General features: G+C 42.2%; 2 protein-coding genes across 4 annotated transcripts; one reads left to right on the top strand and one right to left on the bottom strand.

Moving 5' to 3' along the window:
* Nucleotides 1–7,937: 7,937 nt before the first annotated feature.
* NME6 (NME/NM23 nucleoside diphosphate kinase 6) lies at nucleotides 7,938–19,628 on the bottom strand. Of its 2 annotated transcripts, XM_040343166.1 has the most exons (7): nucleotides 19,473–19,628; nucleotides 18,368–18,447; nucleotides 15,683–15,796; nucleotides 15,225–15,327; nucleotides 13,412–13,451; nucleotides 11,771–11,931; nucleotides 7,938–8,187 (listed from the first exon to the last, which is right to left on the bottom strand). In XM_040343166.1, the coding sequence occupies exons 3-7, from the start codon at nucleotides 15,767–15,769 to the stop codon at nucleotides 8,039–8,041; spliced, it is 540 nt and encodes a 179-aa protein (XP_040199100.1). In that variant the 5' UTR covers nucleotides 15,770–15,796; nucleotides 18,368–18,447; nucleotides 19,473–19,628; the 3' UTR covers nucleotides 7,938–8,038. The 2 variants fall into 2 exon arrangements, with proteins under 2 accessions (XP_040199100.1, XP_040199099.1); XM_040343165.1 differs by lacking the exon at nucleotides 18,368–18,447.
* Nucleotides 19,629–19,736: 108 nt separating this feature from the next.
* On the top strand, nucleotides 19,737–51,528 carry LOC120931581 (rab-like protein 2A). Of its 2 annotated transcripts, none has more exons than XM_040343164.1 (9): nucleotides 19,737–19,807; nucleotides 25,437–25,633; nucleotides 35,968–35,997; nucleotides 37,977–38,056; nucleotides 41,480–41,559; nucleotides 44,683–44,794; nucleotides 44,933–45,030; nucleotides 47,004–47,087; nucleotides 51,418–51,528. In XM_040343164.1, exons 2-9 carry the CDS (start codon nucleotides 25,509–25,511, stop codon nucleotides 51,496–51,498), a joined length of 690 nt encoding a protein of 229 aa, XP_040199098.1. In that variant the 5' UTR covers nucleotides 19,737–19,807; nucleotides 25,437–25,508; the 3' UTR covers nucleotides 51,499–51,528. The 2 variants fall into 2 exon arrangements, with proteins under 2 accessions (XP_040199098.1, XP_040199097.1); XM_040343163.1 differs by having other exon boundaries at nucleotides 19,737–19,874.
* The last annotated feature ends 4,546 nt before the right edge of the window (nucleotides 51,529–56,074 follow it).

Here is a 56,074-nt window from a genome sequence, read left to right as displayed (position 1 = left end):
TGTTGAAACCAAGCCACGGTCAGGTAGACCAACTAAAATTTCAGCCACAACTGCCAGGAAAATAGTTTGGGATTTCAAAGAAAAACACACAAATAACTTCAGGTGAAATACAGGACTCTCTGAAAACATGTGGTGTGGCTGTTTCAAGATGCACAATAAGGAGGCACTTGACTAAAGATGGGCTGCCTGGTCGAGTCGCCAGAAGAAAGCCATTACTACGCAAATGCTACAAGTATTTTGCTTACAATACGCCAAACAGCACAGGGACAAGCCTCAAACATCCTGGCACAAAGTCATTTGGAGTGATGAGATCAAAATTTAGGTTTTTGGTCACAACCTTAAATGTTATATTTGGAGAGGAGTCAACAGGGCCTATGATGAAAGGTACAGAGGTAGATCGCTGATGTTTTGGGAATGTGTGAGCTACAAAAGGCACAGGAAATTTGGTCAAAATTGATGGCAAGATGAATGCAGTATGTTATCAAAAAATACTGGAGGAACATTTGCATTCATCAGCCAGGAACCTGCGCATGGGATGTACTTGGACATTCCAACACAAAAACGATTCAAAACACAAGGCCAAGTCGACCTGTCATTGGCTACAGCAGAATAAAGTGAAAGTTCTGTAGTTGCCATCTCAGTCTCCTGACCTCAATATTATTGAGACACTCTGGGGAGATTTCAAACGTGCAGTTCATGCAAGACATCCCAAGAATTTACAGGAACTGCAGGCTTTTTGCCAAGAGGAATGGGCGGCTTTACCATCTGAAAAAATAAAAAGCCTCATCCACAAATACCACAAAAGCCTTCAAGCTGTCATTGATGTTAAAGGGGGCAATACACGGTATTAAGAACTGGGGTATGTAAACTTTTGATCGGGGTCATTTGGGTAGTTTCTGTTGCCATTAAGATTTAAAAAGAGTAAACGCAGTTGATTGATAATAAATGGCTTCAGCCAAACACTAACCATGAATGAAAGAAAAGTTTTTGTGTTATCATTCATATTCTCTTAACCACTTGCTTACTGGGCACATATACCCCCTTCCTGCCCAGGCGAAATTTCAGCTTCCGGCACTGCGTTGCTTTAATTGACAAATGCGCGGTGGTGCGACATGGCTCCCAAACAAAATTGACGACCTTTTTTTCCCCACAAATAGAGCTTTCTTTTGGTGGTATTTGATCACCTCTGCGGTTTTTATTTTTTGTGCCATAAACAAAAAAAGTGTGACAATTTTGAAAAAAAACACAATATTTTTTACTTTTTGCTATAATAAATATCCCAATTTTTTTTCTCAGTTTAGGCCGATACGTATTCTTCTACAAATTTTTGGTAAAAAAAAAAAAAAATATCGCAATAAGCGTATAGTGACTGGTTTGCGCAAAAGTTATAGCGCCTACAAAATAGGGGACATAATTATGTTTTTTTTACTAGTAATGGTGGCGATATGCGATTTTTTGGGGGGCTGCGACATTATGGCGGACACATCTGACACATTTTTGGGACCATTCACATTTATACAGCGATCCGTGCTATAAATATGCACTGATTACTGTATAAATGTGAATGGCACTAGGGGGCGAGGAAGGTGTTAAATGTGTACCCTGGGAGTGATTCTTACTGTGGGGGGGGGGGGGACTGACTGGGGGAGGTGACTGATCTCTGTCCCTATGTACAAGGAACACAGCATCGGTCTCCTCTCCCTGACAGGACATGGATCTCTGTGGTTACACACAGAGATCCACGGTCCTGCTCAGTTACTGGGCAATCGCAGGTGCCCGGCAGCCGCCGGGCACGCGCATTGTGTTCCCAGTAACGCAGCGGGTGCGGGTCCGTCAATTGACAGCGGCCGGTAGTATAGTGGTTAAAGTGGCCAATAAATCATAAATTCTACCTGGGTATGTAAACTTATGAGCACAACAAAATTTTTGTTTTTACATTTCTGTAGCCATCAGTCCAATTTTTATATAACTTTATCCAAGCAATATCTAATATCACCAGTCTATTCTGAGGACCACAAAAAACTATCAACACAATAAACTTATTAGGAAATCACCCTGGCATACTACACTGAATGTATACACCCTAATCTCCAGAAAAAGTTACTTTTCATGAAGAAGGCAAAAATTCTACACAGACATCAGTGTACAGTAAACTATACTTGAGCCCTTTGGTTTACGTTGGCTTGTTAATCCCTGGACTTGTTAGGAGAAAAAGCATGTACATAGACTAGGAAATGAACTCACCGATATTCTTTAATATCGGTGGTGTCTTGATTGGCAAAAATGTTTATCAGCAGATGGCTGTAGCAGGCCTATCCATTCCAGTCACAGTCCAAGGTGACCAAGGAGCCCTTTTTGCTGTGGAGAAGCTACCAGCCTATTGTCCAGACAATCTACACCATTAAAGCGGAGTTTCACCCAAAAGTGGAACTTCCGCTTTAAGCACACCTCACCCCCTTACATGCCACATTTGGCATGTGATTTTTTTGGAGGGGGAGTGGGGGCTTCGGTAGGAGTGGGACTTCCTGTCCCACTTCCTCTTTCCACCCAGGGAAGGCCTTAGCGACTTCTCTTCTCGCCTTAGGCGATCTCCAGGGACACGCAACAGGTCCCAGGAGATCGCCTGTCCACTTATAGAGCGCAGTGCGACTCGCGCATTCGCACGAGTGCCCGGTCGTGAAGCCGAGAGCTGTCACGGCCGGGAGCCCACACTATGATTGGAGGTGCCGACCGGAGAGGGGGGGGGGGGGGAAGAGGAGCGGAGCTCCGGGCGGCCGCGTCGCTGGACCGTGGAGCAGGTACAGTAAGTTTACTAAAAGTCAGCAGCTACACGTTTACTAGCTGCTGACTTTTAATAAAACACTAATAGGCTGGAACTCTGATTTAAACCAGAGTTCCAGTGACACCCACTAACTCTCAAGCATATAAAACTGGAGAGCAAGGAAGAAGGAATCTGGCAAGCAAACTCATTGTTAGTAATCTATATACTGTATTGTGTATTGGTGTCTATATGATTTACATTTGTCAAGTAGTATAAAAGACAAGGCTGTGCTTACTACACAAGCATTCCTGATCTGTTATAATGACAATTTCTATATACCGTATATACTCGAGTATAAGCCGACCCGAATATAAGCGGAGGCACCTAATTTTACCACAAAAAAATGGGAAAACTTATTGACTTGAGTATAAGCCTAGGGTGTCCATCTGCATGCCTCACTGTGCCCATGACTAGACTTACGTTGAACATGGGAGTATATAGAAGGGGTGCCCAGATTTGAAAAATCGGTTCTCCCTGGCTGTAGGTCCCCCAGACAGCAAACTTTGCACACCTATAGAGGAGAACTGGTGCTACATGTGTGCTTCGGGTCCAGAGGACCTATGGCCGGCCGGTACCGGGTCCCCAAATTTACCGGAGAAATTACCGTTTAACATGGGAGTCTATGGAAGGGGTGCCTGACTTTGAAAAATCGGTGCTCCCCGGTCGTAGGTCCCCCGGACAACAAACTTTGCACACTTGTAGAGGAAGAATGGGGCTATAGGTGTGCCAAGTACCGGGTCCCCAAAGTTTGGGAGATCAGGCACAAAAAGGTGACTCGAGTATAAGCCGAGGGGGGCTTTTTCAGCACAAAAAAATGTGCTGAAAAACTCGGCTTATACTTGAGTATATACGGTAAGCATCTTCCAATTCAAAAATAGCTTATCTGGCAAACCAACTCATTACAACCAATATCAAGTGTATTACTGTCAATATGCTTTCAGTATGACAAGGTTGTGCTTTTGGATGCGTGTTGACATACATTACAAATGTTGCAATAATGCATGCGATTACGTGATTTGGCCCTTAGTCTTTTTTAAGCCAAAGTTTGCCAGATCTGGCTCATTTTCCATAACCCATAATCACTGGTCTGCCATTTGTCATACATTTTTAATCGCGTGAAAGCAGGCAGAGCTGTGTCTTTATTGGATCAAGTGTTATTTTCATGCAGTGATATACAAATGGGGGGCAGAGGCTGACTTCAGCTAATCAGCACAAACAGCAAATCACATCACCCACAGACTTGGGTCAATAAAACGCTAAATAAACATAACAACATAAATACATTTAGATGTGACACTTGGGGTAGTGTGTTTTAAATATGTACACACAATTATTTTATAACAGGGTCATGCCTGTAAGTTAAATGAGACTCTTTTTTTTATTTTTTTATCAAAGTTAAAGGATCATTAAAGGAAACATTTTTTTTTTTTTGCTGAAATGACTGTTTACAGGGTATAGAGACATAAAAGTTAACCGATTCCTTTTAAAAATGATTAAAACTAGATTAAATTCAATCATATAATGTGCCTGTAGTTTCACTTTCGTTTTTAAACTGGTTTCATGTTTATGTGAAGTAAAGAGACCCACAGAACAAAAACAAACAAATCCAGGGCAGTGTTTTGTTTTTAAAATGAATCTGATTGGTTCTGTTAAGTTTTAGACACACAGTAATGACAGCTTAGACCTACAGTGAAAAGCTCCCAGTATGATGGTTATAAGGAGCCAGGCAACCAGGAAGTGGTTGAAGCAAAAACGAGCAATGAGGACATGAAACCAGTACTGCAGTAAGGTAAAGGAAGCTATTTAGCGAAAAAAAAAAAAAAAATTCCTTTAGTGATCCTTTAAGAAACTAAAATAAAAAACACAGATCGCTTTAACATCAGAAAGGGCCCTAAGCTGAAGATAACTGTATTCCAAACGTCTAGACACATTATATAGCAAACACTGCTGTATTGCATTGTCTTCTGCTCCTTGGCCTACGGACAACATTTTAATTTTGATGCCAGTCTGTGCTTGCTGTGATCCCACATTGTATTATTGCATTTTATCATGCCAACAAACTGCAAAATAATTTTTTGTTTGTGTCTGCTCTGCCTAATAGTAAGTAATAAAATAGTATTTATAATCTCAGTCACAGTTAATGAAATATAGTGGGTAGTATCCTGAATTACTATAACATGATATAAATTATCAGCGACAATAATTAGAAGACATACAATAGATTCCAACTTTTAATGATATGCTTTTCCAAGCTCTTTTCTCAAATATAATACATCTTTGTGCGCTGCTCAACTTAATACTTGAATTTATGTTAAATAATGCCAGTTCATGATTTTTATTAATTATGAACTGGCAAAAAAAAAAAAAAAAAGGAAGAAGGAAGGAGAGCCTGTTCCCTCATAGCAAGTTAAACAGCACAGTGCTTGCGCCGTCTAACCTGCCCCTCTGGAAGCTGTAAAAAACCTGGCCAATCTTGTCTGGTTTTGCCCTCCCACTGTAACTGACCACGGCTAATCAAGACTGCTGAGCCCTGACACCGTGGTCAGTTTACATGACTCCGTCATCTGCAGCACTCCACGTGCGACGTGGGAAAGACGGGTACATTTTTACATGGTGTACTAACTTTACACTTTGTAAAAGGTACCCTATCTTTGCGACGGCAAACTAACACTTACGGCGACTTAACGAAGGGAAAAAGCTTTGTGGATCTCCGTAAGTGCTAATTTGCATACCCGACGCTGGATTACGACGAGAAATGCCCCCAGTGGCGGCCGCGGTACTGCATCCTAAGATCCGACAGTGTAAAACAATTACACATGTCGGATCTTAGGGATATCTATTTGTAACTGATTCTATGAATCAGCCGCATAGATAGAAACAGGGATACGACGGCGTATCAGCAGATACGCCTGCGTATCCCTTTTGTGAATCTGGCCCTTAGTTTTTAACAGAAACCTATAAAGTACATTCTGGCTGGATACAAACACTTTAAAGCCAATGCATTTTCTCTCTCCTGAAAGGCCACTGTGACCATGTAACCCATTATTTGAGAAAGTAAGAAGTAAGAGTTAAATGAAAACTGCACTTTAAAATTGGACAATTTTCAGTGCAGTCTCATTAAAAATGTACTGTCAATTTCAATCTGCAGGCATTTATGATCTACTTAGGCCTCATGCACACTGGGTGTTTTTACAGTTGCTGTTTTGGTTGTCAGATATTTTTTTAACTGCCTCTCAACACCTCTGCATATTATCCTATGTGTTTATGCACACATAGGTTTTTGGCAGTGTTTTTTGGCAGGGGCATTTAGTGGAAGAAAATAAACCCCTCTGCCAGCTCGTTCTGGAGCAGCAGTGTTTTTTTTCAGAAAAACGCTGACAGCTTCTAAACTCTGCTTAACGTCGGTGTCCAGCGTTAGCAGGGATTTTTTTTGAAGCAGAGTCCGCTGGCGTCCTTAACAACCAGTCATAAGTTGGTTGCTAAGGAGCAGGCTGGGAAAACATAATTGGCAGCAATACAAAAATACCCCAATCGGGTCTTGTATGGATTGTAAGGTGAACACCATGCCAAAATGTAAAAACCGGCATGGACCCCACACCAAAAAAATAAATGGAGTGGGGTTCCCCCCAAAATCTATACCAGACCTTTATCTGATCATGCAGGAAAAGGGGAGGGTGGCACGAGCAAGCGTGCCCTCAGTCTGTGACATCACAAGGGGCAGTGCCACCCCGCAATGTCAACCAGGTGACCTCGCCCCTTAGTTTTTTAAGAACTGTCAGACAGCGGAGCCAGCAGACAATCGGAACCTTCGTCGGGACCCAAGGTTTTTTACTTTTCAGGTCAGCAGTGGCGGCGGGCGTCGTCATTGACGACGGATCTACAGCAGGGAACATTTTAGATTTTTTAATAAAGGAATTATCAAAAACTTGTGTTGCATTTTTACTTTTTTAGTGAATGAGTAGGGACTATGTACTCATTCACATGGGAGGGGGGTAGGAGCTTCCTTGCTTCCATATTTGAATAAGCCTCCTGCCCGCAGACCCCCACAGCCCCATTGCTTGCTTACCTCGTCCCCCCCTTCCTGACCTGCCAGGCTGCATGCTGGGATTAGGGTATGGTATAGATTTTCATGTAGGGGTTCCCCTCAAATTCCATACCAGATCTAAGGGTATGGATTTGGGGGGCACATGCTGTTTTTTTTCTAATTTTTTGTATTGCCGGCAATGTATTTTTTCCTTAAGAACCAGCTATTCACTGGTTAAGGATGCCGGAGGTCTCACTCCTTAATGCTACAGCTGTTAAACGTAGCTTGCACACCAAGCTAAACACTAGCAGAAAATGCCAAAATATTAGCGTTTTTTGTCCAGTGTTTTAACAGCCGTTTTTTTTTGCTTTCTAGTGTGCATGAAGCCTTAAATGCCAAGAAGTTCAGAAGTTACTTTGTTACATGACATCACTGGGAGGTGATGTGCATCCTTTGTGTAAAGACAGTTGTGTATACCTCCAGAAACTCTTAAAGGGTCACTAAAGGAAACATTTTTTTTAGCTAAATAGCTTCCTTTACCTTACTGCAGTACTGGTTTCATGTCCTCATTTTTTGTTTTTGCTTTGAAGTAGCTGTAATTCTGCTGTGATCGCCACACTTCCTGGTTGCCTGTTTCCTTATAACCATCATACTGGGAGATTTTCACGGTGGTCTAAGCTGTCATTACTGAGTGTCTAAAACTCCTCAGAACCAATCAGATTCATTTTAAAAACAAAACACTGCCCTGGATTTGTTTGTTTTTGTTCTGTGAGTCTTCCCGACTCACCTCTCACCCGGAACTTCATGTATGTACCTTTAAAACAGAAAGTGAAACTCGAGGAACATTATATGATAGATTAAATTCAATTTTTAATCATTTTTAAAAGGAATCAGTTAACTTGTATGTCTCTATACCCAATAAACAGTCATTTCAGCAAAAAAAAAATGTTTTCCTTTAGTGACCCTTTAACCTTATATGCGGTCACTTTAAGAAAAAAATTCTAGCTCAAAATAAATATTCAGTATATCGCTTCAGGATTACTGCTTCTGTCCTTTTACCATCTTTCCATTAGTTCACTTTTAAAAAATTTGGATTTTTTATGAGATTTTAAATTGAAATACATCCCAAGCATAAGGACATTGTTGAAGTATTGTCTATAATCCATTCCACAGTGCAAATCATTGCGTTTCTCTCAATGTTGCACAAGCCGATGTTCAAATTTCTCCTCGTCATAGCATAATGGCCCCGCTCTGTAAAGAGGCTCTTCTTCTTCATACCAACGATTAACATTAAAGTCAGGGAAGAAAAAGGAGATTTCACGGCGGGCAGAGTCTACAGAATCTAGAAGGGAAGACCACTTAAACAATGAACAAATTAGGAAAAAAAATTATTTACATTTAAAAAGTGTATCAATGGTCAAAAATATTGATTCTACATAGTATTTGATTTACATTTAGCCTATTCTATTTATCTGAATGATTTTGAAAACATACTTTTCTGTGACACATACCCACTATGCCCTGTGATAATGCACTGCTGTGTCACAGAATTCACAGTCTGCCTTCTTTCTTAGCTATAGAAGTGCTGAGAGGAGGAGTTCCAGAAGGCGGAGTCAGTACAGGAATTGCTGCTTACAGGCAGCAAGGTACCATGGGATATGTAGTCCTTTGGATTTGAAAAGTAAACAAAAAAATGATCAGACAAACTGCAAAGCATTCAGGGAATCCAGGAAGTTGTGGAAAGGGATGGGCAGCAATCACAGCTTGAAAAGAGTCAAAGCTGGTATAGATCACAGCAGGTGATGTCATAGGTCCAGGGTGTAATTGGCCAGCAGAGAGCTCATACCCACAGCTGGAGCTGGAGCTTTGTGGTCATGTGAAATCTAGCAATGGGAAAGCAACACTGCACAGGTAATCTATTGTTCCACTTCAAAGGGGTTGTAAAGGTACAATCTTTTTTCCCTAAATAGCTTCCTTTACCTTAGTGCAGTCCTCCTTCACTTACCTCATCCTTAGATTTTGCTTTAAAATGTCCTTATTTCTTCTGAGAAATTCTCACTTCCTGTTCTTCTGTCTGTAACTACACACAGTAATGCAAGGCTTTCTCTCTGGTGTGGAGTGTCGTGCTCGACCCCTCCCATGGACTACGGGAGAGTCAGGGCGCCCACTAACACACAGCTCCTTTCTCTATCTGCAACGTAGAGAGCGTCCTGACTCTCCTGTAGTCCAAGGGAGGGGACGAGCACGACACTCCACACCAGGGAGAAAGCCTTGCATTACTGTGTGGAGTTACAGACATAAGAACAGGAAGGGAGGATTTATCAGAAGAAATAAGGACATTTAAAAGCAAAATGGAAGGATGAGGTAAGTGAAGGAGGACTGCACTAAGGTAAAGGAAGCCATTTAGGAAGGAAAAAAAATTGTACCTTTACAACCCCTTTAAGTTCACAATGACACCGACAGTGAAGTGGGTAAGTAACCGTTGACCAAGCCATATCATTTACCCGATGCAAATCACATGAACAGTCAGTTATTGTGTCAAGCTTCCATTCAGCATTTATAAAATATTATGTAAAATAAAATACCGATATAGACAGGTTCCTATTTGCAGTTGTTTTGCTGTATGTGTATCTATTTAGATGGAGCAAATCTTTACAATCCAAGTTATTGGATTTGTGCAGTTGTTTTGCTGTATGTGTATCTATTTAGATGGAGCAAATCTTTACAATGCAAGTTAATGGATTTGTCAGTTCAGGAGAGTTCACTGACAGCTGAATGTGACCACTAAATGACTTGAAGTAGGCAATGAGTGTAGTGCTGGAAATAAGTGGCAGCTGTGAGAAGGAGATGAAAACATCAAGTATACATAGAAGACAATTACTTATATGTTTGAAAAATACTTTTAAGATGATTATATGCACATGATAATAAAAGCTGAAATATAGGTGAAACACTTGCTTACAGGGCACGTTTACCCCCTTCCTGCCCAGGCCAATTTTCATTGCTGCAACAACTTGAATAACAATTGTGCAGTCATGCAACACTGTACTTTTTTTGAGACAGATAGAGCTTTCTTTTGGTGATATTTAATCACCACTGGGCTTTTTATATTTTTTGCTAAAAAAAAAAAAAAAAAAAAGGGACAGAAAATTTGCAAAAAACAAACTTTTATTTAGTCTGTTATAAAATGTTGCAAAAGAAACGTTTTTTCCCTTCACTGCTAGGGTCCTTTCACACGGGCAGTCCGCCCAGCGGACTCCGCTTAGCAGGGGATCGCTCCACTGATCGCCATTGAGCAGGCGGATGACAGGTCAGTCTCTGCCTACTGTGCGGAGACAGGCCTGTCAGAGTCCCGCTCTGCTCTATGGGGAGATTGTATGAAAAAAGACAGTCTGTTTTCATCCGATCCGCTAGTTGGGTGAAAAATAGGGTCACATCCGTCTGGATTTCACAGACAGGATCGAATTGGATAGCAGCGGGTGTCAGCAAACATGTCACGGCTGACATTTGCCGCTCCATAGGCGTGAGGAAAGACTACAAGCATTGAACTTATTCTCTCTGGAGAGGAGACGCTTGAGAGGGGATATGATAGCAATGTACAAATCCTGTGAAAGGGAATTTAAAAAGACACGTGGCCATTCATTGAAATCAGAAGAGAAGAGGTTTAACCGTAAACTGCGTAGAGGGTTTATTGTCAGAGCTGCAAGAATGTGGAATTCTCTTCCACAAGCAGTGGTATCAGCAGGGAGCGTCGATAGTTTAAAAAAACTATTAGATGGGCACCTTAATCATCACAACATACAGGGATATACAATGTACCAATGACATAAACACAAGCACACTCGCACATCACAGGTTGAACTGGATGAACTGGTGTCTTTTTTTCAGCCTTACCAGCTATGAATGGAGGCTCCGATCAGGTCCACCTGAAAAACTGACAGGTGGACCTGATCGGAAATCCTGTGTAAAAGGGGCCATAGGCAGCACTAATGAGGCTGCACTAATAGGCACTGGTAGGTGGCACTGATGATCAGTGCACCGATTGTCTGTGTGCATGTCCCGTCATGAATGCCAGTTACCGGCTCTCCTCACGATGTGACAGCGTGTGAAGAAAGTACTGCTGATAACTAGCAAGTTTGTTAACACTGTGATCAGCTGTGATTGGACAAACACAGCGGCCCTTTACCGCGATCTAGATTACCACGATCCAAAGGACACAGCGATCACAGTGTGCACTGGAAGCGCGCCCCCAGGGGGCACACGAGGGGTGTGGTTCTGGAAGGATGTCCATGGACGCCCTCCCAGAACAACAGAGCTGTGCAGTAGCTATCTTTTGGCTATAGCATGGTAAGGAAGTGGTTAAAAGAGAAGTATGGGTTTAAAAAATAAAAAACATTTATACTCACCTAGTTGGGTGCAGCATCGGTCTCATGCTGCATCTGTCCCATGTCGCTTCTACGACTGAGAACTGAGTGATCAAATGCCGCTGATTCCTCGGTTCTCAGTCTTCAGTGAGCAGAGAGGTGGTGACTGTCAGTCACTGCCTCTCTGCTCTGCCCCTCCAGCGCACACTGGAGCACTGGGCAGTGGATGTCTCAGTCTCCCAGTGGATCGCTGAGAGGCTGAGCCAGCTGCCGGTCAAGGCATCAGGGTGGACCTCCACTGTAAAGTCAGGATCGATCCAGAGTCCAGTCCGGCTGAATGACATCAGCCGACACCAGGCTTCAGCCCGCTGTTGGCTAAAAACGGGACACAGGAGTGCAGAATTAACTGCACTCTCCTGATCTCCAGAAGAAGTACAGCCAAAATAGCTTTGGCTATACTTCTTTAACTCTTTGCAGCATAACAAGATGCACTTGCATTACCAATGTGGATGATGACATCATCAATGACCAATTTATTATTTGTAAACAGAAGGGTCTCACCTGATCCATGAGTGGTGTTACGAGTGTCAGTAAGTCCCAATTCTCCCCGGACAGTTTCTGGAGCATCAAGTCTTGCTCTAAAGACCTTTGTTGGACCCATAAGCCTCCTCCACAACTGGACAGCATCATCATGTGCTAGGATATATGCCCGCATGGGGCCACTGCATGGCAATTACAAGAGTCAGATGTTATTATTTTCATGGTCTTCATTAATCAGTTTCAGCAAAAAACTCTGCATGCTTGGTATTTTTAAATGAAATAAAAGAATCAACACTAATGTAATAATCTACCTATAATCACAGTAAGTAACTGAGGTACTACTACTATTTACCACAGATAAACAATCATGTGGCTGTATCTTAATACATAGCATGCAGACATGGTTAGGAGGTTCAGCTCTTGTTCACTCAGGCAATACAACGGGGGAGATGCGTGAAGCACATGGATCGAGTGCTGATGCAGCAGTTCTGTTGATGAAAAAACCTGGTTAATGAGAGAAGATTGGCCAGTCTTGTTCTAGCTGAGGAGGTCTACATCTGCTCTAGCAAGCTTTCTGTACAGCAGTGAAGAGCATGCTAAACATTTAGGCCGCTTTCACTCTGCAGCCGCCCGAGCATTAGCGGTAAAGCCCTGCTCGTTTTAGTGGCGAATTTACCGCTGTTATAGCGGTGCTTTGGCGCCGCTATTAGGGCAGTAGGGGAGCGCTTCCAAATCGATTTTCAGCTACTTCAGAATCGCTATCCATTTACTCCAATGGGCAGAGGCGGTCTGGGAGCGGTGTATGCACCAACCCTAAACCGCCCAAAGATGCTGCTTGCAGGACCTTTTCTAATGTCCCGCAAGCGCACCGTCCCAGTGTGAAAGCACTCAGACTTTCACACTGGGGTGACAGTTTTCAGGTGCTATTTCTAGCGCTAAAACTCCCCAGTGTGAAAGGGGTCTAAACTGTACTGTTGTTGACCGTTTCATAGATAGAGAAGGGAAACCAGATAAACTGGCCATTGTGTGTATATAAAGTACCGTATTTATCTGCCTATAGCGCGCACCGGCGTATAGCGCGCACCCCTAATCTAGAAGGGAAATTCCTGGATTTTTTTTTTTAATTACTTACAGTTTTGGTGTCTTGTCCGGCGTCCATCTCCGGTCCGGCGTCCGTCCTCGGCCCTGGTGGTGTCCTCCCCGCTTCTCCCGCGCTGTTGTTGAGCCGTTCCCCACCTCCCGCGCTGTGTTTGAATGCCGCCGCCGACATATACCGAGCGCAGTACACTCGGGCACGCTAGGCTCGTCTCGCATAAAGGCTAGGAGGCGGCACAGGGCGTGACCGCGAGCGGAGCCGAGCTAGGCCGAATGTACCGCGCTCGGTATATGTCGGCGTTCAAACTCAGCGCGGGAAGCCCGATAAATACGGTAAGTGAAAATACATAAAAAAAGGTAACCATGCAAGAAAACGTTTAAAGTACAACTATAATGTAAGCATCAAAAGTAAGTTTAGTACACCACTACAATGCTGTAGCATAGCTTTAGTATTCCTGTCTACCCCCAGTGAATTACTGATGCAGCTCTGCTAAGAGCCTATACAAATAATTAATTCTGAAAGTATCCACATAGAGATAAACAATGTGTAAAGAATGCGCATTTTACCTGGACATGAATTCCACCAATCGTTGATAAAAGAATCGCCCTTAATGAAAAATATAAATCTAGATTAGGTACACAATATATGTATATATGCTCTGCTAAAGAACAAGGACATTGGGCAGATCAGCATGAACAGAAATGCAGATACTGAAATGTTTTCGCTTTATGGCAAAAGCGGTTGTAAACCCTTACATGCTGTACAACTAGTGAAGTGACCGGCCTCAGGTAATACACAGAGATGAAACAGATCCTCCTACATAAGTTGTATCTGTCTATCTGCAGCCCTTTCTTCGTTACGTCCATTCAAAGCTTGTTTGAGAGTATAGAAAAAAGGGGGTGGAGAGCTGAAGTAACTCTGCTCAGTGAGGAAAACTCTGAGAGCTGATTCGATGGAAGGGACAAACCCCCCTCCACACAGAAACAGAGCAGAGGTTGTTAAATTGCTGGAGCTCCCTGCCCGTCACCTTTTTTTCTCTTGGTGTCAGGAAAACTTGACAGACATGATTCATGCAGATAGCAGAGGAATGAAGCAGCAGACAAAAGTGACACTTAGTGCTCTTAATTAAGACAAGTACTCACTATAGAAGGATATACTTTGTTCAGATTTCATGTTTGAGGTTTACAACCATTTTCCCCACAAATAGCGCTTTCTTTTGGTGGTATTTGATCACCTCTGGGTTGTTGTTTTTTTGCGCTACAAATTAACCACTTAAGGACCGCCTCCTGCAGATATACGTCGGCAGAATGGCACGGCTGGGCACAAGAACGTACCTGTACGTCCTCTTTAAGTGCCCAGCCGTGGGTGACCGCGGCCCCCGCAGACCCGATCGCCGCCGGAGCTGAAGAACGGGGAGAGCTGTGTGTAAACACAGCTTCCCCGTTCTTCACAGTGGCAGCTTCATTGATCGTGTGTTCCCTAATATAGGGAAACACGATCAATGACGTCACACGTCCAGCCCCGCCCCCCTACAGTTAGAAAAACATATGAGGTCACACATAACCCCTACAGCGCCCCCTAGTGGTTAACTCCTAAACGGCACTGTCATTTTCACAGTAAACAATGCATTTTTATAGCACTTTTTGCTGTGAAAATGACAATGGTCCCAAAAATGTGTCAAAATTGTCCGATGTGTCCGCCATAATGTCGCAGTCACGAAAAAAAACGCTGATCGCCGCCATTAGTAGTAAAAAAAAAAAAATTGTAATAAAAATGCCATAAAACTATCCCCTATTTTGTAACGCTATAAATTTTGCGCAAACCAATCGATAAACGCTTATTGTGATTTTTTTTTACCAAAAATAGGTAGAAGAATACGTATCTGCCTAAACTGAGGAAAAAAAATGTTTTTTTTATATGTTTTTTTTGGGATATTTATTTACCCTCCCTTCTAGATTGTAAGCTCCAACGAGCAGGGCCCTCTGATCCCTCCTGTATAGATTTGTATTGCGACTATACGGTCTTCCCTGATGTAAAGCGCTGCGCAAACTGTTGGCGCTATATAAATCCTGTATAATAAAAATAATAATAGCAAAAAGTAAAAAATATTGCATTTTTTTTTAAATTGTCGCTCTATTTTTGTTTATAGCGCAAAAAATAAAAACCGCAGAGGTGATCAAATACCACCAAAAGAAAGCTGTTTGGGAGCCACATCGCACGACCGCGCAATTGTCAGTTAAAGCGACGCAGTGCCAAATCGCAAAAAGGGGCAAGGTCCTTAACACTTACAACCTGAGGCGTGTTTCAACAAGGGGACAAAATGAATGCTTTCTCCACAACTAATTTTTATATATATTAAAATACAGAAATAATACTCACCTGCGTGTTCATGGTAGAAATTCTGTGAATCATTAATCCGCCAATTAAGTTCCTTACTTCTTACAATGAGGAAATTGTTATTCAGAATCTTCTGATGTACAGCCTAATAAGAATGATAAAAAAATGGGAATTTCGGTTTAGAGCAAATTGACGTGAATTTTACATGAGAGAGAGAGAGAGAGAAAAAAAAGAAGAAGATTTACTGAGGACAACCAATATCTCCCCAGATTCTTCAGTGTGATTTGCATATTTTACCCATTTTAACTTGTGTTCTCTATGCCACCCCAGTATCCGAAATATAAAACTGCAATATTATAAACATTATTATTATAAACATCCCAACACTCCAGCACTGGAGATACAAGAAACAAATGCCCCTTTATTTTTGGAGGCTCTTCCTTGTTGGTTTTGTATCTTTCTATCCAACAATTGTATGATAAGAAAACAAATCTTCTTACTTCACATATAACTGGATGGGCCACAGCATCAGGTTTAATGACAGCTAAAGTGAGCTGAAGAGAGCGAGTCCAGCGCAATGTGGACATGATCCCATTAATGAAGGAAGGCACTATCTGCAAAGACAAAATAAAGACGCATATTGTACTAGGTAACTGGAATTGTTAAACATCAGATGTTGGTTTACCGCTGGCACCCGGCATTTGTTATGAATTTACACAGGACAGGGCTCTTTCCTGTCAGCGGGGAAGTAATTATCTTTCCCCGCAAAGCAGGAAATAAAATCCATTACGTCCCCTAGTAAAAACATTGGCTAGGCACACAGTTAACCCTTCGATTGCCCTAGATGTTAACCCCTTCCCAGCCAGTCTCATTAGTACAGTGACAGAGCATATTTTTAGTACTGATCACTGTATTAATGTCACTGCTTCCAAAAAAGTGTCAACAGTGTCAGTTAGTGTCTGAATGTCCACCGCAATATCGCAGTCTCTTTATAAGTCGTTGATCTTCGCCATTACTAGTAAAACAAAAAAAACTAAAAAAGACCCTATAACTTTTGTGCAAACCAATCAATATACGCTTATTGGGTTTTTTTTTTTTTACCAAAAGACTATATATTGGCCTAAATTTATCAAGAAATTCGATTTTTTTTACTGGATATGTTTTATAGCAGAAAGTAATTTATATATATATATATATATATATATATATATATATATATATATATATATATATATATATATATATATTTTATTTTTTTATTGTTGGTCTTTTTTTGCTTATAGTGCAAAAAAAAAAAAAAAAAAAAAACAGAGGTGATCAAATACCACCAAAAGAAAGCTCTATTTGTGGGTAGTGATGAGCTCCGGCATGTTCGCACAGTCCACGTGCAATTTCTGTCTATTTTACCCACAAATAGGGATGAGCTCCGGCGTGTTTGCACAGTCCACGTGCAGAGCCCGCTAGGAAGTCTGCACGGCGATGCGCTACCCACGGGCAGAAAGACATTTCCCGATCTCTGCAGCCGAGCATCGGGAATATGTCTCCCTGCCTGTGATTAGCGCAGCGCCGTGCAGACTTCCTGGCGGGCTCTGCACATGGACTGTGCGAACACGCCGGAGTGGCGCTTTTAACCCCTTTCTGGGAGTTAAAAGCAGGGCTGTGGAGTCGGAGTTGAGGAGTCGGAGAAAATTTTGGGTACCTGGAGTCGGAGTCGGCAAACAATGCACCGACTCCTACTAAATTTAGATTGGAATAAAAAAAAAAAAAAGCAAGTTTAAATGTCCCAATTCACAAAAAGTTATAATTAATGACTTCTCTACTATAAGAATAAAGACCAATGCATGCAATGCCTCACGTAACCGCAAAACGAACACGTTAAGTGACCGTGAAGAAGCATGCTTTTCATGCGCTTCACTATATGGCACGCAACGCACAATTAGGAGCTGCAATACTTATACTTTCCATAGTGTTGTGTTCTGCTGTTACAGGGAACGCAGCGTCCATGTGTAACCTAGCCTCTCACTGATAAGGGATTAAATAAATATGTTTTTTGCAGGACTAGAGAGTGAGACACTTGTATAAGTGAAGGGAATGGAGGGCCAATAGTTCAAGACTGAAGCTGTAAACCATTGGAAAAACTGCTGTCATTTAGCTAAGGCTATAAAAACTTGTAAACTCTGATTGTTGGCTTAAACTTTAAACATGACTATGGGATTCTCCTAGGAAAATCATGTTTTAGAATAAAAAAAACTTTGTTTTCATTGTGTTTGTCTTTTGCTTAAACTGTGCAATACAGTAGACTGTTGGCTTCCCAGCCAGTAGTCCTGTGGTAGGTTGCGTTTCTTTCCCTCAAGGAATGTATAAAATACATTTGCATATTAATACAGAGGAGTCGGAGTCGGGGGAGTCGGAGTCGGAAGTACATAAAACTGAGGAGTCAGAGTCGGAACATTTATCTACCGACTCCACAGCCCTGGTTAAAAGCGCCGCTTAAACAGCAATAAAGTGCCGCTAAAACTAGTGGTGCTTTACCGCTACCTCTGTGTGAAAGTGCCCTTAAAGCGGATTTTCACCCTAAAAATTAACTTTCTATTAACAGCTTGCCTTTAATGTAAAAAAAATATATAATAATTATTTTACACTTCTATCTGGCTGTTACTAGGCACATTTCGTAATCTGCCTAGTTCCTGGTCCTAGGTGGTTCAACTTCCTGTCCTAAGACCCCATTGCCTCCTGGGAAATGATGACACTCATTTACCAGGAGTCTCTGGGCATTACTGTGCCTAAAAATCACCCAGCATGCACCTCTCCCTAAAAACCAGGAAGAAAAATGAACTGGGCTTCACATGCCCACACATATGATGGATACGGCCACAACATTAGCTGGAGGATATAAGGCAAGTGTTTGCAATGATTTTTGGAACGATTGGGGGCTATTAATATGTTTTAGGGACTATTTAATGTGATTAATTTTAGCTTGCAAAAAAAAAAAAAAAATTATGCCCGGAACACCGCTTTAAGAGGAGTTTTTCAGCTGTAAAAATGCTCTAACTCTGATAAAAGGTTAAAAAGGCTGAAAAATATGGCTATTCTGTGTTTTTGAGCCATAAGCTTTTGTGGGAGTATAGTTTTGCTGCAGTTAAAAAAAACTCTGCAAACCTCATTCTACAGCTAATGCTACTGACCTATTTATTAATATTTAGTTCATCCATGCATCCAATGCCTGACGATTAGCAAGAGGCCATGAAACGCGTTGAGTAGTCATCTATGGAAACAGATAACTACATTATACCATAACCTATTATCAATTTCATATATCATGTATGAATTATCTGTATGTATCTGACTACTTATCATTTATTAGGTTTGTCACTAATCATGTTCCCTAATTAATTATTTCGCTATTAAATGTATTATTATGTATTTTATTGATTCTTTACGGTTACATTTTGTAGCATAAATATTTTATTGATATCGGCTTTATTATGATGTACCCTAGGGAATTGTGACATTCAATTTATTTAAGTTCATTCTATATGTCATTATACACACCAACATGTCTCATGTAAAGTCCCAACTAAGTATGAGCTCTGGCGTGTTCGCATAGAACACGTGCAGAGCCCGCCAGGAAGTGTGCACGGCGCTGTGCTAATCACAGCCAGGGAGACATTGTCCCGATGCTCGGCTGTGGGGATCGTGAAATGTCTCCCTGGCTGTTATTAGCGCAGTGCCGTGCACACTTCCTGGCGAGCTCTGCACGTGTTCTATGCGAACGCGCCAGAGCTCATCCTTAGTCCCAACCCCACTACTTTTGTTCTCGCATAGCATTTAGGGATGAAGGCATCCTGGTGTTTTTGCTCTAGGTCGAGACAGGTCTCATTCGTTTTTAGCTAATGCTACTGGCCCTCTTTTTTTTTCTAGTGTATGAGGCCTACTAGAGAGGAAATCTCCCCAATGGGGACACCCCAGAATGGCCTCATATTGGAGAGATATCCTCTCACTTCCTGTTGTGGCTATGGAATGGGAAATGAAGGGAAATCTCCCCAATGGGACACATGGGTTGTTGTTTTTTTGCGCTGACAGGTGTTGTAATCCTCCATTACTCTATAGTCCTTTTGTAAGTCAGTGTATATACACCCTAACAACGAATGTCTTCCCTATAGTGATGTTTGCAGATCAATAGGTGAAATGTGAAGGAATGCTCATCAGAGACTAGCCAATCTAAACAGGGAATTGCCAGCTCATTCATTCATTGCTCCCAGTCCCTATGTCCTTGCTGGGGACACTCACCCGTCACCCCTCCCGCACTGCTCCTCTATGGCAACTCTGGACGCCACAGCACGCCGTTTCCGGGTCACCTCACCACATAACTGTTCTCAGGCGTTGTATTCACGTCTCTAGTAAAGAAGACATATTTCTAGGGCTAAAAGGACAAGTGTGTTTCTGCGGGCTTCTAAAAAATGGCCGCCAATAGAGACCTCGCCGCTCCCATGTGGAGACCTCCTTTTCCGGCTCTCTATCACCTCTACTAAATGAAAGCGGTGCGCCGTGTACAGTCACCTCAGTGCGCATGCGTGGTATCTGCGCTCAGGCATCTGTTGCTAAGCAGAGTGAAGCGGATGGAGGTGAGTGACGCTGATCATAGGAGAAGATCACATCGTACATCGCTAGTTCCAGTCCTATGTGTATAAGGTATGATGTTCTGTGTCCGTCTACTTCTCACCCACAAGGTGCCCACTCATTAGAAGATGTTGTGTCTGGTGTGTATTGGGGCTCCATAAATGAATGGTCTGCTTGTGGCCCCCACCAGACGGTGACAAATCATAGGGCCCCTGTGCTGGAACACTGTGTGCCCCCCATTCAAGAGATGAAGAGTACACCGGACCCCCGACTCCCCCTTTCCTCATATTAGGACTTGAGATGAAGAGTAATCACTTGACCAGGAGTTAATGAGGAGTCGTTGCATCAAGTGCTGGTAAAGATTAGGAGGAGGATGGGGGGTGCATGGTGATTAAAAACCTGAACTCAGGAGCTGCCTGTGTGTATCTGTGAGGATGTGCACCTGGGGGGCAGGATGGACAAGACTGCTGTGCACAGGGGCCATTATATAATACTTACCTCTGCCATACTACTGACCTTTGCCTTCTGCTTTTTTTTCATGCCTCTGGCGGATTGTCGGGACTCTCATTTATTTTGTCAGAACCACTGCAATAAGGATTACTCCACGGCTCCCTGATAAGCTATAACTAGTCCTTCTAAGGTGTCTGAACAACTTGTGCATCTTTTGGTACCATAGAACGTTTTAGGGAATGTCCGGTTCACTTAAAGCGGAGTTCCACCCAAAAGTGGAACTTCTGCTCATCTTATTCCTCTCCCCCCCCCCTCCAGTGTCACAATTGGCACCTTTTGGGGGGAGGGGGGGGACAGGATACCTGTCTTTGCATCCTTTCCCACTTCCAGGAGTCCGGGCTGCATCCTATGATGTCACCGCAGGGCTCCCCCCTCCTCTCCCGGCCGCTGGGCCAGTAGGAGAGCGGAGTGGGCCTCGTGCATGTGCAGTAGGGTTCCTGGCATGAAGCCAAAAGGCTACACTGCCGGGTACCCTTACCCGCAATGGCAATGGCTAGGGTTGCCACCTCATCCCTTTAAAAAGGAACACATCTGAATTACACAGATTCTGAGGCTAATTTAATGCAGGAAAGGCACCAAGTGGGTTTAATTACCACCTTAATCAGCCACAGAACCTGTGTAATTCAGATGTGTTCCTTTTTAAAGGGATGAGGTGGCAACCCTAGCAATGGCAGTGGCAGCACCCGACATCGCTGGACTCCAGGACAGGTAAGTGTCCGTTTATTAAATACCAGCAGCTGCAGTATGTGTAGTTGCTGGTTTTAAACTTTTTTTTTTTTTTTTTTTTGTGCGGAACACCGCTTTAAGGCTGGGTTCACACCAATGTGAAATGAATGCGGGTTACCCCGCATGCATTCAATTGGCATAGCAGGAGAATGTGACTGGCTCTCTATGGAGTCGGTTCACGTATCTCTGGGGCAGGTGCGGAGCGCACGGCACATCGTCTTTGGCTCTGTTTCGGGGCTAAATTCAGGCATAGATTCATTCCTGATTCGTCGCTGAACCAGAGAACAGGGAGCACAGTAGGGCTGCAACTAACGATTATTTTCATAATCGATTAGTTGGCCGATTAATCAAATGGTAGCCTTAAAAAAAAAAAAAAAAACATTTGCATTTTTTTTTTTTTGGACCAATTTGTTGGGCAGATTAAAAAACACAAATTGCCACAAAAACACATTACATACTTTTCTGCTGCTTCTCCATTGAAGTATATTGAACCAAAAAAAACAAAATAGCACCGTTTTGCGTTAAAAAGTCCTCGCCCTTTCCAAATACGCAGCAGCTGAAAAAAGATCATGGATGTGAACGTGTGTTTCTACAAAAAGCACCAAAAAACAGAGGTGTGACCCCAGGCCTGAGATGTTTAGTAACATAATGGGGGTTAAAAAAACAAAAATAAGTACAAAAAGAGCAAATAATCGCTACTGTAAGGGGTTCATTTTTTACTGTGGGACAGTGAAAGTAATATTTACAGTAGCGATTTGCTTTTTTTTGTACTATAAAGGGCTAATTTTAGTTTTTTTAACCCCATTATGTTACTGGCCGATTAATCGATTATGAAAATTGTAATCGATTAATTTCATAATCGATTAGTTGTTTCGGCCCTAGAGCACAGTATTCCTGTGCGATCCGCAGCCAGCTCCAGTGTGAACCAAGCCTGAAGCCCAACTCCAGCTTCTTTTCCTCCCTGTCCTATTTTTCTTAAGTCCACCTCCAGTAATGTGCTGTAAATTGGCAATTAAACTGTTCAAGGAAGGCAAAGCACTAACAGCCGATGGCTACATTCACCTTGGCGATTAGGGCTTGTGTGAATAGTAGCGGCAGGGAGCGATTCCTGTTCCGGCTGTTAGTGGGTAGGTGCGGCCGCAGGCCTCCTTCACTATAATGACATTTCACCAGGGGCTACAGCTATTCGTGCCTCTCTGAATGGCCAATGATTACCTGTGCTGATCATTGCTGGATGCAGGACTGGCAAAATGTCAATAAAGTGAAGGGCGCCAGGAGCCACACCTAGCCGCTGAGAGCGACATCAGGAACTGTTACAATTCACACCAGCGCTAATCACCAGCGTGAAAGTAGCCTAAGGCCCCTTTCACACTGATTTGTTTTTCCAGCGTTTTTACTCTGCAATGGGATGTTTCACACCACTGCGCTGTGGGTGCAATGCAGTTTGAAAAGTCCTACAGTGTGCAGAGACAGACCTGTCATCTGCCTGCTCAGCGGGGATCGACGAAGCGATCCCGGCTGAGCAAAGCGGAGCCCGTGTGAACGTGCCCTAAAAGTGACTGTATACTACAAAAAAAATTCCCGTACGACACAAAAATTTTCGGGTTTGGCATGAAGAAAAGGTGGAAACCCTAGTTAGACATGTGACTAAACGTGCTGCTTTTGTTAAAAAGGCATCTGATTTCAGATTGCTTTTCAGAGGAGATGGATAGGCGGTGAGGAGGAGATGGATAGGCGGTGAGGAGGAGATGGATAGGCGGTGAGGAGGAGATGGATAGGCGGTGAGGAGGAGATGGATAGGCGGTGAGGAGGAGATCGATAGGCGGTGAGGAGGAGATCGATAGGCGGTGAGGAGGAGATCGATAGGCGGTGAGGAGGAGATCGTCACCTGTTTTAACCCCATTTATGACAAACAAACTCACAGCAACTTGTATGTGGCAGCTGGGCATTGCAGCTCTTCCCCATTCACTTAAATAGGTCGCGTTTGGCGAGCTTGCAGCCCACAATTCCCGCATTAGCAACAAAGGGAATCGGTAAATATATACATGTCAAGTGCTACATCCAGTATTTGAGTCAAACAAGAAAGAAACCCCCTAAGGTGGACTTTTAAGGTACAATTAGTATAAAATAGATATAAAGAGTATTATGAGTACAAAAAAATGTAATTAAAGTATTGTTACATAAAAATCAACATATAAAAAATACGGAATGTACTATGTGTTTACAACATTGTCGTCGTGTATTCACATAGCTCAGTGTAGTCCTTTTTTACCTACGCGTTTTGGAGTGTATCTCCTTCTTCAGGGGTGTAAATTAGTAGAGGAGATTTGTTTTACAAATCTATAATTTGATCAAATCTATTTTTGCATAGAACTTTTACAAACAATGAGTCCATAAATGTACAGTTACACATTTAGCAATAGTAAACTCAACACTATCGCTACATGTGTAAGTGTACTTTTTATGGACCCATTTTTTGTAAAAGTTCTATGCAAAAATAGATGTTTACTAATATACCCCTGTCTCAAATTATAGATTTGTAAAACAAATCTCCTCTACTAATTTACAGCCCTGAAAAAGGAAATACTCTGAAACGCGTAGGGTGAAAGAGGACTACACTGAGCTATGTAAATGCATGACGACAATGTTGTAAACATGTAGTACATTGTGTATTTTTTTTTTAAATGATTTTTATGTAACAATACTTTGTACTCATAATACTCTTTCTATCTATATTATACTAATTGTGCCTTAAAAGTCCACCTTAGGGGGGTTCCAATTACTTCATCTAAAAAGTCTTGTGAGTTCTGTTTGTAAGATACAGCAAGTTTGATAGCATCTGTAAACAACTAAAACACATAAAACAGTAAATGTGTAAAATATGCACAAATCCTTAATGACAGCGGCAAATTCCAACCACTAATCGCTAACTTACTAATTGACATATTAGCATGAATGTCATACCACTTCCTCAAACGAAATCCAACCTCATAATATCCCCCCCCCCCCCCTACAAATCATGCCGTCCTCCCTGACTTTTCCATCAGGATCAATAATACAGCTATCAGCCCCTCTCCCACAGTCTGCATTTTTCCCGTACGAGATAAGCAGATACACAGGCAGTGTGGAGGAGACCTTCATGACATCAGAAATCTCCTGATTACTAGTGCAATGCTTTACAGACTCCTAATACAAAAAAATAACTTTCCTTTTTTTTTACCTGCAAAAAGATGTGCGTTTATAATTTTTTTGTATAAAGTTGAACTTATCCTTTAACCGCTTCCTGCCCGGCGTATTGTCAAATGACGGCCGCAGGAAACTTTCGTCCCTCCGGGCGGGCCATCATATGACGTCCTAGGATTCCCGCAGTGTGGCGCTCGCCGCATCACTGAGGACCCGATGCACGTGCCCAGGGGCCGCGATGTCCACCGGGCACCCGTGATTGCTCGTCACAGAGCCAGGGATGTAAACCTCTGTATGTAAACACAGAGATCCACGTCCTGTCAGGAAGAGAAGATCGATGGTGTGTCTCTTGTACATAGGGGCACCAATCGGTCACCTCCCCCAGTCAGTCCCCTCCCCCCACAGTAAGAATCACTCCCTAGGGAACACATTAACCCCTTGATCGCCCCCTAGTGTTAACCCCTTCCCTGCCAGTGACATTTATACAGTAATCAGTGCATATTTATAGCACTGTTCGCTGTATAAATGTGAATGTGTCAAAAAGTGTCCGATGTGTCCGCCGCAATATCGCAGAAAACCCGCCATTTCTAGTAAAAGAAATAATAAAAGTAAATGTCCATAAAATGATCCCCTATTTTGTAGGCGCTATAACTTTTGTGCAAACCAATCAATATACACGTATTTTTTTACCAAAAATATGTAGAAGAATACGTATTGGCCTAAACCGAGAAAAATTTATAAAAATAAAAAAAATGGGATATTTATTATAGCAAAAAGTAAAAAAAAAATGTTTTTTTTTTTCAAAATTGTCACTCTTTTTTGTTTATAGCGCAATAAATAAAAAAAACGCAGAGATGATCAAATTCCACCAAAAGAAAGTTCAATTTGTGGGAAAAAAAGGACGTCCATTTTGTTTGGGAGCCAGGTTGCACGACCGCGCAACTGTCATTCAAAGCGTGACAGTGCTGAGAGCTGAAAATTGGCCTGGGCAGGAAGGAGGTGAAAATGCCCAGTATTGAAGTGGTTCAATAAAGATTTTCCAAAAACAGCTCCAGGGTTTTAGTCCCCTTGTTTATTAAGTAAAGTGATTTTTCTTCTTGTTTATTTTTTTATTTTTTTTATTTATTTTTTTTATAAATCTGTAAACAAAGTTTTACTTTGTAAAATCAGAACACTTTGTAAATGCTATCTCCTTTTTGTTTCCTTTTTAAAAAGGTGGAACGTCGCGATACGCACACTGACTGCAGCCTTTCCTAATATACACCTGTATTCTTCTTTTTGACGTCCATGAAAGTTGTCACCAACATGGCAAGAGATGGGCAGGTAGTCACTGAGATTGATCAGGAGAAATATGATGCTGATGAGAATGTCAAAATCATCTGTCTGGGAGACAGCGCAGTTGGAAAGTCAAAGTGAGTGGTGTCTGTAAGCAACATGTGAGAGTCACACACATCCTCCTGGAATAAGGACTTATTTTTCCTATACTTGATCTATCTTTTTTTCCCATATCCTGCAAAGTAAAGCCCCGTACACGTGATCGGAAATTCCGACCGTGTCTATGCCCCATCGGAGTAATTTCAATGAATTCCTTTGGAGTTTAGATAGAGAACATGTTCTCTTTTACCCTGTCGGAATTCCGATGTGAGTTTGGTCGGACAAAGGTCCGATCGTGTGTACAAGGCTTTACAGTCTTGCCTTACTGTATGCAGCGTAGGTTGTTTTATTATTATTATTATTATTATTATTATTATACAGGATTTATATAGTGCCAACAGTTAGCACAACACTTTACCATACAAAGGCAGACCGTACAGTTACAATGCAATAAAATACAAAAGGATTAGGAGGATCCAGCTGTTAAGAGCTTGCAATCTAATAGGGAGGGTCAAGTGGTACAAAGGGTAACATTGAGGGATACGTTTATGCTGATGGAGAAAGTAAAAGTTTAGTTTTTAGATGGAGGTGGATAGACTTTCCTGAAGAGATGAGTTTCCAGGTATTACCCAAGGGTGGCCCTGCTGTAGTCCCGATGCGTTTTGAGCAAAGCGTAGCTATCCCATGGTTTTCATGGGGGTTAGTTGCACTTTCCGATAGCCTTTTTTGAGGTCCTGCGGTTTTGCTGCATCTTTGATGCACTTTCTGAAACTGCAGCAAAACTGCAGAACCTCATAGAAGTCTATGGGAAAGCGTAGCTAACCCCCATGAAAACCGCAGGTTAGCTGTGCTTTAGTAAAAGGGCAGTGTAAAGCCTCACTCAAAGTGGAGCGTGTGTATACATTTCCTAACTGGGCTGACAGAAAAGTGGTGGGGGAACCAGCTCAAGGCAAGTACATATACTATACTATATGTTCCATCTGGTAATATGGATGGGCAAATTACAAGCTCAAGTTTTTTTTTTTTTCCCCCCTAAAAGTACAGTAAAACATAATAGTCACTTAGCTTGAGGGCTCATTCATGTCATGTGCAGTGACCTGTGTTTTTTTTTTTTTCACCGGATGCCCTAGTGAGATAGGTGTATCCTGGCACTCTGTAAAATAAATAAAGTAAATAATTTATTTTTTATTGGGAGCCTGTCAACCATTGTACCTGCAATCAGCAGATCACAGGTTCAGTGTTGAGCTCCTACAGACCGTCCAGTGTAGCTGTCTGCCCGTACCTCATATGGGCAGGTAGTTACTAAATGAAATAAAGCATCAATTAACTATTTAGAGTGCTCATCGGTACCCTGGTAGTTCACTGAGAACTACAAGCCATCACCCGCAATGGATGAGGGTAGTTGTTGTTCACCCATTTACAGAACTCGTAAATTGTGACAGCAAGTGTGGGGAGAAGATCCCCAGTCCGGGGGGGGGGGGGGTCATCGGTGTTTGTGTGGGGGCTGCTGCATCAGTACATGTTACATGTTCTACTCTGAATACGTGCGTAATATATAGGAGGTGAGCTTATCCTTTACATTTTTAAACCATGGGTTGCCCTCTGGGCACCACCCAGCTTGGTAAACTTCAATTGAAAAATTGAAGTAGGCAGGTCGAAAATTGTCAGCCGAATGGTGATTGGATCCAGTCAGATACAGTCACTGTTCAGGTATTGGTTCAGGTATTCAGACAGCTGCAGATGCTGTGGCTATGGGATACAATAGCCGACAGGGAAGATTTCTTTGTGCACACTTTTGGTCGTGGGTGAATCTCTTAGATTTATCTTGTTTAGCCTATAGGCTGAAAGAGAGAAATCTACTCTTGCAGCAAAAAGGCAAATTCCATGCTGATATATGAATGTGTATTGCGGCGTACACACGCTCTGAATTTCCGACAGCAAATGTTCGATGAGAGCTTTTGGTCGGAAATTTCGACCGTGTGTAGACCCCATCGGACATTTGTTGTTGGAATTTCCGCCAACAAAAATTTGAGAGCTGGTTCTCAAATTTTCTCACAACAAAATCCGTTCTCTTAAATTCCGATCGTGTGTGGACAATTCCGACGCACAAAATTCCACGCATGCTCTGAATCAAGTACGAGACGGAAGCCCCTCGGTCTTGTAAAACTAGCGTTCGTAATGGAGATGGCACATTCGTCATGCCGGACTAAAAAGCATAAATCGTCTCTCACCAAACTTCTACTAACACAACTGGTATTAAATTTCCCTTTTCTAGTGCCGTCATAGTGTTGTACGTGACCGCGTTCTTGACGTTTCGGAATTTCCGACAGCATTTGTGTGACCGTGTGTATGCAAAGCAAGTTTGAGCCAACATCCCATAGAAATTTATCCATGGTTTTGTTGTCGGATTGTTCGATCGTCTGTACAGGGCATTACACTGACTTTTGCAAGATAGAATGGACGGAGGAAAGGGACACCTGTTCTGGTGACAGCTGTCCAAGAGGGGCTTTCCTATCTCTTCCTCTTGTGTTTCCGCAACAGAAAGTAAAGGGGAAGTCATTCCACTGCAATTAAAAAAAAAAAATGGGTTTGACAATTTTCCTATCTCTGGTAAACTAAAACGAGTTTTACCTTTTTAGACTGTCGAGAAAAGGATGGAACATTTTTCCCGAGCAAACTCATTTCTAACAGAGATTGTGGTATTTGTTTGGGAAGGTCCATTCATTCCCAAAATCAAATTTTTAAAGCAGAGCTCCAGTCCCCCTAAAACTTTTTTTTTTTTTTTTTTTTTAAAGCTCCCTTGTTATTGTCAGTGTATGCACATTAATATTTGCATACTATCCTAAATCTGTTCATGCTAGTTATTTATAAATTAGTAATCTCTTACACGATCTCGGAAGCAGGCAGGGGCCATCTTGGTTGTGGGCATCTGAAGCCTGCTCGCTTGCATTTTCGGGATTAGGTGCAGCTGGCTACCCAGCGTGCACCTCCTGATCTCGCACCTGCGCAGTAACGACACTGCGCAACACGGTTGATTGCAGGTTGTCATGTCATAATCAAATACCGCAAGATTTCATTAGGCTTCCCAAAGAATTCTGGGATATCCCAAGAGTCAATGGGAATTGACTAATGACATCATCACCTAGACGACTGGGACAGGAAGTGCCGCCCAAACATATAAGAAAGAAAAGGTATTTAGAAACAAAACAAAAAAAATAAAAGTATCCATTTACCACTGTACATTGGGGTGGGGGGCATTGGAACACAGAAACGGAAAAAAAAGTGGAACTCCACTTTATAGCATTTGTCATGTCATCAAATGTATTGATGAGAATTTTCATACAAATATTCATATGGAAAGTCTACTGGTGTATGGTCATCTTTAGTCTCCCAATCACAGTGGTGAAACAGTGAAGACACGGGTGAATGGGCAGAGCTGCCTGCTAATTGCATCTTTAACCACATTTTCTGGAATCCCAGAAATCTGTATGGAAAGTTAAACCTAGCAGGTAGGCAACTGGAAGTACTAAAAAGGCAAATTTAAAAATGTTGCTACAGCCACAGTGGCTTAAAAATGGCTAGAAATAAAAAGCACTTGGGGCCAGTTCACACCAGAATGCAGTTCAAAATGTACTGCAGATGCGATCTACAGTGGGAGTCAATAGTATGTTAAAGAGCTGCACGATTCTGACTAAAATGAGAATCGCTATTATTTTGCTTAGAAGGTAGATCACGATTCTTGCGACGTAACATCATCTTTTACATTAAAACAAACAAAAAAAAGGGCCAACTTTACGGTTTCGTTTTTTTTTTCGTTTTTTTTATTATTCCTAAAAAAATATGCATTTGAAATACCACTGGGCAAATACAGTGTGACATAAAATATTGCAGCAATTGCCATTTTATTTTCTAGGGTCTCAGCTAAAATATATATAATGTTTGGGGGTTTCAAGTAATTTTCTAGCAAAAAATATAGATTTTTACTTAACTACTTGCCGACCGCGCACCGTCATAATACGGCGGCAGGTCGGCTCTCCCAGGCGAGAGCCCGTAGCTATACGTCCTGCGCGTGAACGGCGATGGGGCGCGCGCGCGCGCCCCCCCGCCGTTCCCGATGATCAGATTCGTTTCAGAACTGATCAATCACCAGGTCCAGGCCAATAAAATCTGGCCTGGACCTGGTGATCACACTAACCAATGGTTGTCTTCCCCTGGCAATGTTTTGTAAACATTGGCAGGGGAAGTCATGCTCTCTCCCTCTTGTCGGTCTTTCCGTTCCAGACCGAGAGGGAGAGAGCATCTGAAACGTGAGTTGCACAACACTACTCTAACACCAGGTCACATAGGCACACATTTAACCCCCTGATCACCCCCTGATCACCCCCCAAATTAACCCATTCACTGCCTGTCACTGTGTCACCCAGTACAGCAATCAGATTTTTTTTTGATCGCTGTACTAGTGTCATTAGTGACAAAAATAAGTGTTTAGGTAATCAGTCTTAGGCCATAAAAAGTCTAGGGACCCCCCCTAACCCCCCCCCAATAAAGGTTTAACCCCTTCATTACCCCCTGTCACCAGTGATCACAGTATAAGTGTCACAGGTGACGCAGTTTAGTTTGTTTATTTTCTATAGCATCAGGGCACCCGCCATATTTTTTGAAATAAAGTTTTAACCCCCTGATCGCCCGGCGTGTGATAAAAGTTTGGTTTTAGCGCCAGATAGGGTCTGCGTCGCCCCAGGCAGCGTCAGATTAGTGCCAGTAGCGCTAACACCCACGCACGCACCATACGCCTCCCTTTAGTGGTATAGTATCTGATCGGATCGATACCTGATCTGATCAGATCTATACTAGCGTCCCCTGCAGTTTAGGGTTCCCAAAAACGCATTGTTAGCGGGATCAGCCCAGATACCTGCTAGCACCTGCGTTTAGCCCCTTCGCCCAGCCCAACCCACCGAAGTGCAGTATCGATCGATCGATCACTGACACAAAACACAAAAACACATAACTGCAGCGTTCGCAGAGTCAGGCCTGATCTCTGCGATCGCTAACAGTTTTTTTGGTAGCGCTTGACTCAGTCGCTAACAGGTCAGGTGCTTTTTTGCCTGTGAATCTCACCACTGTACCCCTAAATTTAGAGCCCAAAATGGCAAATCGATGGTACAGTGATGAAGAGGCCTACTTGTTTATGAGCCTGTCAGATAGTGATGAGGAGGTCACGCATCTGTCAAATTCTTGCTCAGAATACGATCCTGTAGACGACAGTGGCTCCCTGACAGATAGCTCTGACGACGGAGTGGTCCCTGCTAGGGTCAGGCGTACCAGACCCCGATCTTCTGCTGTCGCTGAGGTGCAAGAACCGCAGGGCTCTCGTATGGAGGAGAGAAGTACTAGCGCCGCTATTCCTTCTGGTGAACTGGCAAGCACCAGCGGCCTAGTACATCCTGGTCATATATCCAGCACTGCAGTAACACTTGGTGACGTGGCGAGTCCCATAAGTGCAGTTCAAGCTGGAGAGGTGGCAAGCACTAGTAGTGTCCCGCTGCCACCAAGAAGAAGAAGACGACAAAGACAGGCCCGTCCCCATAGTGTCCTTCCTGCTGCATTCGCCAATCCTGATTGGGTACCCACCACTTCTGCAGCACCCGTACTTCCCCCATTCACTGGCCAACCCGGAATTCAGGTGAATACAGTTGATTTTACGTCACTGGATTTTTATTCGCTGTATTTCACCGAAGATCTCTATAGATCTATTGTGGACCAAAGCAATTTGTACGCTGGTCAATTCTTCGCCGCTAATCCCCAGCTGTCCCTTGCCAGAGATTGGAAGCCAATTACGGTTTCCGAATTTAAGATCTTTCTGGGCCTTTCCCTCAATATGGGCATTACTAAAAAGAGTGAGCTGCGGTTATATTGGTCCACGCACCCAGTTCACCATATGCCCATTTTCTCTGCCTCCATGGCCAGGACACGATACGAGCAGATCTTGCGGTTCATGCATTTTAGTGACAATGAACTCTGTCGTCCTCGGGGAGACCCTGAATTCGATCGGCTCTACAAAATTCGGCCCCTCGTAAACCACTTCAACGAACGGTTTGCAGCCTTGTATAATCCCCAACAAGTTGTCTGCGTTGATGAGTCCCTGATTAAGTTTTCTGGCCGCTTGTCATTCAAACAATACCTTCCCAGCAAGCGTGCCAGATACGGGGTCAAGTTGTATAAGCTCTGTGACAGGGCAACAGGCTATACATCTAGCTTTATGGTTTACGAGGGAAAAGACAGTCACGTAGAGCCGGAGAATTGCCCTGATTACATAGGGAGCGCTGGTAGGATAGTGTGGGAATTGGTGTCACCCTTATTCGGAAAGGGGTACCACTTGTACGTGGACAATTATTACACAAGCGTGCCACTTTTTAGTCACCTTTTTGATTATGGAATTGGCGCATGTGGCACCGTGCGACCTAATCGCCGGGGCATCCCCCAACGGCTTGTAGAATCCCGTCTTAGTCGGGGGGAGAGAGCCTGCTTACGGTGTAATAATTTGTTAGCAGTGAAGTGGAGGGATTCACGGAATGTTTTCGTTCTGTCCACGCTTCACGCAGACACGGCAGTCCAAATTCCTACGGCGACTGGTGTTGTGAAGAAACCCCTCTGTATCCACGAGTACAACCTTAACATGGGAGGGGTGGACCTCAATGACCAGTTGTTGGCGCCGTACCTAATTGCCCGGAGGTCCAAACGCTGGTACAAAAAAGTATCAGTGTATTTGTTTCAATTGGCTTTGCTGAACGCTCATGTGCTATACAGAGCTTCAGGACGGACTGGATCCTTCCTAAAATTCCAGGAAGAGATCGTCGAAGCCCTTCTGTTTCCAGAAGGTGCTGTGCCCCACCTTCCCAACGCAAATGCAGTGAGCCGGCTGTATGAGAGGCATTTTCCTTTTGTCCTCGCTGGTACCCCTACCCAAAGAACCCGCCAAAAAAGATGTCGTGTCTGCAGCAAACTCGGATTTAGGCGTGACACCCGCTTTTATTGTCCCGACTGTCCTGACCAACCTGGTCTCTGCATTGGTGTATGTTTCAAACGCTACCACACACTAATTGAGTTTTAGCGTAGGGTACAGCACCACACAGTCCTAGGCACACCAACACAGGGTCTCGGAATATGTGATGGCCATCACATTTTGAGAGACCATAATCTGCAACGTTCAGTTTATAGTTTTCATAAAAGTGAAAAAAAGTAGAAAAAAAATAAAAAACACACAAAAACACAAAAAAAATATAAAATAAAAAATCCAAAAATAGTTGTGGTTGTATTTTTCTCCTCTCTTTATTGTTCTCTTATGTTCACTCTCTACTGTCCACTCACTATTGTTCTATATCTATTCTCTCTATTTTTACAATGTTTTATTGTATTTGCTTTGCAGGTATGGTATGTTATACTGTAATGTTTGTTTTATTGTTAACCATCATTTGCTTAGCAGGTACGCTATTCAGTTGCATCGCGGATTTATTTAGCGTGACAGCAACAGCGTTTGCTCCCACGATATATAAAGCCGCGACTCCAACGCTGTAGGAGGTGATTTCACCACCACAGTTAAAAAAAGAGCATATATGCCGAAGCATGGGGGCATTAGGGGCGGAGGAGCGATTTTGCTCCTAATGCCGCGTACATACGGTCGAAATTCCGACGGAGGCTTGCCCGTGGAAAAGTTCGACCGTGTGTACGCGGCATAACTTTTTTTGCGGGAGGATGCCCCCATGCTTCGGCATATATATTTTTTAGGCACAGGTTGCGTTAAAAAATGTTTTGTTTTGTTTTTGATATTTGCTTTGCAGGTATGGTATGGTAAGATCTTACTGTTAAAATGTAATGTTACTTTGTTATAATGTTAACCATCATTTGCTTAGCAGGTACGCCATTCAGTTGCAGCGCGGATTTATTTAGCGTGACAGCAACAGCGTTTGCTCCCACGATACATAAAGCCGCGACTCCAACACTGTGGGAGGTGATTTCACCACCACAGTTAAAAAAAGAGCATATATGCCGAAGCATGGGGGCATTAGGGGCGGAGGAGCGATTTTGCTCCTAATGCCGCGTACATACGGTCGAAATTCCGTCGGAAGCTTGCCCGTGGAAAAGTCCGACCGTGTGTATGCGCCATAACTTTTTATGCGGCGTACATACGTGTGTGAGCGGCATAACTTTTTTGCGGGAGGATGCCCCCATGCTTTGGCATATATAAATGGTGCATGTATGCCCATCATTAGAAGTGGGTGGATGAAGGGAGGTATTCTAATGGTGGGCATACCCACCGATCAATCTTTTTTTCGTTCAGCCAACAGGCTGCATGAAAAAAAAAAAAGATTACAATACATGTCCAACAAGAACCATCAACGTACTGGTATGTTGCTGGACTTTGAATGGTTATACCAGAATGATGCCTGCGGGTTTAGGCATCATCTTGGTATCATTCTTTTCAGCCAGCGGTCGGCTTTCATGTAAAAGCAGTCCTAGCGGCTAATTAGCCTCTAAACTGCTTTTACAAGCAGTGGGAGGGTATGTCCCCTCCCCGGATATAAATTGCGCCATTGGGAAAGTGGGAAAACATTTTATCACACCGATCTTGGTGTGGTCAGATGCTTTAAGGGCAGAGGAGAGATCTAGGGTCTAATAGACCCCAATTTTTTCAAAAAAGAGTACCTGTCACTAACTATTGCTATCATAGGGGATATTTACATGCCCTAAGATGGCAATAAAAATTATAAAAATAATAAAAAAAAGTAAGGAACAGTTTAAAATAAAATTAAAAAAGCAAATTAAATAATAATAAAAAAAAATAAATAAAAAAAAAGCACCCCTGTCCCCCCCTGCTCTTGCGCAAAGGCGAACGCAAGCGTCGGTTTGGCGTCATATGTAAACAGCAATTGTACCATGCATGTGAGGTATCGCCGCGAAGGTCAGATCGAGGGCAGTAATTTTAGCAGTAGACCTCCTCTGTAAATCTAATGTGGTAACCCGTAGAGGCTTTTAAAGGCTTTTAAAAATGTATGTAGTCTGTCGCCACTGCGCATTTGTGCGCAATTTTAAAGCATGTCGTGTTTGGTATCTATGTACTCGGCCTAAGATCATCTTTTTTATTTCATCAAACATTTGGGCAATATAGTGTGTTTTAGTGCATTAAAATAAAAAAATATGTATTTTTGCCCAAAAAAATGCATTTGAAAAATCGCTGCGCAAATACTGCGTGGTAAAAAAAAATGCAACACCCACCATTTTAATCTGTAGGGCCTTTGCTTTAAAATAATATATAATGTTTGGGGGTTCAACTTAACTTTCTTGCAAAAAAATAATATGTTTTTATGTAAACAAACAGTGTCAGAAAGGGCTTTTTCTTCAAGTGGTTAGAAGAGTGGGTAATGTGTGACATAAGCTTCTAAATGTTGTTCATAAAATGCCAGGACAGTTCAAAACCCCCCCAAATGACCCCATTTTGGAAAGTAGACACCCCAAGCTATTTGCTGAGAGGCATCTCGAGTCCATGGAATATTTTATATTTTGACACAAGTTGTAGGAAAGAGAATTATTATTATTTTATTTTATTTTTTTTGCACAAAGTTGTCACTAAATGATATATTGCTCAAACATGCCATGGGCATATGTGGAATTGCACCCCAAAATACATTCTGCTGCTTCTCCTGAGTACGGGGATACCACATGTGTGAGACTTTTTGGGAGCCTAGCCGCGTACGGGACCCCAAAAACCAATCACCACCTTCAGGCTTTCTAAGGGTGTAAATTTTTGATTTCACTCCTCACTACCTATCACAGTTTCGGAGGCCATGGAATGCCCAGATGGCACAAAACCCCCCCAAATGACCCCATTTTGGAAAGTAGACACCCCAAGCTATTTGCTGAGAGGTATGTTGAGTATTTTGCAGATCTTGCTTTTTGTCACAAAGATTTGAAAATTGAAAAAAGAAAAAAAAAAAAAAAATATATATATCTTTCTTCATTTTCAAAAATAAATGAGCGCTGTAAAATACTCACCATGCCTCTCAGCAAATAGCTTGGGGTGTCTACTTTCCAAAATGGGGTCATTTGGGGGGGTTGTGTGCCATCTGGGAATTCCATGGCCTCCGAAACTGTGATAGGCAGCGAGGAGTGAAATCAAAAATTTGCGCCCTTAGAAATCCTGAAGGCCGTGCTTGGTTTTCGGGGCCCCTAAGCTGGAACAGAATGTAGGATCCTAAGCCCAGTGCTAACCACTTTAACTCTTACATTTGAATGCATAAGATGTGCTTTATTTAACCAGCACAACTATTGCAGACTTGCATTATTGCCTTTTAATTGGGTTTATTTATTTTTGCAGGTTAATGGAACGTTTCCTTATGGATGGATTGTATCCTTTTGTGATCTCAGTTTTTCCTTCAGCCCAATTACACTCAAGTTAAACTTGCAGTTCTGTGTGCCTTCTAAAACGTATGTTCTATGCTCAGATCTAAGCTAATAAAGGGACACTAAACGCTGGTTTAAAAAACTTAACGTGGTTCTAAAGCCTGAAGTTATTTTTACCTTGGCCCCCTCCAATCCAGCGATGTTCACGATAGCCTTGGCTGGATGGGGAGTCTCCCTCCTGATTGGCTGAGATAATAGTGGAAACCCATTGGCTCCCACTGCTGTCAATTACAGCCAGTGAGCCAATGAGGAGAGGTGGAGGGGGGGGGGGGGCGAGACACGGCTTTATGTGTCTTATAGATGCATAGAGCAGCGGCTCAGGAGCGAGAACGCACCATTATTAATCCTTTTACATATTATTGCCTGGCTATCCAAGAGAACATAAAGTGCACATAGTCCAGGCAGACACTAATGCTTGCAAATACCTGTGATCTCTGGTTGGTAACATGGGAATAGTCAACCATCAGCCTTCCTACAAGTATCATGTGACCTGACTCTGTGCTGTGATATGGCAGGAAGAACAAGGGAGATATTTCAATGACCAAGGAGAGCTGAAGAGGGAAGCTTTATGGAGAGTTTATTTGATCCAGGCAGAATCATTTTTGTAACTGGCTTTTATACACCATGTAACAGAGAATATACTGGACTCTGCATCCAACAGAGATTTAAGATCATTTTTATTATTACATTTTTCTTTTGCATTAAGGTAAAACATATCCCATTAGTTGTATCAACCCCACCCCCTACCTCAATAAATACTTTCCTGAGTCCTTTTTCGATACAGTGCTGTGCCCATTTGCAGTGGCGTTTGAACTTTTCCTTTTCTCGCAGGGCACAGAGACAGCAGCCATTGTCTCCTGCTGCTGTCATTCGCACCCTATGAGAGGGGAGCAGGGGCGGGTCGAGTATGTGTCTACGGACGCCCACAGCCTGGCTCGGGCGTGAGCCAGCAGGTGTGCCCCCATAGCAAACTATGGGAGTACACACAGAAGAGGAGAAGCCAAGAGCACCTGCGGGGTACCGCAGAAGAGGAGGTTCGGGGCCGCTTTGTGCAATACATTGTACAGAGCAGGTAAGTACAACATGTTAATTTTATTTAAAATTATCCTTTACAACCGCTTAAAAATACATAGACACCAAAAATGTAAGACTGTGCTTCCAAGACATGGGTTACTATATCCCTTTTGCTTTTACGTTTTCGGTGTCTATGTATTTTAAAAGGTATTAATAAAAAAAATATTAATCTTAACTCTATTTTAGATGCGTCATTTCAAAAGTTCGCTATATCCATTTTCTGTTCCTTAGTTTTTGTTTTGTTTTTTTTGGATGTGGTACTCTTCTATAGCAGTCCATAGCCTTGTATTTTAGACTAGCTTTTATACGCCATGTTTTCATATAATTTGCTTAGAATGAACACGCTGCTTGTAATCTGAACCTAAACCATTTCACCTCTCTCCATAAACAAAATTGTCTTGCTACAACTTCTAACCTTTCTCCCCCATCATTGTATTGCATAGTATCACTACCTGCATTAAAGCTATCGTGGTTTGAGCCTGGTGACCGAACGATGCTGAGGTCTAATGTGCAGAAATGGGCACTGATGTGTATGACATAATGTTAACTCTTCTCAATCCTCTGAAAGATTTTTGTATGTTACCTTCACAATATATTAAAAAGATTGCTAGCAGCTTAGTGTTGAGTTTGTTTAAAAACCTTGAATAATGGAAATGGAGAGATTAGAATTAATCATGGGATTTTACCCATCAGTAAATTTGAGGAGGGTATGTTTAGTGGTAAAGTTGTAAAGCCAATTAATTGAAAATAAACCCAGTTAGAGAATATCTTTTTATGTTGTTGGTTCAAAATAAGAGAGAAGTATTTCAGTTTGTCTTGCTTTTTTTGTTGAACCTTAACTTGTTACAGTCGTCCTCAGCAGCTCTCAACCTTTGCTCTGACACTCTATAAATATACCACGACTGTGGATGGCAAGACTATTCTTGTGGGTAAGTGCTATTGTAAAGTCTCCTTCCTTCCTTCTCCTTTTTTTTTTTTTTTTTTTTTTTAAATGACAAACATGTTATACTTGCCTCCTCTGTGCAGTTGGATTTGCACAGAGCAGCCCGGATCCTCCTCTTCTCGGGTCCCTCTTTGCTGCTCCTGGCCCCTCTCTCCTAACGAGTGCCCCTCAGCCAGCAACTCTCTATGGGGGCACCCAAGCCGAGTTGGTGCTCTGTATATCCATTCAGACATGGAGCCCCGACCTGGTCCTGCCCCCTCTCTCCTGATTGGCTGACTGAACAGCTGGGGAAACCAATGGCGCCGCTGCTCTGTTTCTGCCAATCAGGAATAGTGTCCCAGATGGCTTAGACACCCGTGGACATCGCTGGAGAGAGATGGGGCTCAGGTAAGTAATTGGGGGGGGGGGTGCTGAGGAGGCTTCTATACACGTGTGTGTGTGTGTGTGTGTGTGTGTGTGTGTGTGTGTTTTTTTTTTTTATTTTTTTTTATATATCTTGATGCGTAAAATGCATTAAGATAAAAAAAACTGTCATTTAAAACTCCTTTAACTCCTACAAATAGTTTTGCTAAAGTTGTGCATTAACAATAAATCTTTTACTCTAATCCAAACAACTGAATCCAGAGTTGAAATACGTATTGTTTACATAAACTGTCTTACCTGGTGAAGTATTTGTAATTCTGTTCAGTTGGCCTTGTGATCACATAGCTTTGTAACTTTAACTACCTCCTCAGGGAAGTGGACATATGCAGGTGAGATGGCCGTCTGTTTCTGATGTGATTTTTTTGTTTTATATAAACGTCACTTCAGAAGTCACCCTTGGGCAGCCAGTGCTCCTGTTAATGGCTATGAATGGAGCTGTTATCTGACAGCTCACTTCACAGGCGAAGCGTACAGAGCTGATCCAAGTGGTTCTGTACCGTCTGGTCTCTGTAATAGGCCAATAAAAGTAATCACAATGTAAACAGTGTAGTGTTTACATGTGTGAGACGACCTCCTCTTCCTATTATAGGGGAGAAAAGGAGGGGCTAATAAATGAAAGATTATTCATAAGTTAAAAATTAGCAGCAGCAGACTGAAGGTCTTATGGTGGGATTGTTTTTAAATTCTAAGTACCCCTTTACATAAAAAGTAATACATACATTCTTGTACTGTTTTCTACTGCTGTGATAACTAATAAAACAATTATTTTAATTTCTTTTTAAATAAATGCAAATTGTGGGTACATTGTCAGGCTCCTGCACACACTGCCTACAGCTTTGTTGCCAATGACTCTGTATGGGTTTTAACTTTCAGAGCTGTAAACAGAGTGAATGAACTACAGGCGTGCTGATCAGCACACCCACATTTCATTTAAAATACAGTGGCACATAATGCTTGTAGGTTATGAATGAATGACACAGCTGTTTGGGCAGAGCCCAGCACAACCGCACTTTTTTTTTTCTAAAGTGACAGCGGGTGTCCATCTGCGTGCCTCACTGTGTCCCTGACTAAACTTGTGTTTAACATGGGCGTATATAGAAGGGGTGCCCGGCTTTGAAAAATCGGTGCTCCCCGGCCATAGGGCAAACTTTGCACACTTGTAGAGGAGAAATGGGGCTACATGTGTGCCAAGTTTCGGGTCCAGGGGACCTACGGCTGGCCGCTACCGGGTCCCCAAATTTACGGGAGAAATTACCATTTAACATGGGATTAAATGGAAGGGATCCCCCGGACAACACACTTGTAGAGGAGAAATGGGGCTACAGGTGTGCCAATTTTGGGGTCCAGGGGACCTATGGCCAGCCGGTACCGGGTCCCCAAAGTCCGGGAGATCAGGTGCAAAAAGGTGACTCGAGTATAAGCCGAGGGGGGGCATTTTCAGCACAAAAAATGTGCTGAAAAACTCGGCTTATACTCGAGTATATACGGTACCCATTTTTTGTAAATAGATACCATACATGTAAAGTCTTAAAAGTGCATGGGTTGGTTTAAAAACCTTTACAGCTCATAAGTTTTATGCCGCATACACACAATCACTTTATGTGATGAAAAAAAACGACATTTTCTGTGAAGTAAAAAACGACATTTTTGAAACTTCAATTTTCAAAAACGATGTTGCCTACACACCATCGTTTTTTCACAATGCTCTAGCAAAGCGAGGTTACGTTCCACCACGTTTTACCATTGAAGCTTGCTTCATAACTAGCTTCTGGGCATGCGCGGGTGTAAAAACGTCTTTTAAACGTCGTTTTTTGCTACACACGGTCAATTTCTGTGAAGTAAAAAACGACGTTTTGAAAAACGACACATAAAATTGAAGCATGCTTCAATTTTTTTTTTTTTTTCGTTTTTCACAAGACCTAAAACAACGTTTTCGCCCACACACGGTCATTTAAAGTGACGTTTTTAAAAACGTCGTTTTTTTTCATCACATAAAGTGATGGTGTGTACGCGGCATTAGAGTCAACTGTGAGCTCTAGTTAAATAATTGTCTCACTCTGACATCTGCAGTGGTATGATTATGGTTTACATACACAATCATACCCTGTGCATGTATTTGCGGGTGTGTGCAGGGTTACTGTGTTTTTTTTTTTTAACCTTATTGCTATCACACAGGGTTAACAAACCCCCATGTAAAAGCATTGGGCAGGTGACAGGTACTCTTTATTGAGACATTGCGTGTCTATTACACTCCAGTATCTCCCCTGCCCTCCAAAGCGTGTAACCAAGAAGAGATCTACTTGGTTAGATGCTTCCCTGCTGAATCGGCAAGAGAATAACCGCTCTGAAACTAGCAGTGACAAAATCATTGTCCCTTCCGGCCTTGGTGCAGAGGAAATCTGGGAGTGAATCTTCTCTCTTGGCTTCCTGAAGCCGATAGATGTAGTCCTGGAAAGAGTCCAAAGAGCTGAACTAGTTAATGATGTACTGTATCTAATGTACTAAACGCCACGGTTTAACCACCTAAATACTAGCAGGTTTCTTCATTTCCAAAATATTGTGGCAAAACATTCGATCACCTTGGAGTGTCTACTTTCCAAAAAGGAATCATTTCAAGGGTGTGTGCCCTATCCTGACATTTTTATTTGATACGTTTATTAACAAAAAGTAAAGAAAACATTATTTTATACTGTATAATACAACATAATTTAAATAAATGGTTATTAAATACCACCAAAAGAAAGCTATATCTGTTGCAAACAAATTATATAAAATCTATCAAAGCACTGAAAACTGAAAAGATGCCTGGTAGTGAAGTTATATACAGGTAATTCGTGTCTGAAGGGGTGGGCTATGGCATTGCAAAGAATGCAACCTGGGGAACTTCTGTTAATAAATTGATATGAGAAGAGAGAAATTCTGCTACTTTGCATAGGTCCCATTCTGCCTTAATCCATTTTTGATTCTATGTGTTCTTTTATTTCAGACTTCTGGGATACAGCAGGGCAAGAGAGATTCCAAAGTATGCATGCTTCCTATTATCACAAGGCACATGCTTGCATCTTGGTAAGAAGAAAAAAAACACGCAAAGGGAAACGCGCTAAGCAAAAAACATGCTATGGCAAAAAAACGCTAAGGGGGAAAACACGCTAAGCAAAAAAATGCTAAAGAAACCATGCTAAGCAAAAAAAACACTAAGGGAAAAATAACACGTTAAACAAAAAAACACGCTAAGGAAAACGCACTAAGGAAAAAAAACACGGTAAGGAAAAAACATGCTAAGCAAAAAAAGGACCCCTCCAACTTTTGAGCACAAGCCAAAAGAAAATACACAATCTCACTTTATAAATATAAACAAGCACGGTTGGCACATTTCTAAAGGTTTGCTCAGATTTATTGCTGCATGTTTTACAGCTGTAGTCCAATGCAGACACTCAAAAAAACACAAAGGTCTATGGCCTGGAATTTCTGAAATTCGAAAAATTGAAATTGGAAATTTTGTAAATTAGAACATTTTGATTTTCAAACTTCTGAATTTACGAATTTTCAAACTTCCGAAAAAAGCAAAAAGGGGGGGGGGGGGGCAGGACACGCTAAGGAAAGCACGCTAAGCAAAATAAACATATTAAGGAAAAAACACTAAACTTTGCTAAGCCAAAAATCATTAAGGAAAACGCGCTAAGCAAAAAACATGCTAAGGGGAAAAATCACAAGCTAAGGAAAACATGCTAAGGAAAAACGTGCTAAGGGAAAAAAACACGCTAAGCAAAAAAAAAAGTTCAGGGAAACAGGCTATGGCAAAAATAACCCACTATGGATACCACGCTAAGCAAAATAAACATGCTAAGGAAAAACATGCTAAGGGAAACAAAACGTGCTAAGCAAAAAACATGCTAAGGAAAAAAACGTGCCAAGGGAAACGCGCTAAGCAAAAAAACGCTATGGCAAAAAAAACCACGCTAAACAAAAAAACACAACTCGGCACACTGAGCAGAAGGCATGAAACCTAAAATAACAAAAACAAGACAGAGACAAAGTAAATCTTTTAATATTTAACTTACAAAATATGAATCTGAGGATTATAGTCTACCTTTAATCCCTTCATGTCCAGGGGTAATCAAACCAGTGACCAGACACAGCCGTTAATATATATTTTTATAATAAGCCGTGAAATGGGCAAAAAATTTGAAGAAAATGCAATTTTACTTTGTTTAGATTGGAATATATATATATGTGTTTGTCAAGCCCAAGGTGGGAGTGACACTACAAGCCAACAGGAATATATGGTGTGCAGTGGGCAGGACTACACGCACCGCCAGCCTGGCGGTGTACCACAACATGTGTGCGGGTATGCCTAATAATCTATTACACTTGCTGCAGCAGCATTATTACACTTTGTGTGCCACTGGTTGCAGTGCTGCCTGTCGATGGTGCCATGTGCGGCTGCAGAGCAGGGACACCATGCATTTCATTTTGGCCCCGGGAGAGGGGGTTTGAACACCCCTGACTCCCCCCTCCCCCTTATCTACACCCCTGGTTGGGTAATAGGCATTTGCATGCATGTGTGTCGAAGAGTTTTTAATTTTTTATTATTCTTGTTTGTGATTGTATTGAGGAAACGAAAGGTATTTTAATGGAGAATATCGGTCCCCTGATGTCTTCTCTGCCTCCAGCCTATGCAAATCAAGGGGTAGAATTCCTAATCTTACCCAACTGCTGCCACCAGGTTTATGATGCTCTGAACCTGAAAATGTACAGAGCTAAGCACTTCGGTGTGCTTCTGTTTTGCTGGAGTGTTCATTGATCTACTCCCATGTAGGAGCTGCGTGAACTTGGGGACCAGAAGCACTGGAAACTAGAGAGGAAGCAACATGATACCTGCAGATGGAAGTGATTAGGTGGTTTTTACAGCCACCCAATCACTTGTGCACAGGGCAGCCATCAGAAATTTTTGGGCCCCTTACACAGCTTTAGGCCTGGGCCCCCCCGAGCCTGACCACCAAAATTCCCCAGGGCTTGCCCATAGGCCAGCCCCCACCTGTATAAATATGTCAGCCCCACACATACACAAATCTATAAATACACAAGCCTCTGGCCCCTCTCTGTAGACAAACGGACCCCTCCATTTCCTTCACAGCCCCTACTTGTAAAGGAAATCTTCCTACCTAGTCCCATCTCGTTTTCACAAAGCTGACATGTTGCTGACACAGAGGAGCACAGTACATGCCACTCACATGAGGGGTGCACATGCACATAGTAGCCAGAGTTGGCAGTAAAGAGCTTGAGGTCTAAGCTCAATGACACAGAGAGCAGCAGAAGCTGTGAGATTGTTTCTATAGTGCACAGAGCTCCCCTTCTTCTGGCCTGGGCGGGATCCTCAGGCCTCGGGGCCCCTTACAGTTGTATCGGCTGTACCCCCCATGATGGCGACCCTGCTTGTGCATAGGTGACTGGAGTCAAAAAGGTACACCGAAACAAGTTAGCAGCTGAAGGCTTGTTATCAGTCTCTGACTGGAGGAAGAATGTTTAAGCTGAAGTCTAGCAAGAAAAATCTTTACAGCTTTAGTCACATTACTAGCCTTTAAAAAAAAAATGTTGTGCAGACAGCTGGATCATAGAGAAATCTTCACTGCATGGATGCCTGTCCTCTCCCTGTCTCTCACTAGGTTGGTAACCACTTTGTTGATCAACTGATCTCAGTCGTTAAAAAGCTGAGATTTAGCTAAACAAAAAAAAAACCCCACAGCTTTTGTCACATCACTTACCTGTAAAAAAAACTATGTCCCATTTTGTCTTAACTGCAGGGCTGCCTGTCCTCTTCCTTTCTCTGAATGTCCAGTGCTGCAGTGATTAACGGCTTCAGTGCTTCAGGCAGAACAGCAGTACAGGCAGTCCAACAGGGACATGCGTTGTCCTCCTTTTCTCCTCCTTGACTTGAGAAAAGTTCTTTAATTGATTACATTGCTTGTAGCATGATCTGCAAATGAGGAGAGTCTGATCAGTCACAGGATTCTTTTTCCCATTCACAGGTCCTGATCTGCTATTTTAATTCTTTCTAGCCAATGACTGTTTTATTTTCTGTTTTGGAATCTAAAATCCGAGAGCTTTGCTTGTACATTACATATTATATATAATACTTCTCTTCTGTCAAAGAGGTTTACTTTTTTTTTTTTTTTTTTTTTTACACAGGTATTTGATGTACAAAGAAAAATTACATACAAGAACCTTACCAGTTGGTACCAGGAACTGCGGGAATACAGACCAGAGATTCCTTGTATTGTTGTAGCAAACAAGATTGATGGTGAGCCAATATTTTGTAAGGTAGCATCTCTTTTCTGACAATGGCTGAACATGTTTATCCACCTTGTGCAAATGATGCATGTCACCTGTCGTCTACATTGTCACTAGTAATTCATCAGTACTGTCACTTGTTTTCTAGCTGATCTTCGTATGACTCAGAAAGGCTTTAACTTTGCTAAGAAGCACAGCCTGCCATTCTATTTTGTTTCTGCTGCAGATGGCACAAATGTGGTAAAGGTAATGCATATTATTAGTTATTATTTGCTTTCCAAATAGTTTTCATTAATACTTTTTTAGAGCTGCATGATTCTGGCCAAAATGAGAATTCCGATTTGTTTGCTTAGAATAAAGATCACAGTTCTCTCATGTTTCCCGTGACGTAAAATCTTTCACATTTATACCAAAAAAAATTGAGCTTACTTTTACTGGTTTAGTTTTTTTTTTTTTTTTTAAATCATTAAAGTAATTTTTTTCCAAAAAATTGCATTTGAAAGACGGCTGCGCAAATACAGTGCGACATAAAATATCGCAACAACCACCATTTTATTCTCTAGGGTCTCTACTAAAAAAAATATATAATGTTTGGGGGTTCCAAGTAATTTTCTAGCAAAATAAAATGATTTTAACTTGAAAACAACAAATTTCAGAAAAAGGTTTATAGCCGGATTCAGAAAGAAAGATTCTAATGATACGCCGCGTAAGTCCATGGATGCGCCGTCGTATCTATGCGCCTTATTCTTGTAATAAGATACGCCTGAAATCTGGCTCCATCCGACCGACGTAAGTCTCCTACGCCGTCGTATCTTGGGCGCATATTTATGCTGGCCGCAAGGGACGCTTCCATTGATTTACGCGTCGAATATGCAAATGACCAAGATACGCCGATTCACAAACGTACTTGCGCCCGTTGCATGAGTATACGCCGTTTGCGTAAGGCGTACGTCCGGCGTAAAGATAATCCACCAAATAGCTGGTCTAAGTCTGTTAGGATATGGACGTCAGAACTGCCGTCAGATTTTACGCTGTTTACGTTAAGTCTTACGTGAATGGGGCTGGGCGTAGGTTATATTCACGCATTGAGCCATCGTATCTTCGGGAGTATATGCAACGTGTATCTGAGCATGCGTGCATGCGCCGTTTGTTCGGCGCTTCATTTACATGGGGTCACGATTCATTATAATACAACATGCCCACTACCTGCCTACTTTGAATTAGGCGGGCTTACGCCGGCCCATTTACGCTACGCCGCCGTAACTTCGGGAGCAAGTGCTTTGTGAATACTGGCCTTGCCTCTCTATTTTGCCTCTCTATTTTGCCTCTCTATTTTGCGTCGGCGTAGCGCATATGAGCTGCGCTACGCCTGCTTAAACATACGCCGCTCTACCTGAATCTGGGCCTTAGTGTTTAAGTGATTAAACTTTCCAAATTTACACACAGAAGTCTATTCCTTTTATGTAAAAGACAAATTGTTACATTGTTTAGACTTATGCCTTGTACACACGGTCAGACTTTTGACCATGCAAAAGTCCGTCGGAAGTCTGACGGAAAGATAGAGAACCTGTTCTCTATCTAAGGTCCGTCGGACTTCCGGAAAAAAAAAGTTAGATGGAGACTACACACGGCCGCACTTTCCGAGGGAAAAAAAGGCGGTCTGACTTATTTTCTCGGAAAGTCCGGCCGTGTGTACGAGGCATAAGGTCCACTGTTAAAGAACGTTGTAATATCCATCAGACTGCCTGCATTTTTTCCTCCCTTCTTTTGATGGCTGAGAGAATTCTCTGCATAGAAATATTGGGAAATACTTTGTCAAGATCGTAATGGGAAAATAATTGCAATAACGATTCTTGACGATTAATCGTGCGGCTCTTATGCTTATGTGGTGGAGTCTACAAGCCTTCGACAGTGATTGGTTTTGTGGTGGAATGGACACGTCAGAGTTTAAAGATTACATGTCATGAGGAGGAGTGACTGATAGTTGTACTATTGATCTTGATGTAAAGTCAAGGAGGAGGGCACAATTTGGGGGGGGGGGAATATTATGAGGTTGGATTTTGTTTGAGGAAGTGGTATGACATTCATGCTAATATGTAAATTAGTAAGTTAGCGATTAGTGGTTGGAATTTGCTGCTGTCATTAAGGATTTGTGCATGTTTTACCAATTTACCATGATTTGTGCATGTTTTACCCATTTACCATTTTTTGTGTTTTAGTTGTTTACAGATGCTATAAAACTTGCTGTGTCTTACAAACAGAACTCACAAGACTTTTTAGATGAAGTAATGCGGGAATTGGAGGTAATGGTGACCCCACTGGAGTGTTTGGTGATCTTATTTAAAGCTGAACTCTATGCAGATATACAATGGAAACAGGTTGTGGGTATACTGCGCTGCTTAAAAGAAAGTGAAACCAGCTGCCAACACAGCTAATGTAGACAAATCAGCAAGACAAAAATAGTGGAAAATAGTGTAGCGCTATGGTCAATGATATCTGTGAAATTCAAAACCACTAATTGCTCCTGTAAAGAGTGTATAATAGCAATAAATTCACATGTAAATTCCTGCATGGAATCTACTATTACAACGAAAAATAAATAAATAAAAGTCCAATATGTGTATTAAAGTCCATATAGACGAATCACCACGTGAATAAAATTGAGGAAAAATCTTGATGATGTTCCAAATATGTATATTCAAATATGAGTGATCACCACCACCGATGAGGATAAATGGAGGCTTACCAGAGCTGGTGGACTTGAGCTGACATACGTCACTGCAAGTCAGATTAGGCTTATAGTACTAGTGTTAGTACACAGGATCAGGTGATACGAACATCCAGGGCCCTGGTTCAGCTGTTAGTTCAGATATACCGGTATGATAAGAAAGCCTTTGATCCATATAGCTCCACATGAGCCAGGTAATTCAAAAGAAACAAGAGAAGAAAGATAGCCACATAGCGTAATCCAGTAAAAAAAATATGTGTTTTAATTGAAATAAAAATCAAGTACACTCACATGTATCCTGACATAAAATCGCGTGGCATATAGGTTTGAGGCGGCAGTGGAGACGACCCACTGCCGCCTCAAACCTATATGCCACGCGATTTTATGTCAGGATACATGTGAGTGTACTTGATTTTTATTTCAATTAAAACACATATTTTTTTTACTGGATTACGCTATGTGGCTATCTTTCTTCTCTTGTTTCTTTTGAATTACCTGGCTCATGTGGAGCTATATGGATCAAAGGCTTTCTTATCATACCGGTATATCTGAACTAACAGCTGAACCAGGGCCCTGGATGTTCGTATCACCTGATCCTGTGTACTAACACTAGTACTATAAGCCTAATCTGACTTGCAGTGACGTATGTCAGCTCAAGTCCACCAGCTCTGGTAAGCCTCCATTTATCCTCATCGGTGGTGGTGATCACTCATATTTGAATATACATATTTGGAACATCATCAAGATTTTTCCTCAATTTTATTCACGTGGTGATTCGTCTATATGGACTTTAATACACATATTGGACTTTTATTTATTTATTTTTCGTTGTAATAGTAGATTCCATGCAGGAATTTACATGTGAATTTATTGCTATTATACACTCTTTACAGGAGCAATTAGTGGTTTTGAATTTCACAGATATCATTGACCATAGCGCTACACTATTTTCCACTATGCAGATATACAAAAACACCATATAATCCAGCTGTGTGTCCTCAAATCATGACCCGTATTTTTATAGATGCCATAAATAGCTGAATCAATCTTGATATTTACCTCCTGCAGTCTTCTGTACAATAGCATGCAGACTGCAAGAGGGGCAACACTTAGAGTCAATCAGGGCCTATTCCTTAGACCCCTTTTACACGGGGCGGATCCACTCAGCGGACTCCGCTATCTGAGTTGCAGATTGCTCCATTGATTCCTGCTGAGCCAACGGATGACAGGTCCGTCTGTGCACACTGTTCAGTGATAGACCTGTCTGAGTCCCGCTATCCTTTATGGCAGATCGGACGAAAACGGAGCCGCATGTCCGTTTTCATCTGATCTGCTGGATGGATGGCGAACTTATCGCCATATGTCTGTTTTGAGCGGATCTTATCGGATCAGATGGCAGGCGGGTGTCAGCGGACAAATCTCCGCTGACATCCGCCTGACCCATAAAAGTCAATGGGTGGCCCGCTCGGATACGCCTGAAAAACGGACAGGCAGATCTGAGCAGGCTTATCGTGTGAAAGAGGCCTTAGTGTACTACTATCAGTTCAATAAAAATGTATTAAAAGTAAAACAATTTAACTGTCTATAGTTCTGCACTTCTGCTCTAAGAAAACTGTCTTGGACAGCAGACTGTGGAAAATTACCAATTATTACCCATCACTTTATGCTGCTAACCCGTAGGATCTCTGTATATTAGTTTGATAAATACAGAAGAGGGTAAATGATAAAAATAATGCTCTCTTGAGTGTATGGTTTATCAAATATTGAACCCAGGCCACTGAACATAATAGCTTGGCTAAAAAGAAGCAAGCAGCTTGTATATATTTGTATGTTCTCTTGTAAAGTAGTGAAGGTGCAATATGAGATTGTGAATTGTGAAAGTGACTATCATCAAACAATCACTGGTGGTGAATCAATCACTGCCATTTAAAACACATACACCAGGAAGATTTTTTTTAGGTTTTGTAAAAAACAATGGAAGGGCTAGAAACTCTGTCAAGTTTCTACTGCATTTCCTCACTGGCGGAAAAAAAAATATGTATATTATCCCGCGCTCCCTAATTTTACAAAACAATTTCTATTGTGAAAAATATGATATATACATAGTGTTTGGGGTGGCCACAAACAATTAATCATGTTCAAACAACTGCTAATGCATAAAGTGATAAAAAGGTTTTGTTGCGCCTACTTCATAGCATAGCATACTAGCTCATTATGTGGCACTTACCTGATATCGAAGCTCCCGAAGTCCTCCTCGTTCGCCGCCGCCATGTCCCCTCGCAGATTCTTCCTGTTTTCGCCGCTCCGGTGCTGTGATTGGCTGGAGCGGCGATGACGTCACTCCCACGCATGCGCGGAAATACGGCATTAACCCTGGTTATGCGATTAAGAAAAACGCCACTTTCAGTGCGCCTGCGCCGTTGTCTACAGCGTGCATGCGCCGTAGACATCGGCTCTTGTAATTACTGTAAATATCTCCTAAACTGTGTAGGTTTAGGAGATATTTCTTGCATCTACAGGTAAGCCTTAATCTAGGCTTACCTGTAGGTGCAGGATGTGTGGTTGGGTTTACAACCACTTTTAATAGTACCTCATTTATTAAAATGAATGCACTTGCATGATAAAAAACATCATCGCTGGTAGTGAAATACAGCAGGGCCATGGCTTCCACGTCACTTCTGGTCCACTGCACAGCGACACCCGAATCCGCAAATACCACACCTTTTCCCGGCAATGCTTCTGTGCAGTCACTTGGTTTTCTAGGGTCTTACTCCCTAGCAGAGAGACTCCAGTGAGAGTTCATATTGTAATTTAGTTTTTAAACAGTAGCTGGGCATACAAATTTAAAAGTAAAAAAAAAATAATTATCCCAAGTCATTGAACGTAAAGCGGAGTTCCACCCAAAAATGGAACTTCCGCTTTTTGGAACCCTCCCTCCCTTCGGTGTCACATTTGGCACCTTTCAGGGGGGAGGGAGTTCAGATACCTGTATAATACAGGTATTTGCACCCAATTCCACGGGAGTCACTCCACTTCCCCCCCCCCCCCCCCCCCACTGCCTTCTGAGAAACACACAGGTCCCAGGAGACAGCGGGGACCACTGGGAAAGCGTTGCACTACTCGCTCAAGCGCAGTAGGGAACCGGGCTGTGAACCCTCAAGGTTTCACTTCCTGATTCCCACACCGAGGATGGCGGTGGGGGCAGCAGAGAGACGAGCGATTGCTCGTCTTCTGCTGCCGACATTGTGGGCGTGCTGGACAGGTAAATGTCCATTTATTAAAAGTCAGCAGCTGCAGTATTTGTAGCTGCTGGCTTTTAATATTATTTTTTTTTCTGCAGGACCTCCGCTTTAAGTGTTTTTTTTTTTAATATTATATATGTTTTTGATCTTTAACCACATTAGCCCTGCAAGGTTTTAGCCCCTTCATGACCAGAGCAGTTTTTGCTATTCGGCAATTGTGCGGTAATTCAACACTATACTCAAATGAAATTTTTATCATTTTTTTTTTCACACAAATATTGTGATAGAAATGAAAAAAGATTGAAAACTAAAAAACAAATATATTTTCTACTTTTGTTACAAAACATATCAAATAAAAAAATTAAAACAAATCACATTTCTTGATAAATTCAGGGCAAAATGTATTCTGTTACATGTCTTTGGTAAAAAAAAAATCCAAATAAGAGTATATTAGGTGGTTTGTGCAAAAGGTATAGCGTCTACCAGCTAAGGTATAAATATATACAGCTATGATGTAGTACTAGTAATGGCAGTGATCAGTGACTTTTATAGTGTGACTGTGATGGGCAATCTGGGTAATGTAAATAGATTCTCTTTTGATTTGGGAAGTTACCATTTTTTTTATTTTGAGCTTAAAATCTAATTTCTTAATTTTCCTTACAGAATTTTGAGCTTGAGAAGCCTGATGATCAGTCTCAAAATGAGGAGATCTCTGAAGACAATGAGTCAAAGAACGCTTCATGAGATGCTATTAAAGAAGACTTTTGAAAACAATACTGGACATACTGTAGGTTTCTGTATCATTGACCAAGCCCACTACCTACCATGCCAGGATTTCACAGTACAAGGGACAGACCATGAGGGATAAACCTCAGTAGCTTTTAAACTCCTTATGAAACTAAGTGGAATGATAGGGATTAAATTGTCCTCAACTTTAGACTGTTGTATAACAGTCTCAGAGACTACATGCTACCCTTGGCAAAGACCAAGTTATTACTCATGTACATTTGGAGGGTGGCAACGTCAACTTGGGACTGCTATAGTGAATTTAATTATGTGGACTTGTCTGGCAAGGGTTAATTTGTCAGCTGTTATATGCAATGTCCAGTTGCTCAGAACCAAGTAAGAAATCGGCTTGTTACTGGACTTTTATGGACACCGTTACTCAACAAAGAATACTCAAACTTCTAGGAGACATCCTTTAAGATGGTCTGCACTTTTCAGTTTCATATCTGAGTGGCAAATTGTTTTTCTTCTTATTCATTAAGACACAGAATCGGAAGTAAATAAGCGATAATTAGGTTTTTACTGCTGCCTACAGCAGGTATTGGAAATAGGGAAAAAAAATCTCCATTCCTTAGGATGATGGACAATTTTTCTCTACTGAGAAAAGTTTATCCATTTTTTATTAGACTTTTTACATTTCTTTAACAATTTTTTTTTTTTTTTTTTTTTTTTACTTGATTTAAAGGATCACTAAAGGAATTTTTTTTTTTTTTTTAAGCTAAATAGCTTCCTTTTACCTTACTGCAGTATTGGTTTCATGTCCTCATTGTTCGTTTTTGCTTTGAAGTAGCTGTAATTCTGCTGTGATCTCCACACTTCCTGCTTGTCTGGCTCCTTATGAAAAATCTCATGGCAGCTTCTCACTGTGGTCCAAGCTGTGTGTCTAAAACTCCTCAGAACCAATCAGATTCATTTTAAAAACAAAACACTGCCCTGGATTTGTTTGTTTTTGTTCTGTGGGTCTCTTTACTTCACAGAAGCATGAAACCAGTTTAAAAACGAAAGTGAAACTAAAGGCACATTATATGATTGAATTTAATCTATTTTTAATAATTTTTAAAAGGAATCAGTAAACTTTTATGTCTCTACCCTGTAAACAGTCATTTCAGCAAAAAAATGTTTTTCCTTTAGTGACCCTTTAAGTACTTCATTGCTGACATAAACCTGTAATGTGTCCTTGTGCCACTGGAGTTTTCCAGACAACTAATGCACTGGTTTGTTAGCCCCCAGAGCTCTTTACAGGTCCAGGGCCGCAGCACAACCACTTGTGTGATCTAGTCTGACAATTCCCTAGGGGGTATGCCCCCCCGGATGGGTGGAAAAAAACCTCCTGGAATGTGGCATTTAATCACTAGGTTCTGCATATGGTACTCTCCAGTACCCTAGTTTGCTGCAGCATGCTCTCCAGGCCTACTGCCTTAGAAAGTGTCTGCACTATTAGAGCTTGGCGCACTATTCATTTTTTTTTTTCGTGCTATTGTTTTTTTTCTAAAGAAGTAAATGCGCAGGAGAAATATGCGCAGCACCTCTAACTGCACACTATATCTTCCCACCTTTTTTTATTAAGTAGTCCTTTGCCACTGCTCTACTTGCACGGGTCACACAGTTTTAACTCTTTGTCCTTGCTGCTGTCTACAGTAAGTTGGTCAACTCCAGTCATGTAACCTCTTCTGTTATCAGCAGCTAGTTTGTGAGTAACCAAGATCTGCAGTGCCCCTCCTCAAATGCCGATTGCCTGGATAGTTGTTCCGACCAAGAGTTTACACATGCCTCAAGTCTTTCCTAGCTCCCTCATGTGTGCTCCCCTCCTCTGCAATATCTAGGAAGTATTTTTTACACCTATGCTTTATTTTACATGGATGTAGGGGCTGTAAGTGTACTTCTACACGTTCCCCCCCAGGCTCTTCTCTGTCCTTCCTGCAACTGGAGCAGTTACTGTACACTCAGCTGATGATACTCTAAGGAGGTGTCTCACAAATCTGTTCTGGATGTGTTTGTGCCTCAGAAGCCCTAGTCTGCTTATATAGCTCATAGGCTTAAAGCGGTGGTTCCCCCTTAAAAACAACTTTTTTTTATTCCACTGCCCCCCCACATTCCATCACGATTAAGGCACATATTTTTTTTTCCTGCTGTACATACCTTACTACAGCATATTCACCCGTGCATCCGGGTTGCGAGTCCCGCGGGAGTGGGCGTTCCTCACAGGCTGTTGATTGACGTTTTCCCCAAAAACGAGCTCCCCCCCGTCGCGTAAGCCACGTCACGGTTGGCGAAAGGAGCCGAACGGCGAGTCGGCGCTATACTGCGCATGCACATCGCCGTTCGGCTCCTTTCGCCAATCGTGACGCGGCTTACGCGGCGGGGGGAGAGCTCGTTTTTGGGCAAAACGTCAATCAACAGCCTGTGAGGAACGCCCACTCCCGCGGGACTCGCAACCCGGATGCACGGGTGAATATGCTGTAGTAAGGTATGTACAGCAGGGGAAAAAAAATATGTGCCTTAATCGTGATGGAATGTGGGGGGGGCAGTGGAATAAAAAAAAGTTGTTTTTAAGGGGGAACCACCGCTTTAAAGAAACTGGTTCTTATTGGCAAAAACCTGTGTCTGAAACTACTACTGTTAACTACTACTACTAAGTCTAGGCTCCCTAAAGGTTTTATGACAACTGTCAACTTTTCCAGTTCATATCTTACTAGAACCTTTTCTGTACAGAGACTGGACTAATCCTGACAAGCTGATCTGTACTACCAAAGGCATTGCCGAGCAATAACTTTTTGGGGAAGCATTTATTTTCTGGCTATTACTTGGCTTAATACAATGCTGACTCTTCCAGTTGAGGATGTTTCAGTGTTTAAGGATCAGGTTGACAAGTGACTGGAAGTCCTTTCCATGTCCTTGTTTTAACTAAAAGGTCCTGCTATGAAACCTGCTTTAGCAGGAGAAATTTGCTAGACCATAAGGATATGTCCGACATATCCAAAACTATCCTTACTGACCATTGAGTTATGGTGCGTTTAGAGTTTTTAGCCACTGCATTACACTATAGTGTTGGCAGATTAGTGTATATTGTATATCAGATCTTTAAGATGAAGCTCCTATCTGTTAAAATGCAGAGAACACTCTTGCTGCGACATACGGGCATTACAGCGGCGGGTCTTGCAGACACTCCGTGTGGCAGCAGGAAATTAGATTGTGGGTGTATATCTGAGAAGCCTACTTTTGGCTGTCAGGTGGAAGTAATCTGGCACCTCTGCCGCCTCCCAATTGCTTCTGAACCCCCACCGATAATGGGCGCCCCAACACACACGTGTTCCTGCCATGTATACTGGGCTGTTCAAGCCCATCAGTGCACCCCGGGGCTAGCATAGCAGGTGCCACCGATTGGAGAGGAGAAAAACTCCTGGAATGTGGCATTTAATCACCAGGTTCTGCATATGGTACTCTCCAATATACAACAATTGATGAGGTTTTGATGTGAGCTCTGTCATCGGGGGTGGGGGCCTCTGCAGCCTGGGGGGGGGGGACTTGTGCCAACTGAGAGAGACTTGTACAGCCTGGGGGGATTTGTGCAGACTGGGGGGGGGGCTTGTGCAGACTGGGGGTGAACTTGTGCAGACTGGGGGTCCCTGAGGGAGGAGGCTTATGTAGACTGGGGGGGGGGGGGGTTAAGCCGACTGAGGGGAGCTTAAAGTGGAGTTCCACCCATAAATATAACATTACATATGTAGTTTAAAAAAAAAAATGTCATTAGTCCTTTACGAATTTTTTTTTTTTTTTTTTTTTTTTTTTTTAGATGCCTTCAAAGTGTTGTTGCTAGGCAGAATAGTTAATCTTCCCATTTCCTGCACCTAGGTGCTTAATGCTTCCTAACCTACACCGCACAGACTCCTGGGAATGTAGTGGGTGTAACTTTCCAGGAGTCTGTCCATTCCCCAGTCTCGAAGAATCATGTGACTTGGACAGTACAGGTGCTGAAACCTGATCTGACACTGCTTGTGCAGCACTGAGCATGTGCGAGATTTGCAAGGCTGAAATCCAGGGAGTCCTACAGTCTGGCTTCATGATGCACACACTTAAGATGGCCCCAGTCAATTTCTATTTTATAAAGCGTCTAAATGCTCTAACAACCTAACAAAACGGACCTTAGTTTACAGACTAACTTTACTAGAATACATTAAGCTTGTGTATTACAGGGGTATTTATATTTAAATATGAAATTGTGGCCAGAACTCCACTTTAAGCAAGCTGAAGGGTAGGACTTGTGCAGACTGGGGTTCATGGGAATATCTTGACACACAATGGAAGAGGCAGATGGCAATGGGGGAGCCCGGGTCAACTTTTGCACCAAGGACCACAAGTTTCAAGCTACACCTCTGCCCCTATTTGATGAAAAAGTACACTAGGATTTCTTTGGGTTCATTGAGGCTCATAATTCCCACTCCTCTGTGTTTGTGATCTGCTTGAAATATTGCTTTTCTACAAAACTGACGCATGATGGTTTTTACGTGACTGGCCAATAACTTTTTACTGTAGG

Source organism: Rana temporaria, chromosome 3, assembly GCF_905171775.1.
Source record: "Rana temporaria chromosome 3, aRanTem1.1, whole genome shotgun sequence".
In the NCBI taxonomy this organism is placed as follows: Eukaryota; Metazoa; Chordata; class Amphibia; order Anura; family Ranidae; genus Rana; species Rana temporaria.
Note: the sequence above shows the minus strand (reverse complement) of the source record. Positions and strands in the feature narration are given on the sequence as shown.

Excerpts from the sequence above, each read along its gene's own strand:
- NME6 (XM_040343166.1), bottom strand. The coding sequence starts at position 15,769 with ATGTCCACATTGCGCTGGACTCGCTCTCTTCAGCTCACTTTAGCTGTC. Across the intron at positions 15,328-15,682 it reads CCCATCCAGTTATATGTGAA|GCTGTACATCAGAAGATTCT; the intron begins GTAAGAAGATTT and ends CATTCTTATTAG. Across the intron at positions 8,188-11,770 it reads TAACACCACTCATGGATCAG|ATTCTGTAGACTCTGCCCGC; the intron begins GTGAGACCCTTC and ends CTTCCCTTCTAG.
- LOC120931581 (XM_040343164.1), top strand. The coding sequence starts at position 25,509 with ATGAAAGTTGTCACCAACATGGCAAGAGATGGGCAGGTAGTCACTGAG. Across the intron at positions 35,998-37,976 it reads CGTTTCCTTATGGATGGATT|TCGTCCTCAGCAGCTCTCAA; the intron begins GTATCCTTTTGT and ends AACTTGTTACAG. Across the intron at positions 44,795-44,932 it reads TGTAGCAAACAAGATTGATG|CTGATCTTCGTATGACTCAG; the intron begins GTGAGCCAATAT and ends CTTGTTTTCTAG.